The sequence below is a fragment of the Meles meles genome, chromosome 4, assembly GCF_922984935.1.
Source record: "Meles meles chromosome 4, mMelMel3.1 paternal haplotype, whole genome shotgun sequence".
NCBI classification, from domain to species: domain Eukaryota; kingdom Metazoa; phylum Chordata; class Mammalia; order Carnivora; family Mustelidae; genus Meles; species Meles meles.
The window spans coordinates 120557169-120629257 of record NC_060069.1 but is presented as its reverse complement, the minus strand read 5'-3'; positions in this window follow the sequence as shown (position 1 = coordinate 120629257).

The following is a 72089-nucleotide window of genomic DNA, read 5'->3' as shown; positions in this document are numbered from 1 at the left end:
TGTTGAAATCAAAATTTCTCTTACATCCTATTAAGACAATGTGCTACGTATAATACTTCAGTACAGTAGCTTATTCTATCATGCGGAAATGATATTCAAAAAAGAATCTATGAAAGAAGATAATCATTTTGGTTGAATTCAACAGCTACATACTGAGTATCTATAACATGCTAACGGCTATAGCTATTGTTGGACATAATTTCCCCTCAAGGCACAGAACCAAGGGCACCTGGGAGGCTCAGTTAGTTGAGCATCTGCCTTTGGCAGAGTTGTAATCCAGGGTCCTGGGTTTGAGCCCCACATTGGGCTCCCTTCTCAGCAGAAAACCTGCTTCTCTCTCTTCCTCTGCTGCTCCCCCTCTTTGTATGTGATCTCTCTCTCTGTGTCAAATAAATAAATAAAATATTTAAAAAAATATAGAACCTGATGAAGAATGTCAAAATTTTAAACTGAGGTTCAAATTACGTGTGGAATTGTTTTATCAAAAATTATTTTATTGAAAATTATTTATGCTTATCAAGCACACTTTGGATAGCTGAGCTTGTGATTTCCTTTTCTTAAGCAATGCTATAACAATTGAGATTTAATGTACCAAATCCCTATGTGTATGGTAGATCTTGTGCAATAGTAGCAGGACTTAATTACTATTGAACAAAAATATTTAAGACACACTAAGAAAGAAGTTGTATATTGATTCAAGTTAAGTCGCATGCCATCTGGATCACTGCATCTTGTTCACTGTGCATTCAACCAATGTAAATAGAAAACATTTTTCATGGCATACCTCTATAACAGATGTTTTGTGAAGCATCATGCTAATGGAAAATGCTCTGGAAATTGAGCTGTGTGATGTATCTGGGGGTAGTTTAGGTTACAACAACCATTCATACATTCATCAAAATATCCACCAAACCAGTATTAATAGAACAAATACAAAATGTTGACCTAGTTTATGTACTTTAATTATTCACAGATTTGTATGGTAGACAAAATACTGTATGCCAACTGATACTAATTAACACAAGACCAAAAACTTAAAGACGCTGCTTAGTTATTTACTGCAGCACAGTAAATTACCCGAAAATATCACTTAAAATTTAACAACACACATTTATTATCTTACAGATTCTGTGTCAGAAATTTGGGCTCAGTTTAGCTTGCAACTCTGTTTCATGGTCTCTCATAAGCTTTGGCCAAGAAGTCATCTAAGGGGCTGAGGAATGATCTTCCAATCTTACTTACATGGGATCTGGCAGGATTCAGTTCTTAGATAGTTCTTGGATTGAGCGCCTCAGTCTCTCTCTTATTGGCTGTTTGCTGAAGACAGTTCTGATTCATTGCCATGTAGAGCCCTGTAACATGGTACCTTGCTTCATCAAAGCCAGTGTGAAATAGAGGGGGGAGATTGCTTGCAAGGTGAAAGTAACTGTATCTTATAACTTAATCATGGTAGTTTCATCCCCTTAGTGTTGCCATAGCCTATTGCTTAAAAGCAAGTTACGCAAAGGGAAAGGACTACATAAGGTTGTGGATAATAAAAGGTGAAGATCATTTGGGCACTTCTTAGAAGCTGCCTACCACAGAAGCTTAGAGGAGTATGAGACTAGGATAACTTTTTTTTTTTTAAGATTTTTATTTATTTATTTGACAGACAGAGATCACAAGTAGGCAGAGAGGCAGGCAGAGGGAGAGGAAGGGAAGCAGGCTTCCCGCTGAGCAGAGAGCCTGATGCAGGGCTCCATCCCAGGACCCTGAGATCGTGACCTGAGCTGAAGGCAGAGATTTTAACCCACTGAGCCACCCAGGTGCTCCCCAATTTTTTTTTTCCCATGATGATTAATTATATTTCAAAGTCTTCTTGTAAAGGATCTCTATTCTTAATAATTATTTTTGTGTCAACGCTGGACTGAAAACATTATCAAACTCATCTAATATACCCTTCAGAGAAACAATGTAATTTGGATTTTACTGTCCCATTATGCAGATGATAAAAATTAAAACAGACATATTTAGTACTTTATCCAAGAATATATGGCCAATGAATGATATATTTAATATTCAGATCTAGATAATGATTACACAATCAGTTATATTAAACACTACACTATATACTTTTATGAAGGAGGTTGCATTTGAATTTTGATTTCATACTTTGTAACCAGTACAAAAACAGACATAGAAGAGAGAATAATTAAAGGTATTAAATGAGAGAAAGAAACTTTCTTGCATGAATAAGAACTAGGTCTTAAACTGGGGTATTAAAATGGGCATGGAGAAAATGGAACAAATGTACATGTTAAATAAAGAAGCAGAAAGGTGCCTGGGTGGGCTCAGTCAGTTAAGCAACTCACTCTTGATCTCAGCTCAGGTCTTGATCTCAGGGACATGAGTTCAAGGTCCACACTGGGCTCCATGCTGGGCATGAAGCCTACAGAAAGCAAGCAAGCAAGAAAGCAAGCAGTCATAGAATGGTGAAGATTTCTGATTATAGTTAGAAAAAATTTAAGTCTTTGGCTCCTTTTTTAGCTGTTTGTCCTTTGGTCAATTACACAATCATACTGAACCTCTATTTCCTCACCTGTAGAGTATAGATAGCAATAAAGTTCAACCCATAGAATGGCTCTATTGCTCTGAGCTAATTTTGAATTAATTTCTTTGACTGAATCCTTTAAGAGTTAGCACTCAGTAAATATTTCCTAGAAATATTATTCACTTTTTTCAACAGAACTTGGAGTAAAGCAGAAACAAAAAAGAAAACAGAATCAAAGACTATTGGCATGAAGAGATAAATCATAAACAAGAAATAAAAATGTACAATAAGTATAAGCACCACGTAATTACAAATTAACATAATTCTGTCTTTAATAATTACATTGGAGAAAATAAACAAGTAGTTCATTTTAGTGAGGAAGCTTTGAGACAATATTCTTGCATAATATTTTAGAATGCTTACTTTTATACAGAATACAGTGAAGTTTATTTCACATTTTATTATGGAAAATGTCAAATATCTGCAAAAGTAAAGAGAATGTATAATCCGATTATTAGGAAAATGCAAATCAAAACTACAATGAGATAACATATTGTATCTCATAGGGTGACTATTATGCAGAAAAACCCAGAAAATAACAAATGTTGATGAGGAGGTGGAGAAATTATAATCCTTGTAGTGTTGGTGGGAATGTAAAACAGTACTGTCACTGTGGAAGCAGTATCGCCATTCACCAAAAAATTAAAAATAGATTTTTTACATAATCCAGCAATTCCCTTCTGGAAACAGAAGAAGAATCAAAAGCAGGGTCGGGAAGAGATATTTGCACACTTGTCTTCATAGTAGCATTATTCACAGTAGCTAAATCATTTAAGCAATCCAAGTATCCCTTGACAGATGAAGAAGCAAAATATGGTATATAGATACTATATATGGTATGTACCAAAATATGGTATATATATATACTATAGAATATTATTCATCCTTAACAAGAAAAGAAATTCTGACATGCTACAATATGGATGAACTTTAAAGACATTATGCCAGGTGAAATAGACACAAAAAGACAAATAGTTGTAATTCCAGTTGTATGAGGTATGTAAGAGTAGTGAAAATCATAGAGACAGAAAGTTGAATGGTGAGTGGCAGGAACTGGGGGAAGGTGGGGAGCAGGGTATTACTGTTTAATGGACATAGAGTTTAGTTTCACAAGATGAACAGAGTTCTGGAAATGACTAGTGATGATGGTGGCACAATAATATGTACTTAATGTCATTTAATTGTGCACTTAAAATTTGTTAAGATATTGAATTTTATGTTATGTGCCTATAACATTAAGAGGGGAAAAATTAAGGAGAAATAAAGACTTTCCCAATTAAAAAAAAAGAAGAAGAAGAAAGAAAAAAGAAACGAAAAGAAAAGAGAGAAGCCAAGGAAGTTCATCATGACCAGGCCAGCCTTACAAGACATACACTAATGTTCCTAGAAGTTGAAAAAAAAGGATGTTAGACATTAATGCAAAAAGCCTTAATATACATTAAACGAAAGGATGTTAGACATTAATGCAAAAAGCATTAATAGACATTAAACAAAAGGATGCTAGATATTAATGCAAAAAGCTCATTTGTAACGGTAAATAGACAAATACATATTACTGTAATACTTCAAAAAAAAGAAAATCTCTAATCAACAATCTATTTTTACACATTAGGAAACCTTGAAAAAGATGAAAAAATGAATCTGAAAGTTAGCAAAAAGAAGGAAATTATAGATTGGAGCAGAAATCAAGGAAAGAGAGAATACAAAGGCAATGGGAAAAAAAATTTGTTTTTTTTTTAAAGACTGACAAAATTGGAAAGTCCTTAGCTAGATTAATGAAGAAAAAAAGAGAGAAGACTCAAATAGTTAAATTCAGAAATGAAAGAGGAGATATCACAGCTAATGTCACCTTTTTCCCACCTACTTCCTCTGACCATTCCTTCCTTTTTATTTTTAGTAGCTGCATAGTATTCATTTCAAAACCTTTATTCCCACTCCAGATTTCTTGTTTTTCCAATGTGTATCAAAATGCACAAATAAAGGGGCTCACAGGAATACAATAGGTCCCCTTCTGAGGTTATCTTTCTCCTTCAAATCTGAACCTATTTCTGTACTGCTAAATCTTGGTGAACAGTAAAATGTTAAAATAATTGTTGGCTCAGACTATTCTTTAATTTCTCACTACATACTGTTTATTTTGTTGTCTAAACATCTTCATGTGTCTGCTTTCAGGCCACTGGTACCAGGCCACTATTGTGTCGCTCCTGAATTAATGAAGCCTCCACATGTTTCTTATTGCTTCTATGGATCTCTTGTCTATGCTGCAGCCAGGATGATTATTCTTAAGATAAAATATACTCATTTATCTCACTAGCTTAATGCCTCAGTGGTTTTCCATTGCCCTTAATATAAAGTCCATGTTCTGACATGGTTTATAAAGTAGATTGTGAGGGAATCCCTTTAGCAAGCACACTCTGTCAGTGGCCCCCCAGCATAGTGTACTTCTTCCAGCCAACTCCTCCTCATGATCTAACCAATAAAATTGTTGTATATATTATTTTTTCTCCTGTTTCCTTTTAATATATGCTTATAGCAATCATGACCCTGCCTCATCCCAATTCTGCCTACTCCTTGTAGCCCACAGCAATTAGCAGAAACATAAAAGAACTAAATAATTAAATTTGGATAAATAAACAAGAGTATATGTTTAAATTTCTGAGAAAAAGCCAAGGGTTATTTCATGATGCTTGTGTAATTTTGTGGAGTTTTTCCAAATTTGTAAATATTATCAATAACATAGGAGGTTGTCAAATACATACTGAAAATTTTAGATCCTATTTAAACACAATTTGAGGTTCTTTATTTAGTTTCATATATAAGAATGTGGTTGTCATAGTTGAATAAAATGTGTGAGACATTTTGTGACAATTATTATTTATAAAATCAATACATCTGTCTTGTTATATATGTGCTTATTAAAAGTAGTTCATAACTTGCTCACAGATGACTAGAGCACTTCTATCATAGAGTATATAAGTTTTCACATGAGCAATGATAGGAGGGTTTTTGTGGACTGTTCTTGTGTGGGGATGAGAAGAGAGAATGATATTTCTTTCCTGAGTAAATATGAAATGTATTTTTGTGTAATAAAAGTAACAATGAATTTCATATAAAAATGTAATAATTACATTGGAATTTTCTATATTGTCTAATTTTAAAGAAAAAATACTGGAGATAAAAGACACTATAAAATCTAAATGTCACCATAAAAGTTAGTTGGCCAGATATTACAGCTTGCTTATAACTATCAATTAATGTTTGAGTTTCACATCATCAGTGAAATGGTTGTACTTTTTATTTCTTTATATTCAGTAGAGAAGAATATTGCTTAACCCAGTACAGACCGTTGGAGCACTAGGGAAACATTTCAGCATTAGGTATGAAGTAAAAGTGTTAAATTAACTTAAAATTAAGTCCAAAAATAAATGTAGTATTAATATAGTTCTCACAGTATCACACAAACACTTCAGAGAGTATCAAACCTCAGATAAAGGTATGGAAGGGGGCAAAAGTTGAACAAGCCATCAGTGATTTTAGAACAAATGAAGGCAAGCTGGATCATTCAGATAAGCATTCCCTTCCCTTTTCCCCCTCCCCACCCTCTTTTATTTTTCAGAAATAAAGGTGATTTCTTCATTTCCTTTGAATCTACTATGTAATTGTTGGGCTCTTTACATCTCATTTAGTTTTCCTATTGACAAACAATCATATGCAGTTTCAGCTGATACAAACACAGTGTGTAGGCTACCCTTCCCAAATATCACTGTTGCTTGGAATCATGTTTATCAGCAGGGAATCAGGTCAGGCTGCATATATAACAAGTCAATGTTCATTGACCCTCTTCTTTGTTATCTAAACTGAAATTTTTCATATGCTGGAAAGACATACAGGTGTGCACCCAAACTGCTCATTTTACAAATATGACACTATATCCCCCATACTTTATTTTAAATTGATTTCTCAGTTTATCCAGGAACAGGCTTAAATGTCAAGGATACATTTTTTTCACAAATGTTTTGCTTGTTTACAGATGCCTTTGTGCTAAATTAAATATGATTCAGAAAGCTTATATAATTATTATCTTAACCTCAAAAGCATTGCTTTCATTTCAGAAACACTCTAGAAAAAGTAACTCACCTCAAGCTTCATTGTAAAAGAAAACAAAATTCTGCAAAAATATTCTACTTCCAATAAATTTTATTTCCTAAAACTATTTGCTTTTCATTTTTCTGTTGTTTGGTAGGGCCATCACTGGTAGATCAAAAGTTCATAGCACTTATATTACCTATAAATATATTATTTCGAGTGCAAATAAAATGAATTTTATGTTGTCAGTTGTTTGTTCACATTCCACAACTTTGATTTCTCTTAAAAGAGAGATGGAGCTGTCGGGGATTTTCAAACCTGGAGCAAGTTAAACTGCCAGAGACCAGGAAGTTTATAGAACGTCTCTCTATTATACTGACAGATCCTCTCTAACACAAACAGCATTTCTCTTTAGGGCAGTCTAAAATTTATTATCCTCTTATGAGGTAGAATATGAAGGCGTTCCCATATGCCTTTCCTTTCTACCTCTAGTCATATATAACTTCATCATTATTTCTTGGCTCAGCCATCCAGAATACTGAGAACATTAACAGAACAACAAAGGGTTTAGCTGCAGAGTCATTGAGTGGTTCAAAATATTTAACTGATCAAAGTAAATACATTTTCTTGAAAGAAAACTGACAGTTTTTACAAATAAGTTGCAATCAAGCTCTCTGCTGGTGATTATAGGTGTTTTTGATTAGAAAACAAAACATCTTTGAAGTGAAATAACTTCTGGGTTGTCATGGATTAGGGGGGTGAATATGGCCTTTCTCTTTTCAATCAAACATGTAGTGTTTTCCCATCATGTTATGGACATGTGATGATATTTTAAGAGAAACCGTTATTTTAGCTCTGTATTTTTCTTATAGTGACCAAACATCTCGAAAAGTAAAAATATTTGCTTCCACAAAAGAAATAGTTAAATTAAGACATGTTTCGTTAGGCTTACTGTTGTCATATTTCCTGGGAAAATATTTGGTTTCCTATCAGTTAGAAGTAGATATTATTTGCGTCTTTTGCTTATACATCACCCACACAGCACACTAAACAACTGAGCCACACTGGGGATTCTTTTACACCAACACATGTGTCGTAGCTTATAGTCTCATTCTGTTACAATGTGTGGCTTACACCACTTTAACTCAGCACTCTCATCTATAAACTAATGAGATTAATGTTCTCTAACTTACTTAACCCTCCTTAGTTATTATGAGAAAATAGAAAAATGGAAAACAATTATACACATGGTGAAAATGAATACATTAAAAATATAAGATGAGATACAAATAAAGCTATGAGCATTAAAAATAATTTTTGATGACTCATGAAGCAGGTTGCATTTTCTCTGAAAATATAGTTATGTGTTGTAAGAACTTGCTACTCTACCTAGTTTGATAGTTTCCAAAGTTATTAATTTTTCTACCAAATCAGTGTCATCTAACCAAAATGGCCTAAATGTTCCCCTTGGTTTGACTAAATTACAGACAGGATTTTTCCTAATTTGAGGTCCCTGACTTCCTTTTCTTCACAATGCTTACTTTAGAAACCTCGTACATCATTTCTCTATTCCTTTAAGATGTAAATCTTTAAAAAAATTTTTTTCGTGCCAGTTTTATAATCAGAGAATTTCTTTCTCAAGGACCTGAGAGTCATCTCTTTGAAATACAATCATCAAGAAAGCATGTCTATATCCCATTTTTTGTGGGAGGGTTGGTGCTTTGCTCTGAGTTGTACAACCATTCTCTATCATAAAGATAGGAGAATGTTACTCCTGTTAGCATTAGCAACAGCAGTTATAGGAGGAAGCCTGTGATCTCCTCATTCACTATTGCTCTTAAAATCTCTCTAGGCTTTTGTTTTAGTGGAGTTGAACTCAGACAAAGTTCTGGGCCCTTTGCCCTATTACAATAGCCTAAAATAAAAATGTCTCTTTTAAATTTAAACTTAAATTTAAATTTAAAAATGTTTAACTTTTTCCAGTGCAATTTTTGTTTTGCTTCGTACCTCCAGCACTTTACCAATGAGTGTTCCATGTCTGAGTTAATATGGTCTTTTAGGTAAGACAGTATGGCTGACTCTGGCAATGAGAAAATAACTAAAACTCGTTTATTGTCCTTGTAATGAATGTAGAAATCCAGACTGGCGATTTCAGTGTCTGACAATTTTGGACTGTGTCAGTGAATAACTATAACTGCTAGTTAGAAGTTTGTTTTTCCTTAATACATTACTATTTAAATTTTAGTTATTACAAAAATGTTTTTTTAAAAGTTCATACAGAGTTCTTATTCCATTCCTGTATTAAAAATGTAGCTTATGGTTCACAACAAGAATGAATTAATAACTCATTAATTGAGGTCTTTGTCACATTTAATTTGTTTTAATCTTTATATCTTCAGACTTTTTTTCAGTCTGAGAGTAAAACTAATTCCACTTGTCTGTTGAATCTGAAAGGGTACTAATGATCAACTAATCAAGGCTCTTGTTTTAGAAAAAAGGAAACTAAAACCTGTGGAGATTAATGAGTCTTCCAAGGTCACATGGTTATATGCAGAGCTGGGCCTAGGACTAAGGATTTCCAGTTCTTAGGCCAGTAGAAATAGCTCAGTGAGGTCAAATGTTATTAACTGATTCATGTATTTGACGTGGCTGGTTACTTACTGCAGAAAGTAAAAGCTAAATATTTCTGTGCATTTAATTGACTCCCTTCGAATTTATATTGGTAACTGCTACTGCTACAAGGGTTAATCTAGGTCAAAGCATGATTTTAAGGACAGACTTGTTTGTGAAAGTGTTGGTTGCTCAAATTAAATTCTTAGGCTGTGTACCTTAAAAAAAATTTTTTTTTTGTCAGTCTCATGATGGCAATTTACAGCTTGCTTAAAGTCTTTTAGTTGTCTTTAGCCCTGATCACTCAAGTACCTACTAAGTTGATAAGAGTTGATCTAAGAAAATAATTCCCATTTCAGCAGACGTTATAGTTCTCAAAATAGATTTAGGTCTCTCTTGGAATATATTCTTATGGGCCTTTAAATCTCATTTCTTGCCCTGTTATTGACTCTAAGAAAGTGAAAAGCTAGTACTGAGTGTGGTGTTCATAGCACCCCAAGACCAAGCAAGTGTTAAAGAAAGATGAATGGAAATAAGAATTTGCTTTTAAATTAAATATAAGCAGTAACATGTCATTCATTTTCTGAAACTGACTCATCCCTATACTATAATGTCAACTATGGTTTTTCTTCTAGATAATAATCTCTAATTTCAAATTATGTATATTGGAGATGAATAGCCATTTATTGTATCTTCTTTAAGGGTTACATTTGTTCAGGTTTATTTTCTATATGACAGTGGTGCTGGGTATTGGTTGGAGGAGAGGGAAAATCATTTCAACCTTTATATTCGTGGAAGGACATTGACAGTAGTCATATTCCTTATTTTAGACTGTCCTGTTGCTTGAGGATAGTGAAAAATTATCCTTTTTTCCCCCTATTATAAAATATGTCTCTAAATTTCTAGTAAATTTGATGAGGAAAGTCACTGTTTTATAATAAGCCCCAATATTTTAACAGAATCAAGTGACTTTTCTTTCTTTTCTTTTCTTTCTTTTTTTTTCAGAATCAAGTGACATTTAAAATAAAATAAAACAATAGTTGAGACCATGGCTATGATTTCAGTATGACTAGAATTTCCTTTTATTTTCCCCAGAATGTCTTTCTCACACCTACTACTATTCGTCTACTTCTTTAGTAACGAAGCCAAGTGAAAGAACAAATCCACAGGTATATTTAAACTGATTATATAGTTCAGGCAAGGTGTTTTCAGCAGAAAGATTTTGGTAATTAGCTCCATAGATCACTACAATAAAATCTGAGGAATCTGAGTGGAAAAGATTTTTAATTTTTTGTTTTAAGATTTTATTTGTTTATTCTAGAAAGAGAATGAGTGAGAGAGAGCATGCACAGGGGGAGAGGCAGAGGGAGAAGGACAAGCAGTCTCTCCACAGGGAGGCTGACGTAGGATAGAACTCCATCCCAGGACCCTGATGCCATGACCTGAAACAAAGGCAGACGCTTAACCATCTGAGCAGCCTCAGTGCCTCAGAAAATATTTTTTTAGAGAATTGGAGCAAGGATAACATCTGTGAAGACTGAAAGGAAGAAAAAAAAGAAAGAAAAGCCATCAGTCTTAACCACAGTGATGATGATTTCCTAATTATCCTTACTCCTTTAATCACCATTTTGTTCAACTTAGCCTTCGCAGATCTGTGGCTTTACCCAGTTCTAGGGTTGCATAAAGAGGTTTTGGGAGACTTCTATTTCTCTGGCCATCTTGTAATAGTCTGAAAATAAGTGAAATCACTCTTAGGTATTCAAAGCACTATTAAAATGTAAGAAATTTCTTGATTTTCATGCCTCTTTTGTGGTATATCTTTATCAGAATTAAAACTAAAAGAGCTTTGTTATCCCTCATGTTATGAACAAAAAAGATTATAATAGCAAAAAATTGAATATATTAAGCAGAAATTTTAGGTACCATCAAGGCAAAAACTATGCTGGATAAAACTAAACAAGTGGGGCACCTGGGTGACTCAATGGGTTAAGCCTCTGCCTTCTGCTCAGGTCATGATCCCAGGGTCCTGGGATCGAGCCCCACATTGGGCTCTCTGCTCAGTGGGGAATCTGCTCCCCCCCCACCCCCCGCCTACTTGTGATCTCTGTCAATAAATAAATAAAATCTTTAAGAAAAAAAAAATAAACCAGCAAAGAAGACCAAAGTCAAGGCTACTGCAGTAGGGAAGAAAGGCCATAATGTTACATAGTGAGGAATTCAAGTGGGGCTATAAAAAAGGGAGCTAAAAATACCAAATCTGAGAATTTTTTTGGTTGAATTCTCAGATTTGGTATTTTTTTCCCCATGTTTGTCTAAAATCAGCCACTTGAATGAACAAAATCATAAGAACATTTGAAATGAAACATCTAAGAGAATAAAATTAACTTTCTTTAAAAATTCCACATATGAGGGAAAGTAGATCTATAAATTATGATCTAATTTTTGAAAATTATTCTTTAAGTTTTTTCCATTTAATTGACTGGGAACATCCTAATCTCATAATTCTGCATAACACAATTTATAGTTTTATCAGAGCAGACTTTTTTGGTAAAATAGTGTTAAATATTTAGTAACTTTATATTTTTCTGATTCTAAAATATGGAAAACTCTCTTCTGAATCATGGTTCTAATTCCCACAGCATTACTATGATATAGGCAGGGTTACTTACAGAAAAAGTTAGCAGTCTAAGTGATTCGACTTAAAAATACAAACTCTAGGGCGCCTGGGTGGCTCAGTGGGTTAAGCCTCTGCCTTCAGCTCAGGTCATGATCCCAGGACCCTGGAATCCAGCCCCGCAGCTCTCTGCTCAGCAGGGACCCTGCTTCCTCCTCTCTGTGCCTGCCTCTCTGCCTACTTGTGATCTCTGTCTGTCAAAAAAAAAAAAAAAAAAAAAAAAAGTCTTAAAAAAAAATACACACTCTAGTTTAGCTACAGATGAAGGTCTTCACAGACAAGGTTGTAACCAGACTGTAAGGTGAACGAGGTGTCCAGTTAGGGGACGGCAGGCCTATGCTGTGTCTGCATGACTCGAGTTCAGCAATTTGGCCAGGAAAAGTTTAGCATCAGCAGAGTTAGCTTTTCCTCAAGAAATGGGGAAACCTTGCTTCCCTTCAGAAATTGTACTACATAATCAGGCTTTTCCTTAGAGGCTGTAAGTCTCTTGTATTAGTTCCCTATCCCTGCTGTAATGAGTTAGCACAAATGTAAGGGCTTTAACTAGCACACATTTATTACTTTATATTCTGGGGGCCAGAAGCTGTCAGAGGGCTGCATTCCTTTCTGGATAGCAATAGCTAGTAAATCTTTCTCACATCCCCCACTCTGAGGCTTACTCTTTGGCTGCCCTCTTTCACATTTAAAGAACCCTTATGATTACATCATACCCACCTGGATAATCCAGAATATTCTATTTTAAGGTCATCTGATTAGTAGTCGTCTAAAAGCTAGTTAATGCCTATTTTTTTTCTAGCCATGTAACCTAACTTATGCACAGATTCTAGGGCTTTAGGATATTGACATCTTTTGTGGGGACCAGTATTTTTTCTATTCTTCACATGTTCTTAGCTACCCCTAACTTTATGTGGACACTTCCCATTTTTAAAGCATCTGGAGAAGATATAACAGCTCCAGCTGTCTTCAGGGAACTGATCCTTTTTAACCCATCAGTGCTGAGGACAGAAGCGGACCATATTCTTAGTGTTGTCTGAATTGGGAATCATTTTCCTCTTCCTAGGAAGATGGACTAGTTAGGTTATTTCCATTTGATATAGGTAGAGAATGACTATCTCCAAACTAGATTATCTGGATTCATTAAACAAGCAGGACAATGATGGTGGATGTTGTGTGTGGTGGGCAGTTGTGTTCATTTTCCAAAATACTAGTCTTCACCTCCTGTGACTTAGTTCTGCTTTGAGACATGACTGGTAATCCCTAGGAACTTGGGTTTTGGTAGTGTAAAAGTTCATAAATTTTGATTATTATTTAATTTTTACTCCCCCTCCATTTCTTCTCTCCTTACCTTAAAGATTCCATGTGTAACCTATAAACACATTTCTTTTTTTTTTTAAAGATTATTTATTTATTTATTTGATAGACAGACATCACGAGTAGGCAGAGAGGCAGGCAGAGAGAGAGGAAGGGAAGCAGGCTCCCCGCTGAGCAGAGAGCCTGATGTGGGGCTGGATCCCAGGACCCTGAGATCATGACCTGAGCTAAAGGCAGAGGCTTTAACCCACTGAGCCACCCAGGCGCCCCATAAACATTTCTGATATTTCTCCATTTTCTATTTTTACTTTTGGGATAGTTGCTAAGCAAAATGGAAAGAAGCATAAATGTATAATGTCTCAAATAACAACAATAACAACAAAAAGTTCAGGGGAATGTTACAAGCTATGGAAAGCAAGAGATATCCTAGTTAAAACATTATTTATTAAAGGATGCTGTCTTTCCTTAGTTTCTTTGTTTCCTACATGAGAAAACTGAGGTCATTTAAATGTCATGTTCCAGTTCTTGCTGCAAAGAAAAAAACCAAATCAGACTTAGAACTCAGTGTTCTTAGTTACATGTAGCACTCACTTTGACAAATTATGAAATAAGCATAAAATAAAAAGGAGCAGAGGAAGAGGTGATTAGCAAGCCTTTGTGGTTCAGGACTCTTTCACAAGTCAATGAAATTCCAGTAGCACTGTTTCAAATCTGATGAACACCATATAAACCTGTCCACATTTGATAAATATTACCATTTTGAAATGAGTCCTTTAATGGTATTTTCACAAGCTGTTAATGGTTGTGGTTGAAAGAGTCTATCTCACATAGCCCCATGTGTCATAATTCATGCCATAGTCACTGTTTTTTCTTCTAGGTTGATGGCCTCTTGTTGACTTTAAGTATAGCCTGCCTGCTTTTTTTAACCTTACATTTAATGTATCACACTGCATGATATGATTACACAATACTGAAAGCCTATGGTCATAAATGCCACTTCTATAATTATATGACCCGCTATCCTTCATTATAGAAAAGTTGCAGAAACAGAAACAGTTGAGCATTTATAGGCATATAGCACATGTTCCTTTCTAGCATTATTTATGGGCCATAAAAGTTGGAATTTATGAAACTGGAGTTACAGAATTAAAAACGGAAGGTGGAAGTTCACTGAACATGTAACTTTTGTGAAAATGGATTGTCTTTACATAAGAAAGATAATGGATTAAAATAATTACATTCTAGCCTGACAAGGACTACTCACCTTCAAAATGAATCAATAAGTATGTATTTATTAATTGGTAGGTAGATTATGAATATTTATATAATATAAAAATGATAATTATTTCCACCCCTCTTAATAGTACTACCATTTTATCAGTTTTCACTGTCAAAACCACATAATGGTAAATATAAATTTGCATGGAGATTAGCATTATTTCACCACCCTTACAAAATTGCCCTTTCCATATTTTTGTTAGCATATGCTCCCATGCATATGTTGTCACAGACATTTAATGATATTAAACATACTGCATACTATGTTTCTAAAAAGAATTTATATACCTAAATTTCTCTCTGCTGGCTATTCCATAATTTACGAAACCATTTCCTACTGTTTGAATACTGAGTTAGTCTCTAATTTTTGCTCTTATAAATAGTTTTCTGTTGAATATTTACATTATTAAAAAAGGTCTTTTTATGTAAATGAGTGATTTCTTAGGATATATTACCGGAGAGCAGGTGACTAAATCAAAGAGCATATTTTTTATGCCTTTTGATTCAGGTTTAGATACTGATTTTCTATTAGTGTTTGAAGTAACATTTTACCTTATGACCTGTTACCTCTGATTAAAAATTGGACTAACATTAAATTTTAAGAAGAAGTGTTTGCATTTTCTGTTCATACTTTAATTATTTGGAACATTATATTTATCAATTATAGGATTAACTGTGGGGATAGAACATGAAGAGAAATATCATTTAGTCTACATGTAATCAGGATTGATTTATTTTTGACTTAGAATAATTATGAGCAATGCATTTTTTAATCCCAGGTAATCTCTTTATAGAATAGATATCACAGGTAATCTGGTTATAGAATGAAAACAGTATTACATGTTTACTGAAAAGAATATTTAGAATAAAATGATTCTGGAATTACACAGACTTGTTAAATATTGGACCAATTATCAAGATCTTAAAAGCGAATGTTAATTTTAGGGAGTTTATGAAATAAATCATTGTGGTACCTGATCACTCCACCACTAGAAAAATCATAAGAGAATTAATTATCTTTTGCATATGTCAGGGAAAGAGGATATATTTTCAGAGTGTCTTGCATGACTCTGAGATTAAAATAAGGAGATATTTGTATTAGGGATAAAGATTGCTGCCTTTTTTTTTTCCTTTCTTATTCTCCTTTCCAGTTTTAAGGCCTGATCATTATGGTGGGTTAAATAGATCCACATATATTTGTCTGTAATTTTATTTAGCTAATTTCCCTAACACCTACTTCTTCTACGGCACAAATTTTAAGTCCCCTTTGAACCATTAGACAAGCTTTGAAACAAATGATGGAATTTTATATCTACCATCAATAAATTAGCCTAATGTGGTTTTTTTTTCATTTTTTATTTAAATGGGTATCTTCTGTAAAATATCTATTTACATATCTATATTTTGCTTATTCCAAAGAGGATTTGAACTGACTGTCAGTTATTCATTGATAGTGCCAAGAAAGGTTTTGTAGCTTACCTGAAATATTCAAAATCTCCCATAGGTAAGAAAAATCCAAGTCTTAATATCACGATGGGGAAATGGGTGGATGACCCTAAAGTTCAGCTCATTTCCTCTTTGCATTTATCAGTATCGGGTTTTATATTAACAAGAATATTTGATCATTTTAACACTGATTATTTAGGTTAAAACCAAGTCATATCAATCTGAAAATATATCAATTTTGACATAGTGAAGAGGAGTGTTTTGAGTTTCTTTTTGAATGTTTTTGTGCATGTGTTATGTTAAAACACAAAACTCAACAGAGTAAACTGTCTTTATTCAATGATTTATGAACCAGGTTAGTGTCCCTGCTTCTAACAAATGGAAGGGTGCTCAGAGGAGTTGTACAAAATGGAAGGCTTTTACAGGCAAAAATGGTGTGGACAAGAAAATTATTAGCAAAAGAAAGGATTTATTTCAGGCAAGGTCAACTTCCCTTAGGAAGAGGAGAGGGGAATCTTATCATAGGGATTATCTCACTAGAGCTGATCAGGAATATTGACTGATTGGTTTAAAATTCCACTCCAGGGAGAGGCTGAAACTGTAATTAGCTTCGGTATTAAGTCTAGGTGGGGCTTAACTAAAGTAACTCAATTTTGGGCCTGTGTTCCATTTTAACAATTAGGTTGTATTGTCTTCTCCTTTGCCAAAATCCCTAGCTTCTATATAGCTTATAACTTTTAGCCTCTACCTTATATCTTTTAGCTTTTCTCTATCCTTCCATAATTCTCAAAGCCATTCCTACTCTCTCTCCTGCCTCTGGAAAACTATTGTAAAGAATATGAACCTGAGAAGGATTTAAAATCTATATTCTGGGAACTTTAGAGATAAAGGGAAAAGCTCATGTATGATTGGCAATCTTGGCTAGAAGTCAGGGAGCGGATGTTCTCAATATTTACTACTGAAACCTATTCATTACAAAAGAGTCTTTTGCATTTTGGCAGGAGCTGTTTATTATGCTTGTGGTTGTGCTGTATTCATGCAATCATGAATGGTATTGGTGACATTTACTGACCCATGTACTTTGTTTTGTCTGCTGAGATGAAAAGCCAAAGCTGTGATAAAAATATTTTCTTAAAAATCCTGAAGAATGCTTTTTAGGAAGAATTGTTAGAACCTTTTTATCTCCCATTTAAAAGAGTTGCCTCTTTATTTCCTGTCAAAATTTAGTAGCAATCAGAAAAATGAAAGATTAGGTATTTGGATCAGGACCATAAGAGTTTGCATGTAATTGTCTTAATAAATATATAGTGAATTTTTTAAGAGTTGTCTTTTACCATGAACACACCTTTTTTCAAACTATATTTTGAGTAAGAATGAGCCTGCATGTTACAATTCTTTAATTTGTGTATTAACAATAGTATTTTATTTCATGCATTATGATGATTATTCTTAACATTATTTTTAAAATATTAATACAGCTTAAAATATTCTTCAAATAAATATTAATCTCAGTATTAAACCTGTCATTACTAGTGCAATTTTGCTCTTTGGTTTTTGTGTTTAGGTGCCTGATGAGTGTAGATTGTTACCTACTGTAAGAGATTGATGAGATTTATATTCTTATGTTTCTTTTAGAGTTCAAGAATAGTGTTGGGCATGTGAGAGTTTATAAATCGAATTGATTGACTCATGCTTTTTCATATAAGCTTATTTTATATAAATTCAAACAATGAATGTGTATACTATTTATATGATTCTCATCTATTTACTACAGCCTATGCATTATGCATTCAAACATTTTTTTTAGTAATGTTCAGAGTCTTCAGAGGTATTGATTTGTAGTTGCACACCAAAAAGCACTTTGTTATCCACGTATTTTGTTTAATTATATATGGCTATTGCTTTGTCATAGATGGGTAAGAACTGACTTTCAGACACCAGACAAATTTGGCTTCAAATCTCAACCCTACCCCCGCTCACTCTATTACCTTATACAAATTATGTTACATAAATGTAATATAATTTGCTTTTTGTCTCTTATTTATACAATAATAATAAAAATACCCAATTCATGGTCTGTTTAAAGGTTTAAGTAAAACAAAGTTTTCAATAAAATAATTCATTTTTAAATTTTTATTTATTTTTATTTTATTTTTTAAAAAATATTTTAGGGGCAAAAAAAATGTTTTTTAAAGATTTTATTTATTTATTTGACAGACAGAGATCACAAGTAGGCAGAGAGGCAGGCAGAGAGGGAGAGGGGGAAGCAGGCTTCCTGCTGAGCAGAGAGCCTGATGTAGGTCTCTATCCCAGGACCCTGGAATCACGACCTGAGCCAAAGGCAGAGGCTTAACCCACTGAGCCACCCAGGCTCCCCTTCAGTAAAATAATTCTCGATGATTAGATTCTTTTCATGTTTCAATATAATGGTTATCATTTCCCATACACAAATCAGATTAAATCAGATAGTATTTTCCAAGTGGATGTTTTCTAATCTAGAAGCTCTTCTGTATAGACCTGGGTATCATCTGACCTTTATTCCCCTTAAGTTTTATCTTGTCCTTTCACAAGGAGACTTATTGCCTGAGTGAATGAAAAAGTGACTGCACATAATACACTCTTTGGCTAAGGTTTGCGTTTTCTTAGAAATGCTACTATCAATTGATCCATCATCATTAGCTCTATAATAACCAGCATTGACTACAATACTTGGTTTAGTTCCGTAAGGATTCAGGTGGCATCGGGCTTCGTCCTCAGTGAAAGAATTTGAATTTCCCATGTCTTCCCAAGGGATTTGGTTCAAATGAAAATATGCTATAACTGAACTGTAATTGATTTGCAGAATTAAGCATTTGGAATAGTTCTGAGCACAGGGCTAGACATGCATATATTTGTGGAAAAAATAGAGAACTGTAGTCATTAAAAAGGACTGTGATATCGAGACTTTGCCTTTGTATAGTTGAAATGAGTGAGTCTAAGATCCTTCACAAGTAGGAAATGAAATATTTTCTAGACCCCTTTATAAAATAATTCCAAATGTTTTCACACAAGTAATTTGAACTGTGGTTTAAATATAAAGATCTGGTTCTGTTTGTGGACTATTTACTTTGTTACTAAATCTGAACAAATTCATTGATCAAAAGAAAGGCAAATAAATCTGTATTTAAGAAATGGCAGTAGAGGTGCCAGTAAAGGGGTTTGTTAAGTGAGAGCAGGGCTTGATTCTCATTGCAGAAGCAGGCTTCTGTGTTTTTATAACTGAGTTGGAGGCCAGGTCCTGAAAACCCATTTCAAATAAGGACTGTGTTATTAGATGACTCCTTGATAGAAATTCTATGTGAGGCTTTGGGTCACAATTGGACAGTTTTGTATTTTCACAGGTAACATATGATTCAACTAAACATAGTTCTGACTCAGAAAACTAGAAATGCACTTATATTTCGTGCTGTTTGTTGCCAATTTTTTACAGTGACCCTTAATTAACAGTCAGACCTTCCTTCCTTCCTTCCTTCCTTTCTTTCTTTCTTTCTTTCTTTCTTTCTTTCTTTCTTTTTCTTTCTTTCTTTCATACCACCATGTTATAAATGTTAGGAAAACTTAAACTCTAAATTAACATGAATGTAAGTCTTAGACTGAGTTACTCTTGGGCTTTAACTGAATTATTAGAATTCTGACAGAGTGCTTTGTTTTGCAGTATCTAACATTTAAGAGCCTTTTTAGAGCCAGACTTAAGGGTGGGAAGAACTACTTGATGAAGATCAACAATTCCTGAAAAGGGTGTAAAATCTCTCTTACGCAAAGTTTAAAAGAAAGAAGTGGTTGATTTATCCATAATATGAATTTATTAATCAGATTGGTTTCTCCCGAACATCTCTGTGAGATGAGACATTTGTTGTGATTGGCAGTGTGCAGTGATCTGCGAGGAGCTCTGAGTTCATGGATGGAGGTGAGGAGCATCTTTAATACCAGCCTCGCAGTCCTACCTGGTAGATGCCTGTGTGGTTCAGGGACTCCGAGAACTCTGACAATAGTCTGCATTTCCCCTCTCCTAGAGCACTTCCCCTAGCAAGAAAGAAATGAAAGACAATCAAAACAAAACAAAAACATTAGAAGAGGACTAGCCAGATCACCTTGTAGAAAAAAAATGTGAAACTGTATTCCAACTTTCAACTTCAGTGAAGCATTAAATACAAATATGTAAGCAGTGAAGTGACTGCTACCATCATTTGCCCGATCAATTGCACTAAGAGATTAGGTCACAATAAATTTGGAGGGAGAAGAAGGTGTGGTAGTATTAAAATGGCTGAAAAATATAGAAATAGATTTTAAAATATTTACCGATATAGATACTTGAACACACATACATGCTTGTTTTTTGACCTTTCCTCTTCTCAGCATTTTTTAAAAATAAAATCCTCACCTTCCTTTTCTCTCAAATTATTCTCACTGGTATTACAAATCATCTCTAAATCCAGGGTGAGTGTCTAACTCTAACCTTAATCTAGCTGATTTATCGATTGGCTGGTTTCTTCACCTATGATCGTTTTCCCCTGTTCCTTCTCTGGGAATTCATTATTCTATTTTCTTTTGATCCTTTTGTTTTTATCTGACCATTTCTGCCACTTTGGGCTGAGTGTCTTTATTTTTTCTTTTATGAGTCATAGCTATCTGTAGACCTGAATTTTTGTTAAATTTTTTTCTTGTCCTTTAAGACTCAGTACTCTATGTCAATTATAATTTGGACAACATCAGTCCTATACTACATTGACTGTATGATTGTACCCAAGGAAAATGATTTCTGGCAAAGTTTCAGGTAGGAGAGTTCTGTTAAGTCACAGTAAATATAAAATTACCAATACTAAATAAGATGATCATTATTCTTGCATATATTATTTTGTGTATAATTGCCAACATCATGAAAGTAAAAAAATAATAATATTCAATGTAAGAAATCAGAATAATAATCAATTAAAAAAAACTAGAATTCCATCAACGTAAGTATAAGGCCACAAACTTGGCAACCAATAAAACATGACATCTGAATGAGAAAATGCTGGTTATAATACAATATACTATAATAAAAAACCTTACCATGATTTAGTTTGTGATATACTGTTTCCACAAGAAATTCCATGAAAAGTCCAGAAATCAATATAAAAACTCTACTGTATTCTTTTAGCTTCACATGTAAGTTAGCAATTTGCCTTTTCTGAAAGAGATCTCTACTTTTCAATATTTTAAGTAACCATTTTTTATATAATCTATGTTGAATTTGAAAAGATTGTGTTGGAAAATAAACTCATAAAGATTCTTACTATTAATTTCTTACTCAGAGAATGCTTTTAACTTCTATTTCAAATAATCTTGAAAATTTCCTCTTTAAATATTTCTTCAGTAATTAGTTCTACATGCTCCCACAAGCTATAGAATGATTTTTTGTTGTTGTTGTTTTCCAACAAATTAATAAAATTTAAGAGGAAGCACTTCTATTTTTATTATGGACACACTTTTTCATAAGGCCAAAAAAATGTATTTTGTAAAAGCTCTTTCATAGTATGAATTTTTTTTTTTTTTTAAGATTTTATTTACTCATTTGACAGAGAGAGAAACAGTGAGAGAGGGAGCAGAAGCAGGGGGAGTGGGAGAGGGAGAAACAGGCTTCCTGTTGAGCAGGGAGCCCAATGTGGGGCTTGATCCCATGACCCTGAGATCATGATCCAGGCCTAAGGCAGAAGCTTTAACCCACTGAGCCACCCAGGTGCCCCCATAGTATGAATTACTATATATGTCAGATGAAACTCTATTTTGAACATATGACTCCCTTTCATTAAGTCACATATTAAGAATTATCAGAAATAAAAAGAAACTTTTGGTGCCTCTGTAATATTAGACAAGGCGCAGTAACCTTCCTGAGGCTTAGGTTCATTTGCAAAAGTTAAAAATGAAACCAAATAATGTCCAATATCCCATTTAACTGTAAGACCCTGTTTTCTTTTGTGACTTGTACATTACCCTCAAAAACTGAATCTCATCTTTGCACACGAAATGTCCCATTTCTCTTTTACACTGTGTTATTTTAGGAATTTCCTCTCCATCTACATGTATATATTGCTAATCACCTAACAGGTTACTACAGACTACCCCAAACCAAGAAGAGAAAGAGATATGTGGGGCTGGGGGGAGAGAGAGAGAGAGAGAATTTTTGCTTCCCTAAAAATTGAACTCACCTTGGCATTCATTCTGAACAATAGGCGTAGGCAGGTTTTACTCGAATCCGTGCTCTGCTGCCAAGGAAAGCTAAATACTTGAGAAGTGGATTCAGAAGGATTTGGCAGTAACCGTATTTTGGAAGAGACCTTGTGGAAAGCTGCTGCCAGACCCCATGCAAGCTGGGCATTTTGACTAAAGCCATGCTATTGTTTCTGCTTGACTTCTAAACCGTTTAACATTCAGTGATCCCTGAAGCATAGGACACATCTTCAATGCTGTGACATCCTGAGGGTGTCAATCAACATCAATAATTTTGTTCCTTCTCTTCTTCTCTCTTTTTTTTTTTCTTAAAGATTTTATTTATCTATTTGAGAGTGTGGGGAGGGACAAGCAGCCTCCCTGCTGAGCGGGGAGCCTGCTGTTGGCATCCCAGGACCCAATATCACCACCTGAGCCAAAGACAGATGAGATCAGGACCTGAGCCAGAGTCAGAAGCTTAACTGACTGAGCCACACAGGTGCCCCTGTGTTCCTTCTCTTCTGTAGCCTTGTTTGTGGAGTTTCTTCTCACCTTAGCTTAAATTCACCTTTTACTTTACAGTCATCTTGTGTTGTCAGTGCCATAGTCTGCATCATTAAGTGACAAATACTAAATTCCTTAGGTACTACGGTGATAATCTCAAAAGGTGGGACAGAGTATAAAACTTACTTTACGGGATGAAAAGATCAGTCTTAGACTTAAAAATTAACATTAAAAAAGGGCTATGTTTTAGAACAGATATTTAAGCCACTGCTGCTTAAAGTGGGAAGTAAGGAAAAATTATTAAAAAAGGAGACTAGGGAAAGTGAATATGGACACAGGTGAAGGCCAGATTTTGTTATGGTTATTGCTGTGAAGATAAAGCAAGACATTCGATTTTGTACACGTATACATATATCTTTTCACTGAAATAAAAAGTATGTCTCACAATTTAACCTTCTTCCTTTATCTGTTGCTTTGACATAACCCATGTTAGATTTTCTGGTTTTTGTTGTTTGTATCATTTTCCAGACTATTCATGATTTCCTCTACTAGGAGTACCCTAATGTTCTTTCAAAATGCAGATATACATATTTTCTGATTGGTGAAACGTGGTTAATACTTTTATCTTCAGATTTTTTGTCTCTGCCCTATATTTGGCTTTCTGAAGAGACATGAACTTTGATGCCTAAGAAAAATTAACTATGGTTTACCTACATCACAGGCATTTCTAACAGGAAACTTCCTGCCATAGACTGATGGATGGTAAATTAAACAATCCCCATGTTTGGTCCTACTTAATCATCTTTGCAAGAATTTTCTATAGCAGCAAACCTATGATGCTATGTTCAGGTACCAACCAGTACTAATTAATATCTTCCTTTAAAATTGCTTTTTACATTGTTGGATTGTCACAAATATTTGGTAAGCGATTTATTTAATGTAGCACAATTTATTTCAGAAATTATAAATGCAAACTTTCAGTTTTCTCTTATGATTATTCTAACATTACATTGTTTCATTGTAAGTAAGTTACATTTTCTTTCAATAAAGACTAGTAGGACTTTTTTCCTTTGGTTCCTCTCTGTTTACAATTTCTTGCAGGATTTAGATTAGTAGTATTATTGGAAACATCTCCATACATTACCACTCCAAAACAACCATAGTGCTATGATTTTTTAAAAATTTTTGTTTAAAGATTTTATTTACTTATTTGAGAGAGAGATTGAAAGAATGAGTAGGAGAAGGGGCAGAGGGAGAAGCAGACTTCCCAGCAAGGAGGGAGCCCAATGTAGGACTTGATCCCAGGACCCCAGCATCCTGACCTGAACCGAAGGCAGATGCTCAAGCAGGCACCCAGTGCTATGAGTTTTAAACACAACCAGAAGTCCTTTGTTTTCCAGCTCATATTTCTAACTAAACTGTAACTTGGTAATTATTTTTTGACTCTTATGACACACTTTTGCCTTAGGCTCTCTTCTAGTTTAGTTTTAATTACCATTGCAAAAATTAAAAAAATAAAATGTAAAAAAAATTAAAAAAAATTAAAATTAAAAAAAATTAAAAAAAATTCCTTTCTGACTTAATTATTCCTTCCTCCCTAAGAATTCTTCTGATAAAGCAAACTATTCTCATAAGCACTACGTACCTCTCAACAAGTTGAAATAAACAAAATTGGGGTAATTAACTCAAACTGAAACAGCAGCTTTTGCCTGAAAGCTCTGGGGAGCTTGGGAGTTTTAAATATTGGGAATTTTAAAATCCTATTCATCTGAACCAATCAGGAGTTGGAGTATATGAACCATGACATACTATCGACAGCAGGAAGCATATGTAGTTTATCAGATTCAGAAACAGAGGAGTGGAGGGCATTTAAATAAAGAAATAAAAAGATATATTGATCACAGCTAAAGCAAAGGACATTTACGAGCCAGACACCGTATGAATCTATCCAAGACTGAGGAAATCAGTGATGTTCCTTATTGTGGGGTCAATGAGGGAAACATCTGGGAAGGGTAGTGTCATAGACTGAATGCTCTGCCTGTCCCATCCTTAATTCATCATTTTGAATCCCTAACCCTCAATATGATGGTGTGAGAAAGTGATACGTAATTAGGAAGTGAGAGGTAATTAGGTTTAGATGAGGTCAGGGGAATGGAGTTCCCATGATGGGACGAATGTGTTTGTAAAAAGGAGGGACACCAGAGTTTTCTTTTCTCCATCATGTGAAGATAAATAACGTAGCTGCAGTCTGTAAACTGGGAAGAGGTTTCTTACCAAGAACAGAAACAGCCAGTGCCTTGATCTGAAGTCTTCCCAGCCTCCAGAACTGTGAGAAATAAATTTCTGTTGTTTAGGGGACCAAGTATACAGTGTTTCGTTATAGTGGCCTGAGCTAACTAAGACAGTAATGGTCATCTACACTTCTCTGGATATGGCTGATCAGAAAATGCAGTTAGTCTTAGAGATCGCTTGTTGTTTCTTTTGTTATCAAGGTATGCTTTGAAAATTCAGTGGAGTTTTTCCAAAGAATTTCCAAAATCCAGCCTCAGTATCTGGAAGACAATAGTATGCGAAACTTGAGAATTTGGTCAGCTTTAGACTGTTACATTTAAATTTGAAAGAAAATCCAAAAAATAATCACTAGAATGTAATCAAATTATTTTAATCACTAACATAACTATTTTTCATTCAAGGACTGCCATTAGGTCATGAGTGTATTTGTGAGTTTTGTTGGAGCCAAATATAATACTTTAATTTTATTGGACAAAGGAAGAAAGATCAAAGTGGACTAAATATATAAATCATGCCTTTATTCCTCATGAAGACCGTAAGTTGCAGTGCCCTAAATTTGTAAAATTTCTGTGGAGCCTTGGAATATAGAAATGTGATAGGAGCCTTATGTCATCTCAGGTCCTTGATACAGTCAGTTCTGTAATGCAACATATGTGTTCCTAAGAGTTATTGTTTTTTGCAAGATCACACAATAGAAAACAAAACACTTATGGAAAATTGGGACTAGGGACGTAATACTCAAAAACTTTGTCAATGACTTCCAAAAATACAGGCACCTCATAAAAATGATTAAGAAATAATTAGAAGTGCACAAAAATTTATAAGAAATACATATCATAATACATATTGTACTTTACCTTGGAGAAGACCTGAAATTTGCTTGTGGGAATAAGAACCAAAAGATTTTAGTGTGGGAGTTGTTGTGAAGTAGTGGAAGGAGGATTATCTGAAATCAGATGGAAAGTTGTAACGTAACGTGAACTGGTGTGGCTCACAGCAAATGAGGTGGAGTGAAGTGACTGGAAGGTATTTGAGAAGCACGCTTTTAATTTATTCCTACTGAATTTACCCAGTTTCAGTTTTCTGCATTCAGGTAGTGTTTCCCATCTCATGGAGGTATCTCATAAGCAAACAAAAAATTTGTGCTATGTTTTCATTGTTCCCTAATATGGCATTCATCTTGAAATACATCTGCATTTTTAAACCATCAGTATAGCAGAGCTGACTATATATAGATAAATATACGCACCATAGTGGCTGTCTGTATCACATTCATGCTGTGAGATACAAAATAACTTTACTAAGACATCATTGTCTATTTCATTATGTTATATTGGAGCCATTAATCTGATTTTGTTTTAAAACTTTTTTTTTAGTTTTAAAATTGGTATTAGCTTTCTATTTCGCTGTACAAGACTGATGGTTATGAAAACATTATAGTGAGACTATTTGTTTGACAATAACACTCTAATTCAACATTATTTAGCCCAAGAGTTCCAAGATAATTTTTTTCCCTATAAAAATGTAATGTAAAATTCTTACATTTTCAAGTATAGGATATAGTTATAGAGAGCTTGTGTCATCTGTTCTCACTTCTATCTCCCTACTGCTTTGTCTCAAATATGAGGCAATCCTACTATGCATTCAAATGTATAGTTCATTGCCATGCAAATTCTCATGCTGAAATAAGTATACTGTAATCTGGTAGTTCAATAATAATATTCAGTCATTATAAAATGCCTTATCTTCCATCTTCTCTTTCCCCTCTCTTCTGGCTTTCAATTAGTCCATAGCTGCCTTAAAGAAGAAAAAAATGTGAGATTTTATACAAATGGCTGTATTCAAACTTAAAATTTCTAGAAGTTAGAGGTCACATTTTTAGTATTCTTTTTGCAAATGTTTAACTAAACTTAATCTCTTCTCTAAGAGGAGACCTAGGATTTCTAGAAGGTATGTTAATTACTTAAGACCAAAAAAGTTCCAAGAAGCATTAGTGAATACATCATATATTTGATCTCAAATAGTTAATACAGGTATCAAGTCCACAAGCATATTTTCCTGGGAATGATTATCCAGGTTTTCTCTTTTCAAAGAGAATTTGAGACTTAATAACTTCTGGCGAATTTTAGCAAATAAATACTTTACCTCCGTTTTTTAATATTTCAAATGAAAAGTGTTTCTTGGTTTGAGTCATCTGCTATTACTGCTTTATTCACTCCATTATTCTCTCAGGAGATGTGCATTTTAGAACAATATATATTGAATATCATACATTAAACTGGCCAGCTTTTGTTGAGTTGAAGACAATTTTCTAAGGGAAAATAATATGTCATCTTGTATGTGAATTTCTGCTAGGAGGCAGTTGTAGGCAACTATGTTTAACCATCATTGCTGTGAGCCTGATTTAAACTGCTCTTACACTTCAGAATGAACACAGCAGTTCTCTGGCATATAAAATTTATTTTATATTCTACTGCTCTTATTTTCCTGAAAATTAAAAATGGCAAAGCAACTCCCGTTCCTTTCTTCCCTTCCTCCCTTATTCCTTTTCTTCCTTCCTACACCCCCAGCTCTCCTCAGCCCTCTATCCCAGCATATAGCACAGATCTAAATATTTGTTTACATGCCCTAAGAGAATAATTCTGAATACTTTTAATAGAAATGATTAACAAGGTAAATTTCATATACATGTATATATATAAATATAAAACTAGTTGCTTATCTATCTATGCTACTTTAATTAAAACATTATACATTTTATAGGACATTTTAAGTTAAGGCAGGCCTTAGAAGAAAGACTTCCATTAAAAAAATAAATAAATAAAAGCACAAATGAACTAAATGCTCAAAGTAAAAGTGAAGAATGCTAAAATCAAAAGAAATAATAGTCTGGGGAGAGAGATGGTGAGGGAAATCTGAGACCAGAAGCAGAAGTACTAGTTTGTTAGTAAGTAGAGGTGAAGTAGATGTCAAGAAAGTACATTGCTTGTATTTACAAGTACAAGCATCATGGGGTGCTGATGAATCCTGGTAGATCTATAGATGTTGCCCACTAGCAGCTTCATTTTGAATGAGGGGTCGATAGCTGCCCATTCAAAGAAGTCAGTTTGCTGACATTCCTAAGGTGTAACTATATTTGTCTCATGCCGGGAGATTTACTTGTCTCTTGATGAAAAAAAGGTCATTAGAAACAGCCCTCCATTTCACAGAGTTGGAAAGAAAACACACAAGTTTGCTTCATCAAGGTAGATTATATTGATTTCTAATCCTGTATTAAAATTATGAACCAAAATCAAATCTAGGTTAGTGACCTTGAGATCCAGGCCATTTTTTACTGAATCATCATAATACACTCTGCCCTAAAGGGTCACAGTCTGTTCCCAAGTAGATTACTTACTTCCGAGATATGTCATAGTTTTAAATACAAGAATACAGATAAAACTAAGTATTTTTTTTTAAAGATTTTATTTATTTATTTGACAGGCAGAGACACAAGTAGGTGGAGAGGCAGGCAGAGAGAGAGAGAGGAGGAAGCAGGCTCCCTGCTGAGCAGAGAGCCGGATGTGGGGCTCGATCCCAGGACCCTGGGATCATGACCTGAGCTGAAGGCAGAGGCTTTAACCCACGGAGCCACCCAGGTGCCCCACTAAATATATATATTTTTTTTAACGGAGAATTCTTGGGGTGCTTGGGTGGCTCAGTCCATTAAGTGTCTGCCTTCTGCTCAGATCATGATCTCAAGGTCCTGGGATAGAAACCCGCACGGATTCCCTGGTCAGTGGGGAAGTAGCTTTGCCCTCTTTCTCTGCTCCTCCCCACTGCTTGAGTTCTCTCTCTCTCTCTCAAATAAATAAGTAAATCTTAAAAAAAAAAAAAAATCACTGTTCAGATAATTTTAAGATTCCATTAATTTTCTATAAATTGAAATATTTATAAATGTTCGAAGCTGTGCATATTGGTATTTAATGATAAAATGACTTAAATTGACCCCTTGTTCCTAAAAAAAAAAAAAAGAAAAGAAAAAGTAGAGAATTCTTTATTTTTCGGTTAGTCTTATAAACAAATTACTCTGAATATGGGTGTTTGTTACTCGCCTGTCTAAATTTAAAATGTGTAATCATAATTAAAACTGAGTGAAAGTTTATATTGGCACTTGTGGGAAAATCCGTAAAAAGGTTTTTTTATGGAAATTGATCACAAGAATACAGAGAGGTATTGGATATCTTGGCTTTGTGCAGGGTACTAGGTATGACTGGATTACTGGAAATAAAAACAAAGTAGAGAGACGGGAATTACTGGGGGGGATGTCAGATATCAAAATGATAAGTTGGATTACCAGTCAAATCATGGAATATTTAGTCCTAATGTAACTGTAATTTTGAAAGTCGGTATGCTGAAGCTAAAAAATGTGGATTAATAAACTGAAAATAAAGAAAGAGAACATGGCATAACAGAACAATTAAAACAAGTTTTTGATTAACTAGGGTCATAAGGAAAGGTTGATGATGAGAAAATTTGGGCTAAAATTAGCCAAACATTGCACAGAATGGATTCATTATAAATAGTAATAGCATCTGTCAAACCTAGATGATTGAGCCCCAAGTGTGGTCATTTTCCCTAAATAGACATATGAGTTAATTGTTCTCAAGCCCATATTTAAATGTGATGGTCAAAACACCAATATTTTTGCCAACTTGTCATAATGAATCCTATTGTCTTTTTCCTAAGATGTTTGTTTCCTTACCTTAGTAAAAAGAATTTGATTTTGGAACCAGAAAACCTATGGCACAGTTTAGGAGAGATTTGTGAGCGAGACAATCAATGTAGGTTAGTGGCCACGCACATTGGGAAATTGCCCAAGTATTAACAATAAACAAAATGTTTGGGTTCCTGGAAATGATTCTTGTAGCCATATTAAAATACAAAGTATTCCTTCTCAAATAAATAAATAAATAAATAAATAATAAAATACAAAGTATTCTTGATGTCATCATATAAGAAATAAGGCACATAGAAATAACATTTTGAGGGGTACCTGTGTGGCTCAGTGGGTTAAGCCTTTGCCTTAGGCTCAGGTCATGGTCTTGGTCCTGGGATGGAGCCCCGCATCAGGCTCTCTGCTCATTGGGGAGCTTACTTCCCCCTCTCTCTCTGCCTGCCTCTCTGCCTACTTGTGATCTCTCTCTCTCTGTCAAATAAGTAGATAAAATCTTAAAAAAAAAAAAAAAGAAATGACATTTTGACGCTCTATGCCTTAGAAAACCATAGGTACTAGGGATTCCACAGTGAGCTAAACATACTTGCTAAGTATAATTCTAAGAAAATGAACCTCAGTTAAAACAGGGTAACAGGTCCTGTTTGGATTGTCCACAAGAAGTCTGAGGTGTCCTGTAAGTGGAAAGATGAATCTGAGGGAACCAACCATACAAATGGGAAAGTTCCAAGCCAGGGGTGAGGATGTTTAATGCAGAGGTCTAAGACTTCCTGAAATCTAGCAATGGAACAGGGCCATCTGGCATAATGAGTGACATATAGAATAGTGAATAGCTTGATATTATCAAATAGAATGAGAGACGCTATGAGACCTTGGAAAGGTAAACTAATATAGAGATATAAAACAACTTTGTGTGAGAATTCAGTGAGATAGTATATGTAGAATGTGGTGATGGATGAAATTTCAGAAATTTCAGTTACTACAACTCCCATGGTTCCTTTTTTTTAAAGATTTTTATTTATTTATTTGACAGACAGAGATCACAAGTAGGCAGAGAGGCAGGCAGAGAGAGAGGAAGGCAAGCAGGCTTCCCGAGGAGCAGAGAGCCCAATGCGGGGCTCGATTCCAGGACTCTGGGATCATGACCTGAGCCAAAGGCAGAGGCTTTAACCCACTGAGCCACCCAGGTGCCCCTCCATGGTTCCTTTTGATGCTACTAAATCAACAAACCACTTCACGTTGAGGTAACATTTTGTGTTAGTAACCTTGTTCTTAATTGCATTTCTTTTGCATTGTTCAAAAGACAGATGCATATGTATTTGTATGTATTTCATGTGCATATGTATTTCAACATCAATAAATAATGCCTGACATTGCAATTAAAAAAAAGATATTTTGGAAATGGATTGAATATACAGGAAGTGAGGATTTGAAAAAGAATAAGAACAATGTCCATTACCCAGGCATATCTTACATGGGTACATTATTTTCTGACATAAGAAATAGATGAAGATAAGCAGTTTATGGAGAATACTATGGCAAGTGAAATTTTGGGCTATGTGAGAAATTAAAATGAACATATAGAGAAGAGGGTCTGGGCTGGATTTTCATTTTGTTCATACACCTGCTGCTGAAGTCATGAGAATGAAGAAGATGGCCCAAGGAGGCAGTGGTATACGTTAGAACAGACGTCTTAGAACAGGAATTTGAGATGCAACAGCATATAGTGGTCTTCTTGGCAAGGCAAATCCCGATGACTCCAGATGATATGATGGAGGGACTGGTGGTGAGGGGGAATGGGACTGAACATGCAAGGGCAGGCAGTGTGTTTGTAGGAACGTCTGGTCCACAAGGTTTACTGAAGCTGAGAGGCAAAGTACAATGAGAGGCAAGTGGCTTTTGGCTTCAAGTTCTGAAAACCGTTTTTTTGAATCTTCGTATATTTCAGTCACATTCAGATTTCTATGTTCACAGCAAAAGACCTTGATTTTGGAAAACTTCTTTTTTTCTTAAGTTACCTGATGTCCTTGCAAGAATTATTCTGAATGGGAGATGAAGAAATTGGTTCAACAATTTAATGAATTTCTAGATTTGGAAGAACTACCATGAGAATATTTGTACAAATTGGTATATGGTCTCCAAGTATTTCAAATATTTATTTATCATTTTGAAAGTAAATAACATTTAAGGATATTGTAAATAAGGATATTGTAAATATGGAAAGTAGAACCATGTGAACTATTAGTATGATAACTGTGACTTTTATTAAGTATATATATATTTTTTAAAGCAACAAATGGTCAGATACATAAGCCTTTTGTGAATTTTACTTCTCTTTCTTAAACCACTCAAACATTTTCTCCTTTGTAAAATATTTCCTCTGTGCCATCCTCTGGATGGAGTAAATCACTCTGCCCTTGCACCTACACTGTAACTTGGGCACAGTGAGTATAAATTTTAACAACGCTTTAGATGATGATGCATATTAATGAGGTCCTGTGCCTCAGGTTTTATTCCTCTGTGTCACCAGTGCCTAGTTTATGGCTTGTTACATAGTAACAGCTTAAAGTACATTGATAAACTACTGAAATAATTTCTTGGAGAATATAGATTATAGAAATAGAGGTGATCTTCTTAGATTCTTCTAGTTTAATCCCTTCATTTTCTAGGTGACAATACTGACAGCTTAAGGTATTAAATGTCTTGTTCAGAAAATTTGTTCTTATCAAAGAAGAGCTTTAATCACCATATTTTTACCTGGAAATACATGTGTGAAATTATGAACACCAGTACAATTACTGAATTTTATTTCAAAAGGCAAAATTGTCCAATACAGCATTTTTCAAGGCAAAGTAAAAAAGAATGCTAGAATGTATAAACTAGGGAACGACATATATCCCCAATCAGGAAGCATACGTTTAAAGTGAATTAGATACACACCTTCTAGAGGTTTTGATCTCAGAGATGCTTGTTCTTTACAAAAATATTCAAAGTGGTTTAGAAAAATATTTCACATTTCATATACAGATAGATTCTGTTATATGGTTAGAGAATATTTTTATTTTGAGGTACAAAAAGAATAATTTCATATAATAGTACTAAAAGGAGACATGATTTATATTCATGTTCTGTGAATAAAGTATTCATTTTCTCTAAATGCAGTCCTTATGAGTTGGAACATGGTTTCTCAGGAACCAAATGAAGTCTCCGTTTGAGTCACTAATAGATGATTTGCCATCCATCTGTGTGAGTGGAACAGTTTTACCTATGGGGAGAATATATAATAACATACTGCTATTCTTTTAGAATCAAAGGGAATGTCTACATCTTCTGTGAAGAGAATTTATTTACAAATAATTATAAAATCTAAAGACTTCAGAAGACTTCGGGATCATTTATTTTAACCTTCTACTGGACATTTGAATTTCCAGAATAAGATTTTCAACAAAGTTCCTTCCTTTCCTTGAAATGCTAATGGATTGCTTAATTGTTATGGAGTTTTATTATATCTTTGAAGGGTTCAAATTATTGAAAAAGGTCTTCTAATAAGCCAATCTACTTATAATTCTTTTGTTTCTACTTCTTAAAGCAATATATGGGAAAATAATATATCTCTTTAAAATGACACTTCAAGGGCACCTGGGTGGCTCAGTAGGTGAAGCATCTGCCTTCAGCTCAAGTCATGATCCCACTGGGACTGGGCCCCACATCGGGTTCTGCTCAGCAGAGAGTCTGCTTCTCCATCTGTGCCTTACCCGACTTGTGCTCTCCCGCTCTCTCAAATAAATAAATAAAAACTTTAAAAAAATGACACTTCAAATATATAGTTTTTAAGATTTATTTATTTATTTGAAAGAGAGCGTGCATGCATGAGAGGGCATAAGGGGGGAGGTAAGGGGAGGAGGAGATGGGGAAATAGTCTTAAGCAGACTTCATGCTGAGCATGGAGTCTGACACTTGGTTCCATGCTGGGCTTGACACCAGCTTGCTCTCATGACCCGTAGATCATGACCTGAGCCGAAAGCAAGAGCTAGAGCCTTAATCAACTGAGCCACCCAGGTGCCCTGGCACTTCAAATATTTGAAAGTGATAATATTACAACTTCTACATTTCCATTTCTATAAGCAGTATCTTCTCATTTTCTTCAGATATTCCTGTTATGATATACTACTAGTATGCATCAATATCTTTATCAGTATCGTTTGATATATTTTTCATTGTGTCTATATCTCTATTAAAGTCTAAAATCTCTATTAAAGTCTAAAAATCCACGGGGCCCGGGTGGCTCAGTTGTTTAAGCAACTGTCTTTAGCTCAGGTCATGAGTGCTGGAGACCCCAAATCAAGTCCCACATCGGGACTTCTCGGGAGAGAGTCTGCCTCTCATGCTCTCTCTCTCAAATAAGTAAATAAAATATTAAAAAAAGAAAAAGAAAGAAACAGGCTTTAAATGTGGGAAGAAAAAAATGTAAATGCATTCAAAATGGGAAACTGTCTTTAAGAATAACTACATTTAAAAGAAGAAGTCTAAAAATCCAGAAGTGAATAAAGTACTCTAAATGTGATTTAACTAGCACAGAAATAGTTATAACTCATTTGGAGTTTATTTATTTAACAACTAGTTATTGTGTGCATACATGTGAGAACCAGTTTCTGGTGGTCAGGATAGGCAGTGACCCAGTCATTGTATAGCCTACTGACCGTAAGAGACACATTTGGGTTCTCTGCTAACCAAGTCTTCCAGTGGTGTTAGTTTAATGGTACTTTTATACAAACCAAGTTATACATATCTCTTCCCAAATTGTTATTGTCATGTTCTATTGATATTGGCCATGAAGGGAATATGTACACCGTGGATATTAGTGAACACTACAAGTTTTTTGGTTTTTTTTTGCTTGTTTTTTGTTGTTGTTGTTGTTTTTTTTTTTTTTTGGCTTGGTTATGTTTTATTTTGGAGAGCTGGTTTTTAAACATAAACAAATCACTGGTATTTTTTGTTTGTTTGTTTGTTTGAAGCTCCTCCCTCCCACATTTCTGGGACCCTGGCAGTAAGTTTTCATTAAAGGACTTGCTCCCATGACTATAAAACATAAACTGTGACATTTATAGATACTTGAAAATAATATTTATTCTATGTTATTAGGGTATAACATTTATTTAAATTTATTAACTATCATACTGATCCTCTTAACATTTATTTATTAATCAATAGCTTTAAATTCAATTCCTTCACCTTATAAAAATGATATAAATGTATAAGCTTAACTTGGAGTTGCTTCATTGCCTTGTTCATCAAGCATAATCACTCCTCAATGTACTGACTACTCCTCATATGGAGAAAATCTGCCTCTTTTCAATTTGTACAATCTTCATTTGTAAATCTTCAATTTGTACAATCTTCCTTTCAATTGCCATCTATAGTTAAAGCCGAACTTATTACTAGCACCTCAGAGCACTAAAATCATGCAAATATCTTCAAGAGAACTCTCTTGCCTGGTTGAGGTAGTGCCATAATACACACACATATGTAGACACCTTTGATCTTAGGAATTCAGCAAAAAATTCACCACTGTCTGAGAAGACACAGATGATATTCAGGAGATTTTAATTGAAGTTATTTGAGATTTTATAATACTAGATGAGCAGATAGCAACCAATTTATGCAGTCAACAAAGATCTTTGTTATTAGAAAAGATAACAAAAGAGGAAAAGTAGCCCATTGAAGATCTTGGTACTAAAATTCAGTCTCAACAAGGTCCCAGGGTCCACTTGCTAGATACTCCATAAAGAGTATACTTAGAAGAATATTAACAAAGTTTATTGGATTAATTCCTGATACCTAATTATATCTGCAAATAAAATAAAGGACAAAAATAGCTGAGTAAATGGAAAGCATTTTTTCATAAATAATTAGATACAGCAAATGCCCCTAAAATTGTTCTGGGGGTGGTATTGGCTGCTTTTGTTCTCTAATTTACTTGCTAAAATTTAAGGAAAATTATGATCTACCTGTATTATTTGGCAGACCAAACCATTAACTGAATTTATTACAGCAGCTAATCAGTGTTTGCAAAAATTGGCAAGAAGAGAAAAGGGAACTTATTTAAAGTAAACTCATGGTTTTATAAATTAAAAGCTTTAAAATTTTAGGAAGTAAACAGAGAATTCATAGAGGTAGAAATATAGAATGGCAAATAGGCATGATTTTTGAAATGTTTCTAATGGAGTGAACTGGGGATCCTTTGGAAAGAAAGATCTACATTAAAAAAAACAAAACAAAACAAAACAACAATAACAAATGAAGCCATTCAACCCTATATTCAAAATCCTCTCCAAACTCCAAAGTCCAATCCTCGATTGGTATAATGTCTAATATGCACATCCAATACCTTTCCTTTTAAGGCACTTTGGGGGAATTTTATTAACATTTATGATCCATTATTTTCATCATTGCCACTAGAGTAGATTAGTACTTATGTGCTTGAGAAAATTAGGTAGAACCTAAAGCTAATTGCTCACTATCCCAGAGCTGGAGGCTTTGGTCCCCTAACAGTTTACCCAGGTTTTAGCATATCTTATAGTTTATTTATTTTTTCAGAATTTTACCATCGATTGATATACATGTACAGAATTACTTCTCCTCTATTTATTAGGAGAATGAAAAAAAATTTTTTTTTTTAAGTTTGGATATGTAATCCATTCTACACCAAGCAGAGGCTATTTAAAATTCCCTCCTTAATAGCAATCTGAGTGATTCTAATTTAGCTCATGTTCTGTTTCAGAATCTACTCTGTGAATAACCATGAGATGTTTTCTACTCTATTATCCATTTTTGTTCTCAACATCAAATAAGTTCATTGTTCAATATATCCATCCAGTTAAGATAATATTAAATTCTACTAAAATATTTAATTTTCCTAGTAGAATTTCCATACAGTGTTACAAAAAATCACACATCTCATTCATGAAACACAGATTTGTCCCAGAGAGAATTGTGATAAATCACTTCTTTTTCTCATTGAAACTAACTTGCTTACATGTTTTTGTGAAATTCATGCCCACTAAGTAGTAACATTATATACTATCTTATTTTCTGTATCAATCGATCAATCTCTGTGGCCTATTTTCATGTTCTTTTCCACATGAACTTCTCTAGTATCTTAAATTAGAATTCTCTAAGACTATACCAAAAGTTTATTTTAATTTCTCAAGTTCTCAGAACTTTGTATATGTTTCCTGTATATTCCATCTTTTATTCAGTATATTGGTGAACTTATATTAGCTTCCTCCTCAGAATTTGCATTAAAAGGGAGTCCTATAATTTTCACTTTTAGTCACCAGGAACCACCATCTTTTAAAGAGTTAACAGCAGTTGTATTTATCCTGAATGCTTTCCTTAGGAGCAATGCCCCTCTTCTTCCCAAGTGAGGGTTATCCTCCAAATGACCAGGTCAGCCACAATTACATGAATGTTTACCTTTTCCGGGCAGGACTGGATAGTGAGAAAGGCATAAGAGCTAGTCCCCTATTATGTTTAGTTCAGGTTTACACCTGAATCTTCAGCCATAAAGAGCTACAAAACACCGTCATTCTCAAAGAAACCATTTTCAGAGCTTTGGGATTTGTTTCTTTGATTAAAATACATTTTTTACCTGATGTTCTCTTAACAAAGGAGTGCTTTGAGAATATTCATGTAAATTAATGAAAATAAACAATCCATTTGCTAAGTGAAACTCACTTTAAAGAAGGCAAAGAACTTACCCAGGTTCTTATATTCAGTGGTTAGTTGCTGTGATGGTAAGGGCTTCCTCCTCTGTTCTAGAATCCTCTCTCAGGGTCTACTTCCATGTATTGTATAATACATCTCCTAAAGTCCAAAATACAGAGTAAATGTTGTTTCTTTCTGTTGGCCATCTTACACTAACTTATCTCAACATTAAATTCTGACTGACAACCTTTAAAACATCTTCTGACTGTTTTCTAATTTTTGCTTCTTTGAAAAATCTCATGTTGACAGTGACAAAGTAAAGCGTATTTCTGATCTTTTATCTTTTTTTCTCTCTCACGGATAGGACAGGTCAACAATTTTTAAAAATTTTTTTAGGAAAGCCATTCCCACAACCTATTGTTTCACTAATATGAGAAGGGAAAAATATTCTCTGTGCCTTCTAGTTGAAATTATTGCCCTCCTTAGGGCTTTATATTCTTGTCTTTTCTAAAACTTGTCTATATTTATAGTCATACTTGCTGTGCATTTGATATGGTTTGTGGTAAAGAAAACTGGAAACAATGAATTTCTGATCTACAAAGATAAAAGCTCTCAGATGGCCCTTATATTTCAGTTCTTTAGGATGTCTTGTAACTACTTTCTGTTGTGAAACGTGCTATTATGATGTTATGTGTAGAAATGACCTGATTGATCAAAAAAGAGATCAATTCCATTTATGAGGCCATTCTTTTGTTCAAAGAATGTCCTCTGATAACTCTATTTGTTGCCAAATATTTTGTGCTGTATCTAGAGTCTTGGCAATGTGACTTTGCAGGTCCTCTCATCAAAATATTGAGTCTATATTCCTTTATGATAAAGCCTTTAAAGCCTATGAAGCTTTTATGACTTTCTTTATGATTTGATTTGCCAACCAAATGTGGCAAAACTAAGAGTCTGCCAAACCTGAACATAGGCCTTGAGACCTTGTGACCCTCCACTCAGTCTCTTGGAAGCCCTCTGCTATGTGAACAAGTCACAGTCATCCTGACAGAGGATGAAAAACTGTAAGAACCAGGGTCGAGTTAGACCAGTTGTCCCAGCCGAGGCTCCAGGGATGTGAAAGAGTCCAAACAAAATGGCCAAAGCCACCTCACATACCCACAGATAATAGCCAACATATGAGAAAGCCCAGCCAAAACCAGATGCTCTCAGCTGAGCCCAACATAAAAATTGCCAATTCTAATTTGCTGCTATATAAAAATGCAGTTGATTTTTATACTAATCTTGAGTCTAGTCATATTACTAAATTCAGTTATTAATTCTACCAGTTTGTAAACCACTTTGGATGTTCTACATGATATATACAGGATAATATCAATTGTAGACAATGGCAGTTGCTGATTTTCCTTTCTAATTCACCTTTTTTTAAATATCTTTATTTGCCTTAAATCATTTAGTAGACCACCAGTAAAATGTTAAATAGAGTTAGTGATGATGGATACCTTTGTTATGTTCCTGCTCTCAGGAATAAAGTTTTAAATTGAAATTTGCTAACTTATTAATGAAATAAATCAATAGAAAATATGGAACATCAAAATCTTGAATCATGTTTCTGGAAATATCCATCTAAGTTGACACTGACCTATTAATCACTTGCCTTGAAATATTTGATTAGTTATGATTCTATATCAGTCTATATTTATGTATTTTATTTATAAGATTATCACCAATAATTTGTCAAATCTTTACTAAAGTACTAATGCAGTGTGGCTACTACATATTTCTGATCTACTAATTTAGTTACTCTGTGAAGAAAACAATATTAGTTTGTTATTTCTTGTTGTTAGTGAATGCATGTCCATCTTAGTGAGAAATTCCTTTTATTTTTAAGTGCAGGCAAAATATTCTTCTTCCATAGTACTATAGATAATAACTATAAAACAGAACACATATGATTAAAAACTATAAAACTGATACAGAAGAGTATGAAATAAAAAGTATGAAATAAAAAAAATTTTTCCTGTCTTCCCAACTCAGTCACATTTTCCAGTTGAAAATACTATTAATTCCTTCTAATATTCTTCAAGATAATTTACATATCATTTGATAAGTTCATATATTATTTACATCAAAATTTTGTATATTACACAGATGGTTTGACACCTTACTTTTTTCACTTAAAAATATTATCTTGGAGACTTTTCCAAATAAAAACTTAAGTGAAGCATCTTGTTCATTTTATATATTCTTGTCAAATTAGCTTATAATTGGGAACTATAGCTCATACCTAATTTCTCCTATTAGACCAGTTTCTTTCTTTCTCCCTTCCTTCCTTCCTCCCTCCCTACCCCCCTCTTTCTCCCTTCACTTTCCTTCCCTTCCGTTCCCCTTCCTTCCTCTTTCTTTCTTTCTTTTCTTTTCTTTTCTTTCTATTGAAATCCGGAGAAAATAGGCATGGTCTGTTTAATTGGAAAACTATTTGAGGGAGTAAGTCAGCAATATATATTCGACTAGTAAATACTCTTATCCCCTGGAAAAAAAATTCCACAGTTAGGGTTCCTTTATATCAAGCAATTTTTTTGTTTTGTTTTATTTATAGTAATGTAATTTATCTCTCTCTCTTTCTCTTTTTAAAATTTTTTATTTTTTTACTGCTAGGATTTTTGTGAAACTTATACCCAACATTTGGATTTTCAGATACCAATCAATTTATTATTTTTTCACCTGTGTTTTTTCCCAGTTTTATTGAGATATAATTGACATATAACATTGTATTAGTTTAAAACGAACAATATGATAATAGATATATTATATATTATGTATAACATAATGTATATAATGAAATGATTACCATAAGTTTAGCTAACATCTATCACCACATCTAGTGACAATTTTTTTCTTTTGATGAGACTAACATTCATCTCTCAGTAGTTGATACAAGAGGTAGATTTAAAAAAAAATCAGTAAGACTGAAGATTTGAATAACACTATTAGCTAACTTGACCTAATTGTCTCTTTTATTTTCCCCAAGAGAGAGTGCTCTCACAAGTTGGGTAGGGATGGGGAGCAGCAGAGGGAGAGGGAGAGACAAAATCTTAACCAGACTCCACGCCCAGCAAAGAGCTCTACCTCAGGATTCTGAGATCACGACTTGAGCCAAAATCAAAAGTGGGCCACTTATCTGACTGAGGCATCAGGCACTCCAACCTAATTGTCATTTATAGATTCTTCCATCCAACAACAGAAGCACACATATCTTTTTCAAATGTACATGGAATATTTTCTAACATAGATCACATTGTGAGAAACCATATAAAAACCCTTAATAACTCTAATCTCTGTCATGAAAAATTGGAAAGGGAGGGAGGTAAAATTGCTTTAAGATCCTTTCAGTATGGAAATAATGATTAGAGAAATGCTGATTTAATGGCCTGAATATTCACGTTTTCTTTTACCAGCTATATGCCAACAAAGAGTTGTAACAACACAACACAACACAACACAACACAACACAACAACACAACACGCAACCATGGCTTCTGGATCTCTATAGTAGTAGTGATAATGTACTAATACTGGTCTTATTAGGTTGACTTAAAGATTAAGTGAAATCGCTTTATTGAAGTTCCCTGTGACATAAGTATTATATATATTTTAACATATAAAAAATTTGGTTTGGGACACCAGAAATCTAAATCTTTCTTATGAGACTACTTTCATTATCTTTCCTCTTCTGTTGTTGCCAATCATAATTTTTACAAAAGTCCAAAACTCTTTTTCATGAAAAATATCTGGAAAAATTAAGAGCATAAGACGCTTTGGTTTCAAAACTGAAAATCTTTCAACCAATATTCTGTTAATATAAAGTTATTTACCAAGATTTTTCACTGAAATAGTATTACTAAAATCAATGAAGTTTACACTGGTTTTTAATTATCAGAGGTATTATAATTATTACATATATTTATATATTTAAAGTTAGCCATGTTTTTAATTTCAAAAGAAATTAGTTACATCTAACTACAAAGGCAGAGGATTGGATAAATCATTTTTATTCATTCATAATATGAAGACATCAAACTTGTTTTTTTGGAAAATTAATGACAGAAAGATATTTAGATTATGGTAAAAATTTTAGACTACAGAACAATATGTAGAATATAACTCATGTACATGTGAGAAAAAAAATCTTGGAAGCATGTGTATTGAAATGTTAATCATGAATATAAAATCACAGGTGATTTTTATTTTTATAATTTTTGTACTTTTCGTGTATTTTGAAATAAATGTACATTATTTTTGCAATAAGAAAAATGCAACAAAGATTTTTTTAATTATTGGAAAAATTTTGTAGATTGGATAAAGGATGTGTGCATTTATAATAGGGAGTCAGAAAACATGTAATTAGTTCAATCAGGTGCCTTATTTTCCCCCAAATGAACTGAAGTTGGTTTACTTAAATTGATCAGCAGTTTGTTCTGGTGTTAGTTGGCACTCTTTAAGAGATGCTTTTGGAAGAAATTGTGCCTACTGAAATGGTTTGCTTTATTTTTTTATTTTTATTTTTTTTTAGATTTTATTTATTTAGTATATATAGAGAGATCACAAGTAGATAGAGAGGCAAGTAGAGAGAAAGGGGGAAGCAGGCACCCTGCTGAGCAGAGAGCCCCATGTGGGGCTCGATCCCAGGACCCTGAGATCATGACCTGAGCCGAAGGCAGAGGCTTAACCCACTGAGCCACCCAGGCACCCCTGGTTTGCTTTATTTTTAAAAGTAATTTTTCCAAGTTCATTTTTTGCTACAGGTTTTGCCTTATGAATATATCATGTGTCCATTGGGTATTCAAGTGGTCAATAGACTAAATCTCTCTAATTATAGAGGAAATCAAGACGTGTTGACAGCTCTGCTATTTGGGGGGAGCGACAACCCTGGGTGCCTGCCACATTCTGACATTCAAGCTACACTTCTTATATCAGAAATTCTCTGTAAAAATAATTTCTCTGGAAGTGGCTCACAGAAGAAGAAAAAAGTTATATATATTTTGTCAGGTTTGTCTAGTCAACTGTGACATCAATCTCTGCCCACCCCCTCATTTCTCCAGATTTAAGCCTAAAGAGTTAGCAACAAAATAATGTGCTACTAGGGTCCCCTCCTCTCAAGGTTGGTGTGGAGTTGTGACGGGCATGACACTGGGAAACATGGGGCATGAGTCCTAGCCAAATTCTAATTTCTGACACTATTGATATAGCTTCATTGGAATTCACTTTCTTGTCAGAAAATTCAACTACATTTTTGCCAACCTCCATTTGTACTACTCGATTTTTCCTTTTCTTGTTACATTTCAACTTAATGTTACTTGAGCTATTGGTTTTACTCATTTTCTTTATTTCTTTCATGCATCATGTGAACGCATCACCATATTTCATGCATCACTATATTTCTTTTACTCCCCATATACAAAAAGTGTATCCATTACTAACTGTCAGGATTGCAGCCACAATGACAGTAATAACACCAGCTACCATAAATTTTTCAGAAAATTTTGTACTTTTCCGTAAGCATAATACATGTTTGAATTGTTTGTGAATATCTTTATCTCACAATGACTTTTCAAAATGGAACCCTCTCCTTGGATATGTAGTAAATTTCAGCATTGGACCCAAGCTGGATCTCCACTAACTCCTATCTATGCTTGACCTATGCCTTATATATTTGCTTCACATCTCTTTTTTGGGTGTACATTGTTCCCTGTCCCTGGGCTCAGTAATGTTTTGGGCAGTAGTATGTTAGCAGACCTGATATAAGGAGAGTGTTAAAAAGGGTTTATGTGAGGGTTTTATCTCTTATGTTCTTGTACCATCACAGTGAGAATGACATTCTCAGGTTATCTGCTGGTTTCAGAAGGATAAGAGACCTTAAACTATAGGTATCCTAGACTAGAGTGAATGGGCTGACTCACTGACCTAGAATAAGTCTGGTTGAGATCAGCCAACTTCCAACTGATACTGAGACTTATGAGATATAAACACATATTGTAGTATGCCATTGGTATTTTCTAGTTGTTTGCTATGTGCTAGTTTTGTGGTGAAAGAAAAATGACTCAAGATCGTTCTAAAATCATCAGCCAAATTAGTGATAGACACCTGCAGAAAGATTGTTGATCTCAGAGATATTTTCATCAGATAAGTCATTATCAATTGAGAAAGTATTATTCACATACATAAATCTCATGATAAACTTTTGATTTAGTCCATAATGCTAGATTTAAATCTGTGCTACACAATGTGTTAATGCCAAGTTATTTTTATTTTCTTGTATTTGTTTCCCACTGTTGTCACTACTTTAAAATATATTTTTTAATCTTTAAAATATTTCAAGATGAAGTCATAATTCTCAAAAAATCTTTAAGGACTTTTTTATTGTTAAAGTTTGAACTAAGTCACTTTTAACTTCATTAACTGATGTTGGGGTTCACTTTGAATGATTGATCATAATAATGCTCAGATCAAATGCACATTTAATGAAGACTTTCTCAATATCTCACAGCACAAATTTCCCTTTTCTGTGTTTCCATTTCACATTCTTCTAGTGTAGTCCTTAACATAATTATAAGGTAGGTAGGTAGAGAGATAGATTTTTTTTTTAATGTGTCTATCTCTTTTGAGGATATTGACTATATTTTGTCATTCACAGAGGCTTGCAAAGGTGTCAACAAATGTTCAGTTTCTATTTCATCAGATAGGACTGTGATAATCTATTTTATGTGTCAACTTAGCTGGCTCATGGAGTGTCCAAGTACTTGGTCAAACATTCTCAATGATTATGTGAGTGATTTTAGAAAAGATTAACATTTGAATAGGTAGATTGTGTAAAGCATACTGACCTTTGATATATTTATGTCCCTATCCTTAGAGCTTCTATTGGTCACCTCAGCCTTCAAACAAAATGGTATTATATATTCATTTTTTAATCAGTCATAATATCACTTTATTTCCTATTTGTAAAAAATGATTATGAAATATTTCCATCCTTCCCTGTCTTACCTCTCTACTTTTAATATCTCACATCTTTTGTTTGCAGGGTTAGTTTCATATTCTCAAGGTGGATAGTTTACATTTTGTTACATAACCATATATTTATTTCCACACATTGAATGATAATTTTAGAGTCCAGTTCTTATGTGTTCTCTTCTTGACTCTCAACTAATTGCTATTGCAGTATTTTCATTTTCTTCATAGACACTACCATACTTTGTGAATGTTTGAATATATTTTTGCCCCAATTGATTTCCTCCAACTTCCTCCTGAAGCATCTGTCATCGTGCTGTAATTTGGTATAATTATTTTATAGGTTTGCTGATCTTAGATCCTGGAATTTTCCAACATTGTTGTCATTGGTTATATCTACCCTTTCCTTGATATTATACCTGTTCTTCAATTATTTGGACAAAATAAATCTTTAAATAATTTGTAACAAAGTTTGTAGCAGAAATAGTGTTTCTGAATATTTGAAATTTCTTCATTCCGGAAATGTTTTTATTCTTCACTTCCATTTGAGTACTATTTTAGCTGGATATAAAAGTTTTGTCCTCAGAAATTGGAAGATCTAATTTTTATTCTATCATAGAATTTTGTTGATGAGAATTAAGATGCTAGACAGATTGTTACTTTTTGTAAGAAATTTGCATACTCACCTCCGCTCCCTCTTAAACTCACACTAAAATCTTTGATATCTAATTTTATTTATGGTGCTATGGAACAGTGCTAACCCACATGATAGACATTAGACATTAGTTGTTGTGCAAGTCAGACATGGCTAGTGCAACTGAAGAATGTATTCAGGGTTCAACAGGTCACAGTGACTTGAATTGCTGATTTCATCACTTTCTCTCCTCTGATTCATCAGGTACCACTGCTCCACTCGGATTTATATCACCTAGAAATTTTTTTCTTTTATTGTTGTAAATTGGCATTTTTTATTAGCCTCTACTATAACTCTATTATAATAAAATAGAAGAGGAGATAAGTGAATGTGTTCAACCCATATGCCTGTCTCTACTTTATTATCATGTCTTTAAAAAATGAGTTTTCTTTAGTTTACTCAAATAAACAAGGCATAAATTTCAGTTTTTCTGGTCACCAGGGCCAGAAAATCAGGTTGAAGTGTAATGATTCATTGCCTATTATTTTCTAGTTCCTTTTCCAATTGTTTATGGTATATTCAACTTTTCAAAGTAATGCTATTTTTTATTATGTCTTTAAAATATTAACCAAATTATAAATTTGAAGACATTTTTGAATAATGACTATGTTTTCTGTTCTATCTGCAGTAGCATTATAAACACTATACATGACACAAACTATACCAAGCCCCTCTTTATGTATTCATAATGAGTACAATATCCATTCATCTATTAGTTTTACTTTAATATTTTATGAAATTATTCATTAACTGTGTCATTAAACAATTAGATTCAAATTAGAGGACTTTATAATAATAACAAAAAGATTAGTTACAAGGAATAACAGAATTCCTATTTTTTATAATTTAATGGGGCAACTTAAAAATGAAATCTGAAATCTGTTCAATTTTAATTCTTTTAAAATAGCAAAAGGTTTGTGCCCAGAAAATTCAATGATATCATATTTGTATAGAGACAAATATTGATTTGTTTGGATTATGCCAAGTAAAGCATTCATTACTCATGGAGTGTAGCAGTAGTTAAAAAACTAAAATTTCACCAAAAGAAATAAAACTAATAACCTTCCAAAAGAGTTAAGATTTCTTTTATCAGATATACATTCTCAAAACAAAGTTAACTGAAATTTAAATGTATGCTATCATTATTTGTTAAAACCATAAAATTACCTGATCATGCAGTCTTTAGCAGCTTTGAGTAGTTTGCTCTGAATTAATTCTACTCTGTTGGGAGATAATCACAAAAGGTTCTAACTTGTAATGTATGCTGAGACAGAAAATGTTATAAGGCATACTACTTTAAATTGTACTACGATCAGCATAAACTAATAGAATGCAGAGGCTACACTTTCTTTCAAATATCAGGCCACTATTGTCTTGAGTTATAAACTGTTAGTTTAAACTTTGATATCAAATATCAGCCCTGTGCACTGGGAATCTGTTGTTTCACCTCAAAAGTTTATCTTGGTAGAGCAAATGCATCCATTAAAAAAGGAGGTTTGACACTGTAGTTCCAACTCTGAATCTTTTTGTTCTTTTACTAACGGTAATTTTTGTAATGGTCTTCAACTGAAATATTGTTATCAGTTATTTGTTTACATTTTCAAATGTGTTGCCATTTTCATTGTTGTGTCAAATGAAGAAGTTGTATAAAATTTGTACCTTTTCATTTACAACATGGGTTCTCTTTTTTATAAATATTTCCAATTCTTTTCTTTTCTTTTTTTCTTTGAATAGGAGTACATAAGAGTTCAGTTTTCTATTTCTTCTTTCCTTTATTAGTTCATTGGTTGGGTTATATTTTAAGTATAACTTCAGAACAGTGTGGTGATGGACCTCATAGAACATCACTACAGAAGCAATAAACTGATAACCTACCAACTTTCATCTTCATTAATAGAATCTAAAATGTGTCAGGAGTAGTATTGTATCCTGCTAAAACTATTCCATGGCACCAGCTGAAGGAAAAGGTTGTCCTGGGCATAATACTCCCCAATAAAATGTAAAGCAATCCTTCCAGAAAGTTTCAGAACACAAATTTGTTGGCTGGTACTTTTGTTTTTTACATTTGTGCTGTTCAGGTTTAGAAACCATTCCTTCAAGTGTTCCCATTGGTCTATCCACTATAGGGACAGTATGTTGGACTAAAAATAGTTTTTTCGGGGTGCCTGGGTGGCTCAGTGGGTTAAGCTGCTGCCTTCAGCTCAGGTCATGATCTCAGGGTCCTGGAATCGAGCCCCGCAATCAGGCTCTTTGCTCAGCAGGGAGTCTGCTTCTCTCTCTCTCTCTCTCTCTTCCTGCCTCTCTGTCTACTTGTGATCTTTCTCTGTCAAGTAAATAAATAAAATCTATTAAAAAAATAAAAATAGTTTTTCCATAGTTAAACATGATTATAATTTCAAAAGTCAAAATAATGAGCAGTAGTTTTTAAAAATTATCTTTTAATACCTCCCCACTAATTCAGGAATGAGAAACCAAAGCATCTCCATTCTGATTGAGAATAGTATGTGTACATGTGAGAATTTATAAATTAAGAAAAAATCAACAAATATCGTGTGATTCAGGAATAAATGAATTCAAAGATATAAAATACCCTCCCTATCTTGCTTTATTAGTTTGCTAATTTTGAATGAAATCAAAGCTTTGACCATTGTATCATTCAGTGCCTCCTAAATAAGAAATTGTATGATAAATTCCTCTTAAAATTTAGCATGTTTAGTGTAAGGGCCTATTCACCCAGAGCAGCCCCACCCCAGTTGAACTGCCATTTTATTGTAAACCTTAAATTGACTTTGCACCCCCCCACCCCCCCACCTCCCCACCCCCCCCCAACCCCCCCACCCCGCACGCCAGGGAACTTACTTAAAAACAAGTCCCGGAAACCAGTCCCAGGTAACAAAGTCCAAATACAAGGGTGGGTCAGGTCAGGTGGAGATGTTCAATCAGTGGGGGCCCATACTGTCTCCTAGCTACCAAGGTGATGGGCTAGTTTCCATGGCTACTGTGGGGTGAATTGTAATTCAATTCGCCACCTGTGTGTGGCCTGGCCCAACCACATGGCCTTTGCTCTGTAAAAGTTAGTCTGGAAAGCAGGGAGGGGTCTTCCTCTCTGTAGGGGCACCCCAACCAGTCTGTTTGATGGTCGGTCTGAATATTGATGCTTGGCGCGAAGTAAAGCTTTGCTTGACCTTCGCTTTGTATCGGTCTCACTCCTTTAATCACGGACCCATTATTGGGGTACTCATTTTTAAGGGGACCTAACATTTAGTATACTTTAAAACAGTAATAAAAAATTGGCATTGAAAATGATATAATTTTATGTTACTTGCTTATTCTTGTGAAGGAAGAATTTTAATTTTTAGGTACTCAATGCTATTAAATTTTGTGACATGGACTTATAGGGAATATATTTTGTTTCTGAACAGTTTGGGCTTTCTGAGAAAAATCTTGCTGAAGCTTGGGACCTAGTCTAAAAGAGCAAGTCTTAGAAGTTAATTTACAACAGTGAGAACCTGGGAGAGATTTACTCAACTCTGGAAGTGTACGTTTACTTTTCAAACAGTGCTGAGAACTGGGACAGGGAGATATCCCCGGGTTGCAAAGCAGGAGACAATGTTCTTATCTTTCACCAGGAAAAATTTATTTACATTACAAAAGATGATATAAATCAGAACCTTTCCAAGAAACAAATGGTTTTCTCCCTCCTTCAAGGAGGGGAGAAGGACAGTGTGTACTAAGTACCCAGGTTGATTTTGCTCGTGTTTTTGCCTACAGCACAGACCCCATTACATACAGGTGACATCTGGTTTTCATCACATTGCCATGGGGCAAAAATTAGAGCAAAAGGGAGTCAGGGCAGCCACTATTAAGTAAATAATAATAATTAAGCTGTCTCTGCTCCAGAAACTTCCTGTATGCATTCAGATTATTATTAATAAATATAAGAAATGCAAATATACCACATGCCTTTGATTTGAAAATGGCTTTTCTATTTCAAAGTTATGAGATTTTGTCTATGGTTTCACAGGTTTTAAACTTTTAAATTTCTGATTAATTTATAGTTCTTCTTGGTATATAGTGTGAGGTAAATATGTAAATATATATATGTAAATATATATGTAAATATATATATATGTAAATATATATATATATATATATATATATATATATATATATATATATATATAAATACACGTGGCTACCAGGTTGGCCCAACACAGTTTGTTAGAGTGGCTATCCATACTTTGTTTTGTCTTTTAATTGTTTTATAAAAATGAGTTGTTTCTGGCACCAAGGCATCTGGAGCACATCCAGTGAATATCCTAGAGGCTCCAAGTCAAAAACTCAGTCTCTCAAATTCCTCCCTCCCTCTCTCCTTTTCTTTCTTTTACCCTTCATTCCTCTATATTATGCTTTTTATCCTTTTCTTTTACCAGTTTATTGGCCCATTTTGTCATTCTTTCCCATTTTTCTTTCCTGTGTTTGATTTTTTTCTTCTCTCTTTCAAGTCCTCTTATATGACTTATCAAAATTCAATTTTTAATGTATTTATTGGCATTTTAGCTATACTTACTGGTGTTACAGTATGCATCCTTAAATTTTCAGTCAACCTGGAGTTAATACTCTATGATTTTCTACAGTCTTCTTATAATATATCTATGAATGGATTAGAAATAATTTGAAAGTGTATTTCCTGAATTTCACAGAGCATTTTGTATATTTGACTTGGTAAATTTTATCTATTATCTCTACTCTCTGTTTATGGAATTCCAATTTTTATATTAGATCATTGCACTATTTTCCATGTGTCTTTTACACTCTTTCTGAGTTCCCAGTCTTCTTTTTCCTCTGTGCTTCAACTGGAATTTTTTGTTAAGTTGATCTTCCATTTATTTAATCCTGCTTTTTTGGATAATGTTTACTGTATTATTGATGTATCTTAATTATATTTATGGTATTTTTTTTCTATTCTAGAATTTCTATTTAATTCTTTTATAACCTGAAGTTGCCTGTAATATTATTCTTGAACTAATTATGATTATATACATTCCCTGTCTAATATCTCTAATTTCTAGATCACCTATGAGTCTTCTTAGAAATTTCTATATTCTGGGATGCCTGGATGGCTCAGTGGGTTAAGTATCTGCCTTTGGCTCAAGTCATGATCCCAGAGTCCTGGAATTGAGCACCACATCAGGCTCCCTGCTCAATGCGAGTCTGCTTCTCTCTCTTCCTCTGCCACTCCCCGTGCTTATGTTCTCACTATCAAATAAATAACTAATTTTTTAATAAAATTTCCGTATTTTAAAATTTTAAATAGAAACTTTGTGTTTTAGAACAGTTTCAAATTTACAGAAAAATTACATAGTATAGATAATTCTCATATACCCTACAGCCATTTTCTATTATTATCTTACATAAATATCATTCATTTATTAAACTTAATGAACCAACATTAATACATTATTATTGACTAAAGTCTATGTTTTATTTGGAATTCCTTAGTTTTTACCAAATGTTCCTTTGGTGTTACGCTATAATTATGCTCTAGTCACTGGTGACTCTGGATTCACCTGTCCTTTCCGATTTGGAAGTGGTAGTGTGCTCCAACCCTCTCAGCTCTATAATAGGTCAAGAACATAAATACTTTCAGTTTTGCTTCAGCTTTGGCTCATGTGAGTACGGGAGTAATGACTTTTAAACTGTTTTTATTTTAGTGCCAAAGCTGGAATTCCCATCTCTTTTAGTAGGAATGATGTGCTGAATTGTGGGTCTTTTTACATTGTTTTGTTGCTTTTGATTTATTTGATTTGCTTCATTTGTTCTTCTTCCTTGGAATGTCTATGATCTATTGAGTGCCAGATAATTAAAAAAAAAATTGACAAGTCTCTATGTTATGTTATCTTCCTCTTAAGAGAATTTACTTTTTTTAAAATAATTACATAATAATTACATAATTACTGCTTTTTGCTTTGTGTGGATCCCTCCTTGGATATGCATTGTCTGCAAATACCTTTATTATAGGCTGAATTGTGTTCCCCAAATTTATATGTTGACGTCCCAAACCCCAGTACCTCAGAATGTAACCTTATTTGTAGATGAAGTCCTTAAAGAGGTGATTAACTTAAAGTGAGACCTTTAGGGTAGGGCTCTAACCCAATAAGACTGATACACTTTTAAGAGAGATTGGCACCAGGGATGTGCATGCCAGAGGGGTGACTGTGAAGAGACAGCAAAAAGACAGCCTTTCAAAAGCTAAAGAGAGAGGGAGCACCTCAGTGACTCAATAGGTCCAGTGGCTGACTTTTGATTTTGTCTCAGGTCATGATCTCAGGGTTGTGAGATTGAGCCCTCATGGGCTCTGTGTTGAGCATGGAGCCTGCTTAAGATTCTCTCTCTCTCCCCCGTACCCCTTGCTCCCTCCTTCCCTCTTTGTCTCTCTTCTCCCTCTAAGGAAAGAAAAAAAGAAAAAAAAAAAAAGCTAAAGAGAGAGGCCCTAGAGGAATCCACCCATACTGGCACTTTGATCCTCCAGAACAGAACTGTGAGAAAATAAATTTCTGTTGTTCAAACCACCTGGTGTGGTATTTTGTTATGGCAGATTTAGCAAACGAATTCAAGCTTTATGAGCAAATCTAAAACAGAATTTTAGTCTTATATTTATGGAGTTCTCTCTTTCCTCTTGCCTCTTATATCTCAGTCTGTTCGTCAGTCTCAAAGTATATCTTCACTATCATGGTCTTGGTAAAATTGCAACAAGACCCAGATATCATTTTTTTTTAATCCTCTACTTTCCTTGTTATGATTTGGAAAATCATTCAAAGAAAAAGCTGAAGGGACTGTGGAGATCAGCTTGGTATGACCTCCTTCTCTCAAGGATTTTCATCCTTTAAATGCCTTGTGCATTTTTTTAGTTTTGTAATTGATCTTGGTGGGGAGGTTAGTCTTGTATAATTCACTTCAACATGATGACAAAATGTCCTTTTAGTTGTTTTAGGATTTAATTTTCTATTGATGGCTTTAAAAGTCAAGACATAATAGACTATTTTGGTGCTCAATTTTTTTCCTCCTGCAAAAGTACCCATTTCCCCCTTTTTCAGTGAATGTATACATACCTGCTTCTAACTGGCCACTGAACTTCTTAGGTGAATATATTTTTTTCAAATTTCATCTGCCTTCAGATCAAACGTCATCATCCATACATAAGTTAAACTCAGACTGATCACAAGAGTGCTGAAGATTTGTTTCTGTCTCTATCATAAAATATAAATAGATAAATAGATCAATTTCTTTCTATATATCTTTAATGAGAGGAGTATACCAGTTTCTGATTTGGTGACTTAAATATTTACTTTAATAAAAGAAAAAATTAAGAAGGGTAATCTTTTGTGGTACCTTCTAGAAGTCCACTATTTCATGATAAATACTAAACTATTGCTAGCTTTTATTCTCTTGTTGATTTAGGGTTTGTTAGGTTCTACTGGAAAATTGTAAAGTTCAGTTATACATGATATACTTGTGTTTGTTTGTATCATATCCTTCCCATTATCCACAACTGTAAATATGATAAATATTATTTCAAACCACACCATTTATGGATATTTTATTGAGCTTACTATATATATTTTTTTGTTACCCAAAGATAATTTGAAACTAAGAGGAAAAAAAAAGGAATGAAAGTGTTACTAAGAATTTCAAATTTAAGATCTCACCTTTCTTTAAAGCATAGGCAATCTAGGGGGTTTCTATATTTAGAGCTACACTCTGTCCAATCTGTTTCAAATTTGTACAAAATAATGATATTGGTAGCAACAACTTCATGCTTTATGGGGCCTGTGGAAAAAAAGTACAGCACTCTCTAACCTCTTCCATAATATGTTGAGATCTATAAGCTTTCTTCAAAGGAATTCTTTGTCCTCATATGGGAAGGGTTAGAGAAAGGAAGGAGGGAAGAAAGAACCCATTCCTTTTAATACAGAGTCTGTGAAAGTGGTTCAATGAGGCAGAAAGCTTCATTGCAAGTCTGTGGTACAAGTCCTGTAACAGGCAACAAAGAGAAAGTGAATTTCAAAGGTCTTTTCAAAAAAGTAGATTAAAGAACAAAACCAAACCAAACCAGTAACACTGAAGGGTCAGGTCAAATCAAGGTTTATACCCGTGAAAAATAACAAATATGGAGATGTGAAAAAAAAACCAAAAAACTGCTGTGCTAAATTAGTTTTATTAAATAGACTTCCTTTTGTCATGATACTATCCCCCAAACTATTTTTTCCAAATGTATATATTTCCAAATATTTATATTCCAAAGTAAAAAAGCCTAATGCTCATCTTAGACAAAATCATCTTAAAAAAAAGAAAAAATAAAGGAAAACAAGCACCCCCCCCACAAAAAAACTAAAGACCCAGGATCCTAATATATCCTGAAGTTTTGTGAATTTGTGTGTGTGTATGTTTGTGCATGCATGTATGTGTGTTTGTGGATACACGTGCATGGTTTTTGTGTGTTTTATTATGTTTATACATATCAGAGACATTATATATACATTATAGTATATATATACACATATATGTTTGGCCTGTAGTGTCTTGGCCCATGTCATATCAATTTTAACATTAATTATCAATGCATAAAATTCATGAGAATTCACATTTAGAAATCCATATCCAGGCTAGCAATCTAATATGAAAATCGTTTGCTGAAACTCAGCTCTCTTTAGACCAAGTGTGCATTCTCCTCTGTCGTGGTTCTCTCTTCCTTTAATGTCTCCCAAACGCAGGAGGTCAGCTACCATTTGTGATAGAGTTTCCATTACTAATACATGAAGAGGAAGTTTTTAACTCCTGTTTCTATTAAAAGTGAAAAAATCAGAAGACCAGTGGTCCATGTGTTTCAGTTCAATCATTGCTCTTAGTGAAGGTGAAAAATGTTTATGCATTTTAACATACAGTGTATGTAATTATGAAAAAGACAGTTAAAATATAACCATACTTAGATATAGGCCAGAATTCAGAAAAACCAAATGACTAAAAAACAGAAAGAGATGAACTAAACAAAAATCAAACTGGAATTGCCACATGGTTTATTTCTAATTCTGCAGCATACTTTAGCCCTTCTCTGCAGCCACCAGTATCTAAACAACGTTTTTAAATATGGAGAACTTGAAAGATCATTGTAATTATCATATAGAATTGATAGGTGATAAATGCTATCACATGGTTCGGTTTGAAATCCATTAGACTGAGTTTTTAGAGAAAGTTACTGGTCAAGAACAACAGGAGATTTTATTCTTAAATGGAATATTTAATATGAGATATTGGGATATTTTTATTTTTTTCCTCTGACCTTTGTTCTACTGATATTATACATTTTGCTTATACAATGTTATAAATACCATATTACATTATAATTATTGTTTAAAAGGCCAATTATCTCTTTTAAAGACTGAAGTAGTAAGAAAAACAATTACATGTTATATGTATACTACTCTTCATTCCTTTGTGGAGTTCATTTTTCTATCTGGCATAAAAATTGCTTCAGCTTCTCTATGTCTGAAAGCATATGAATTGTTCTATCTTTTGCATGTCTAAAAATATCTTAATTTTGTCTTTGTATTTGAAAGAGATTTCTTTTGTTTTCCTTCAGTACTTTATGGAATTTGCTTAACTGTCTTCCCACTTGAATTGTTTCTAATGAGCAATCTGCTGTCATCTTTATCTACAGACAATGTCTTTTTTCTTGACTACTTATAAGACTTGTTATCATTGGTCTTAAGCAATTTTATTATGAGTTTTTTCATGTTTCTGTGTTCAAATTTGATTATCTTGGACCTGTGAGTTTATTTTCAGGTTTTTTTCTCTTAAAAATTAAAGTACTGCTTTTATTAGTTATTAACAGAAACAAGTTATTTAAAAGTGTTCGGTCTAAGTTTTTAAAACTTATTTGAAAATAGGACTTCCTTCTGCTTTCCAAAAGCAACGGTTAACTTATGCTTTTGAATTTTTCATATTTCCATGTTTAATTAAAATTATTATTATTGTTGTTGTTATTATTATTATTTTATATTTTACTCAGTTGTACATGCGGGAATCATCCTGGCACTTCTCACAATCCAGAAGGTAAATGTCAGATTTTGGTTTCTTACATGAGTGTCATTCACAGTCTATAGCTAATTTCTCTTGTTTGTCATCTATTTAAACTGGCTCTATTGTACTAAAAGGAGTTCTTTCATTGCATGCTTAGCTTAGGCTGTGTGGAAGATTATTTTGGGAGAACCAGACATTCTCTGTAGTCAGCATAAATCTGTAAAACAATACTGCATTGCTAGTTTATTGTTTCTATGGCTCTTCCTAATTTTCTCTCTGTACTATCTCAAGATGTAACACTAATCATATTGTATAGTACTACTTGTATAACATTATTGTGAAATGTAATCTTAAAATAGATATGGAAAGAGAAGCCCTAAGAGGAATGCTGGTAGTAGAAATATGCCTCAGAAAATAATGTTCCTTTAGTAAGAAAGAAATGGTTTCTTTCTCTTTAATCAGTTAGGAACTTGTAAATTTGTAGATAGAGTGACAAAGGGTTATAGTCTCTCCTAGATTGTTCTCAGAACAATCAGAACTAATAGTTCTCACGATCTCTTCCTTGCTATAGGTACTCAAAAAAAAATTTTTTTTTTTTCTGGAGTCTGTCATATCTTCGATCATCACACCTATTTTTTTTCATCACACCTATTTTTAAGTGCTATTGAAAATTTACATCTCTTTGTTTTCATATAGTTTTAGTGTGAAATCAGGCACTATCTTAAGCCAAAGTCTCATAGAATAAAACTTGGCATTCTTCAGTAACATTGCACGTCTTACCTGACTAAGCCGGATTGCAAGATTTCTAAACTCCCTCAAGAACTGGCAGCAAAAAAGTATTAATATTCCCTTAAAACAAAAAAAATCCTGTAATGAAAGTTAATTCCTAGGGAAAAAAATCTGTAGCTTGAAAGCCAGAAATATGTTTGCGTTCTGTCCTTGAAAACTTAAATATTACTGCTTAAGTTTGTGTAAAACAGTAATGTAAAATATTATTTGTTTAGATTCTTTATGGTAATTTCATCAGTTTTGAAAAAATATAAAATGACTACGGTACTTAGTTTTATCCCAAAAGATCAACAAGAGAAATACCTACTGTTTCTCTGGGCACAGTAAATAGTAAATTATCTGCCAATAAAATCTTGGCAGAATCTTTAAACAGTAGAATTCTACTGAAATTCGTTCTTATATACTTTTTGTTTTGTTTCATTTAAGTAAATCGGTAACAAATATTATTATTTTATGATGATAAAAATCAAAGAACTGTTTTTCTTTTTTTGGAAGAGGAGTTTTGTATAAGAGCTGTCCAGTGTGTCTCCATATTCCCAGTGTGACTGATAAAAATTTATTTGATGTGCATGCACAGTTTGGAGCAAACACAAGTGTATGCTATTCCCTTCTTTCCCAGAACAGCATTGTGCTCTTAATCTGATGCTCACACCTACTCTCAAAACTAACACATATACCATTCATTATAAAGATGCAGTTATGTTCCGGGGGGCCTGGGTTGCCTAGTGGGTTAAAGCCTCTGCCTTCGGCTCAGGTCGTGGTCTCGGGGTCCTGAGATCGAGCCCCACATCAGGCTCTCTGCTCCGCCCCACCCCCGCCTGCTTCTCTGCCTACTTGTGATCTCTGTCAAATAAATAAATAAAATCTTTTATTTGAAAAGATGCAGTTATGTTCCAAAGACAATCACCTTTTTGTTAAACTACACATCTTATCGTCATGTCATCAGTCATGGATAGTGGTTTCCATGTGTGGGTTGTTACTAAGGATTTTGATGGTTTTATTCTATTTACTTATGTAGTAAGTATTTCTGACCTGCATTTCTGACCAAATTATATTAAGTCATTTAGCCTATCATGCATTCTCTTCTGAAGAAAAAATAATATACAGAAAGTAAATGAAATGGTCCAGGTGACTACCTTTTCTAAGAAAATTGCAAACTGTACCAAAAAAATCTGAATATTCATTTATGAAATACAGTAGAGATATTGTCTACTAAGAAGTGTTCCTCAGTCTTTTGTTGAAATAGAAAAATATTTTCTTATATCTTTTCCTCTATATTATTCATGATTATCTGTGATGCTTTTTCTGCCTCTCAGTTCCCACTGGGAACATCATATCTGTGTCTCCCCCACACCCTTTCCTCTAATTACAGGTAAAATTCCTCTGCTTTGATAAAGACTTTTCGAGTAATAGTAAGGATAGTTCTTATGTCTTGAAGACCTATTTATAGAGTGCAAACAGCACTGTGTTACATTGTTTGTAAAATTACAAATAATTCTTCTATTTTGGCATTGTTTATTTCTATTTTTCAAATTAGAAAACTAAGGCCTGGAACAATGAAATATCTTACCAAAATTAATATACCATAATTTATGTTAATTTCTATTCTGGTGTTAACCTCTTCTAGCTTCTAGAACACTATTTGCTTACATGTTCTAATCCACTTAATAAGCTCTGAGCTCCCTTGAATATAAAAAAATATGCCTTATTCATATTTCTACCACTGTCACGCCTTATTTAGAACCTGAAATTTAGTAAATGTTTAACACATATGATGAATATTGGGTGGCATCTGGGTGGCTCAGTTAAAGCCTCTGCCTTCGGCTCGGGTCATAATCCCAGGGTCCTGGGATCGAGCCCCACATCGGGTTCTCTGCTTGGCAGGGAGCCTGCTCCCTCCCCCCCTCTCTCTGCCTTCCTGTCTGCCTACTTGTGATCTCTGTGAAATAAATAAATAAAATCTTTTAAAAATTTAACACATATGATGAATATAAATAGAACATAAAATATTATTATAAATCTGAGGTTTTTTTAAAGTCTAAGTGACTTTGTCACTGCAAAGACATGTTAAAATATTTCAGACACATTATGTTAATATGTATTATTTTATTAATATAAATATTGTCCTTGCTTAGTAATGTGTAAATTTAGTTTTCTGAATTTTAGAATCAGCTAAAAAAAAAAGAAAACAAACACTTATTATTACTCAGACTGAGTAAAATCCTCAAAGCATCAAGGGCTTATGCATCCAGCTGGAAGGTCAGTTAAAGCTCTGCTCTTTGAAGAAACTTGAGAAAAGCTTATGGTGTAATCCTATGAGTATGATATTGTAGTTGCCATAAAAACTGTTTGAAGAATAAAAATTTTAAGGGCTTTTTGAGAAACAAACAGTACTGAGTTGGGTGATACATATTTCTTCTGTCTATAGAAAAATAAAACTTCACCTCAGGGAAAAACTCAAATTAACACTCTCTTACTCTTTTTGCTAGCTAGGGTCCATCTTTACTATAATCCTAGGGTTCACACTCAGTTCTGTCTAAATATAACTACAATGTCCTCAAGCCACTGCAAATGTACTTTTCCAATTTTCGAATAATGGTGTAAGAAAATATGATAAGAACATAGAAACAATGTTCCCTATAAATTGGCTTATTTCTAAACACACTATTCTAAACTAATTAAATGAATAAAGCCTGACTGGATATTTCATCATCTGTGTATTGTATTTTGCCATTTAAGTAGAAATAATTTTACTCTTGAATTATTTTTGTACTGGCTGTGATGTTCTGTTTTACTCATTTTGCTATGGGCAGTGGGAATTGTCAAAGATGTTCAATCCCTGATTTTAAGAAGTAGCCAATTTTCAGGAGAAAATATGTGCAATGATTAATAGCAATACAAGTTAGTGTATATATTCAGGGACTTTGTGTTTTGTAAGTAGTCAGGGTTTACCAAGCCTTGAGAAATACGTTAATTTTGTTTTGTTTTTTTGTTTTTTTTTAAAGATTTTATTTATTTATTTGAAGAGAGCGATCACAAGTAGATAGAGAGGTAGGCAGAGAGAGAGATGGAAGCAGGCTCCCTGCTGAGCAGAGATCCCGATGCAGGACTCAATCCCAGGACCCTGAGATCATGACCTGAGCCGAAGGCAGCGGCTTAACCCACTGAACCACCCAGGCGCCCTAGAGAAATACATTAATTTTGAACATTTGTTCTGCTTGCAGGAAAGTGTGTGTGTGTGTGTGTGTGTGTGTGTGTGTGTGTTTCCTTTTACAGTACAAATTATTTTTATTGTGACTCTGATGAAATCCTGTAATTGCTAAAATGATGAATCACATCTATTATGGCTTTGATACAGTGAAATTTAACCTAAAGTTTCTCTCTAGTTCACTGAATTATACTTGGAATATAATGTCTAGTAAACCAGACTTTCACAAACTTCTCATGTATATGATAACCAACCCGGGAAATTCTTAGAAAAGTATGGATTCTTAGGATTTATTCACAAAGATTCTAATATTTTGGCTTTGGGTTCGCCCCCAAAAGGGACTCTGATAGAGCTGAACAGTAAAGAACTTCTTGAGAACACTACAGGATGCCATCAGAAAAAAGCAGAGTGCTGGTGTATTTTTTGTTTTGTTTTTTGCATTTTTGTGTGTGTGTGTGTGTCTGCATCTCCAGAACCTTGTACAGTTCTTTTTCTAATAAGAAAAAGAATGTGATTACGTTAGACAGCAGCTTCATTCATTAACCAGGTGTTCATTTAGTAATCGTGAATTCCCATTGTTTACATATGACATTGTAATGTTTGTTGTGGCAATATGGATCAGATCCTAGAAATATGTAAGAGAAGAAAGCATGTCATGAGAAAATGTTAGTAGAGTGTGGTAAATGTATAGAGGGCATAGGATGGAGGGGACACGGGAAAGGTCATCATTTTTCATACTGGGGTCAGATAGGTGACCTTCCGGAGTAATGGCCACCTATGGTGAAACATGAAGGAGAAACTGGACTCAGTGCAGCAAGGAAAAAGGAGCATATCAGAAAAAGTAGCAAGGACAAAAGCGAGGAGACAGCATTGTTGCTGTGGCAGAACCATAAGGAGGCAGAAGCTAGTTGGTTTTGTAGGAAGGAGGATTCAGAATGAGGAGAAAATATGGCGGGGAATACAACCAAAGAGAGGCCAGGCTCTGTCACCATATGGTGGGACAAATGATAAACTTGAGCTAGAAGATTTCTTTGTATCTCATAGGTACACCCAAATTGTCCTAGAAATCTATTGTATTTGAAACAAAAGTATAGTTCTGTTGAAACTACATGCAGTAGCTGGCTTGACCAGCATTTATTTTCTTTACCTGGGGCACCTTGGGAAGGAAGAAAAGATGACAGATGACTAGATCTCCATCACCTGAAGTCAAGATTAAAAGACAAGTAATCTTACTAGGAGGAAAACTTTATCTCTGAAATACCATTAGCAGAATGTCTCTATTAACAATTGCCTATAATAAAGAGAACCCGGTCTGTGGATTCATGAGGCACATCTCCCTGGAGAAGCTCTTGGAACTATATAACTCCGTAGAATACAACCTGGAGATATTTGCAAACTCAGACTCTCCTCTTGCCATCACCATCCTTGGAGACCTCATCTCTTATTCTGGGATAGAGGACACATTTCTGTAGTGAGACAACAGGACGTGGGTAGCTACTCTCAATGTCCAGACTTGCCTCTACTTCATCGGAATCTATTGATTGCCTAAACACAGGAAATTATTAGTAATGCTTGATACTAGGCAAGATGTTTGGTTGTATTAGTCTGGTTTGACAATTCAATTATTTGCCTGTCTCAAGAGCTAGGTAGCAAAATTAATGTGGAATGATATAATAAATTTTTCTTGGAAAGAAAAATAGGGACACATATTAAGAAAAATAAATATTGTATGTGCCATGCTGAAATTTCCCTGGTCATCAAGAAAGGAAGAGGGGCTAGGTAATATTCATTTTTTTGTCATATAAAAACAGGATAAACTAGGAACACTTTTGGGGGATGAGACAAAGAAGCAAAGACAAAACTATTTATCTTCTGTTCCTGATTACTGATCACAAATTTCATTCTCTAATTAAATAATAACTAGAAAAGCCACGTAAAAAAGTATACATTAAATAGAATTTATAGCCAACTTTACCTGCAAGGAGATCTCAGGATCAAACTTGAGAGTTGAAATAAAGGGTGGAATAACCAAGATGAAATCCTTTTTGCCATAGGAAGCCATTTTCTCAGAATCACAAATAAAACTTAGGATACCAAGTTTTAATTCCTGCACACTTGTATGTCCTACACAACTGGTCAGCTATTACAAATAAACTATGTGGTTTATGACCCATGTTACTTCGATTATTCTATGTGATGCCATTGCTTTATAGACAGGATCAGTGAATTGGGATAAAATGGAGTCCATTCTGCTGGTAAAGTGACTTCTGTAAACTAGCTTGTACACTTGGTAGTTATGGAAGCCTTCTTCACTGCTTGCTCTTCTTGACACTTATTGTGTGGAGATAAGGTTATGTCCAAAGTGGGTAAATAGAATATAGATTATGTGGTATCATTTAAAAAATTCAATTAAAGGGTGCCTGGGTGGCTCAGTTAGTTAAGCAACTGCTTTCTGCCTAAGTCATGATCCTGGAGTCCCAGGATTGAGTCCTACATCAGGCTCCCTGCTCACTGGGGAGTCTGCTTCTCCCTCTGACCCTCTCCCCTCTCATCCTCTCTCTCTTTCACTCTCTCTCTCAAATAAATAAATAAAATCTTAAAAAAAATACAATTAGAGAAGAAGTAATGCTATGAATCTTCATGGCTGGAGGTCTTATAACACCCCAAGATACAAGCATAATGTAGACAAAGTTTTTCAGAGGTAAGCTATGAGGTTGTTCTGGCAAGGAGGAAGGGGGGAAAAAAGTGAAAAAGAACTAATACAATGATATATAAACCTGGAGAGTTAAATCAAGATCTTAAAAATCAGTTCTCTGCTGTATTGAGACCTAGTGGAATTCTCTAAATACAGAGGTAATGTGAGAGTACCCATTCTTAGCAGGATGAGAGATATTCGATTCTCCTCTGAATACAAATAGATCATAGGGAAAGGAAAGCTATGAATCAGTAAATAAAGTTAAAGAAAAAAATAGGGGGGCGCCTGGGTGGCTCAGTGGGTTAAAGCCTCTGCCTTCGGCTCAGGTCATGATCCCAGGGTCCTGGGATCGAGCCCCGCATCGGGCTCTCTGCTCAGCAGGGAGCCTGCTTCCTCCTCTCTCTCTGCCTGCCTCTCTGCCTAGTTGTGATTTCTCTCTGTCAAATAAATAAAAAAAAAAAAAAAAAAAAAAAAAAAGAAAAAAATAGGGAAGAAAACTGATTTCCCAATCATTTCAGGCTCTTCCTACAAACACATGATAGCAAAGTATAACATAGAGCCTAAAGATATGGTGCAATTAAATAAAAAGCAAGACCTTTTAAAGTTAACCACTGATACTTTGTGCTGGAAGAGGCAGGTAATGAAACTCCATTTATACAAAATACATCAATGTCTACACTGACATTTTTTGTTATGCTTATTTCTACACTGAGACATCTATTTGTGAAAAGAATGAATCAAGCAGAGAGCTTTCAGATATTACATGCAGCCTGGGAAACAATTCGATTTAAAAACCATTCTCATTTTAGCTATTTGCCAAAAGAATTTATGACTCTAAGGAGACAAAATTTCTTATTGTTGTAATATCGACTATCAACCGAGACTATAAAAAAACTGAATCTTTAATCATTGGTTTTAATATAGATAAATGGACAAACACTGTAAAAATTGCATTTTAGAAATAATTGACTTATTTTTGGAAGTTAATTATTAAAAAATATTTGTTTTCTAGATATTCCTTTTATTGTTTTTGCACCTTAGCTAACATGACTCCTCTTCCCCCCTTCCTTCTTCCTTTCCTTTTCCCCCTTCCTTCCTTCTCTCCCTCTCTTGTTTCCTTCCTCCCCTCCTTCCCTTTCTTTCTTAAAACAACATTAACATCTGTCAGTATTATTATGAAACATCAATATTTAATCCAATAATATTTACTATGTCACCGAGAAAATTAGATTCCAGCATATAAAGTAACATTTTTCATAGTAGCGCAGTGAAGAAATGAGAGAGACAGGAGTAACTGATTATTTTAGAGTAACTGGAATGGTTATTCATTATTTATTTCAAGGGACAGGAATTCCTTTTTCATATAGTTTTTAGAACCACATAATGATCAATATGGGAAAGAATAAGCCTATTGCTTCATAGTCTCATCTCATTTTAGTCCAAATATAATATTACTCATAGTTTTACCCTGTTGATTATTGCTCTCCACACCTTTTCTTATGTGTTTCAATTGAAAATATTAATATAATATTGATTACTCAAGATGACTCAAGGAATTTATTTTGGGGGATACCTTGATGTAATTACTAAATAAAGAAAAAATTTAAATATATTGAAGATATACACACACACACACACACACACACACACATATATAAAATTTGCCACATATAAAATATAAAAGTCACTACATATATAATTATGAAAGTTATATAAAGGTTATATATAAAAGTTACTACATGTGTAGTCAATTCCAAAATAAGAGCTTCCATAGAACACTACCACTGGTTCTTTACATATGAGTTCACTACATATGGATTCACTACATATGGGTTCTTTAGCTGCACAAATGAAGACTTTTTTAGAGGAGATTTGTTGTAACATGTTTCTCTAACAAATAGTGTGAGGTATAGTTTTCTGCAGCTTGATCAATGGACTTCCTTGGGTCATACAAACTAAATTTTAGTGAGAGCAGAAAGAAATAGTGCTCTCACTATTTCATGATACCAACAGCCTATGACTTTTAACACTGTTTGCTTCACAAAGTTAAGTAATTTCATCATTTTTATTTTATTTGGATGAATGAAAGCTTTAATTCTTCAATTCCATTTCAACCTTCTAAAAACTTTTACTGAGCACTTAAGTTCCAATCCTATATATCTTAATTCACGAAAACCAACCAATAATTTTGGTCTGTTAGAGTCTCTGCAATATAGGAAATCAAGAAACAATTTCCTCCAGAAATTGAGATTCTAGAGATGAATGCATAAGATAAATGGGCTTGTTTTTAACTGTTTCAGCTAAAACAATTTCCTATTTAAAAAAGCCAGAAGTGAATCCCATTATTTTATATATCCTTACCATAAAATCATTTGATTCATCTCTTTTTAAGAAAATATACAAGGGTGTGTGTGTGTGTGTGTGTGTGTGTGTGTGTGTGCGTGCACACACAGACACAAACAGTTGCATTGGTTTGAGATTTAGGTATTAGTTTTTTATAATTCAAATCCAGGGAGACTGGTTTTGCAGTTATGAGCTTGGACAAAACTCGCTGTCCCATTCCTGACTTCTCCCCAGTTGGAACTCCTGCATTACAGTATATATCTGACAAAATGGGGAGAAGGTTAGGGCCTGTAGAAAATGCTTAGCCCAAGCTTTTGAGAGAAGATCATTCCAGCATGCCTAGATATTAATTTATATTGCCACAAATATTTGGCGTTACCTTGTTTTTATAACTTTTATTATATAATAAATTACTCAGAATAACTTCCTTTTTAAAAACTAAGCCATATAATTTAATGGACACAATACATTCAAAATATTCCCTACATAAGTTATGGCTTAAGATTGAATAGTTCAGCTGTTTTATCTGAGTAGCTATTCACAAAATAAATCACTTAAGTAGGTCCATTCTAATTCCATGTTAAAATAAAATTTTTGAAAATTCAAATGTGATCTTGAAGTGAAGACAAATGCAATGACTGGGATTTTCTATGCAAATATTATACTCTTGACTGATGGTACAAAGTTCGGAAAGAAGTAAGAAACTTTACTGGATATAATAAAAAATACAGAATTCAACTATTTTCTTCCCTCTACATTTTGTCCCCATAGTACCTCAATTCTTTCTGTGTTATCTGTAGCTGGTTTGTGTGGGGTCACAATGACCATCATGACAGTTGAATGTTTTCAGTAAAAAATGACTTTTTATTGATTTGTTTAATGTGGCCTTTTTATCTTTCTGACCAATTTGAGAAAATAATCCTTATATCTCCTCCATTTGCAATAGCCAAAAGCAGAACTCTAAAACAAATGTTACTGAGTTTATCTGAAATCTAATTACAATAACAACAATTTTTAATCCCTTAAAATAATTGCTTCATCTTAGAAGGTAGTTAGCTTAGTGAACTCTTAGTACTCTCAAAGAGCCATGGATAGTAAAAAGCCTATAGTTTGAGAATATCTTTTTCACGTGCTGAAGAGAATGGAGTGAGTCATCAATTAAGATAAGACAGAACAATTTAAAATAGGAATCTGGAAATTCTAAAAATTTTAAGAAAATCATGCACATCCCTATGATTTATGGATGAGACCATCTTCTTCATAGCAATGATAATTTAGAAATATCTAAGAAATGTATTGATAAAGAAATGGTAAATTCAAGAAGAAAATGCAAATGTCTTAACCATCCAGTTCTAGAAGGACCTAGTATAAGAAGGCAAACACAATTAGTAAGATCTAAGATTTATTTTCTTAGGCTGAACATACTTATACTTTATATTTACTGTTACACTCTGTAATAACCTGTCTATAATTAATATTCAAATACATGCACTAAGACACATGCATTGTATTTTGAAACACTAATCTATGATAAATATTTTTAAATGAGTTTAAACATAGAATAAAAGCTTATACTTATCATATATTCATAAATTTAGATTTATTTTTAGGGAGTAAGAACTGAAATAAATTAGGGGAGAGAAAAGAAATGAAAATAATACATTTTTAACTTGTCAAATTCTGGTATTTTGGTAAATGCCATTGTTAAATGCACTTTTTGAAATTTTGTCTCCTACAAATATAAGACTATATATAATAATGCAATACTGTATTAAACATTTGCATTATAATTTAAAATTTTTAAAGCACCCTATGTGCTAAGCATTTCTGTTGATATTTTCTGGTGTTTCCTTGACAGAGAATTTTCCTTCCAAGTATCCCAAACAGTTTCTGTGAATCTATCGTTTCTCTACCTCTCTCTATCTCCTCCTCCATGTTTATCCCTTATTATTTTGAGTTGCTCAAGAATGGAACTTAGTATAAGATAGTATTGGGGAGTTAGAATTAAAAACAAAATCTTCTCTCCCATCCTGGAAATCTTCTCCACAATGGTAGTAGAGACAACACCTTTAATGTTGAATAAGCATTAAACCAAAATGTAATGCCCACAACAGGCAATATAGTAAGAAATTGCAAAGGCAAGAAAGAAGTTCACCCATTTTATATGGCCAAGCAGATACAGCCCATTACATGTGTGTTTTCAAGATAAACAATAACTAGCCCTCAAGTAAGAGGACTTGACATAATCATTTCTCACATAGTGTGTCCTAACTTCACATGTCAATTGAGGTGACCATTTGTATTAATTAATTGACTTTTTTTTTTATCAGTGTATTTTTTTTTCCATTTTATTTATTTTTTCAGCGTAACAGTATTCATTCTTTTTGCACAACACCCAGTGCTCCATGCAAAACGTGCCCTCCCCATTACCCACCACCTGTTCCCCCAACCTCCCACCCCTGACCCTTCAAAACCCTCAGGTTCTTTTTCAGAGTCCATAGTCTCTTATGGTTTATCTAGAGGAAAAACAAACTGCTCATGTCTTTGTGAAAGGAGGTATTTTTGCAACTTGGAGAGAGGTGCCCACTGAAGTTGGACTCTTACCCTCCCTCAGAAACTGGGAGACAGGGGAGTATCTCTCTTAAAATTTGTATTTCAAAGAGATATTCCAAAATCATTGAGAAAGACATTCCTGGGTCAAAAATGTGACAGAAGGCCAATCTAGTCTTCAAAAGGATTTATATATATTTCAAACAGAGGAGAAAGTACTTACAAGTTTTCCAAAGTAAATGCCCAAAGGAAAAGGTGGGAGTGCAGGGAAATCTCTTCCCTTATTTTCAACAGAAAGAACTAAGCCTCTTATTTTTTTTTTAATATTTTATTTATTCATTTGAGAGAGAGACACAGAGAAAGCACAAGCAGGGGGAGGGGCAGAGGGAGAAGCAGACTCCCCACTGAGCTGGAAGCCTGACAGGGGGTTCCATGTGGGGTTTAATCCCAGGACTTGGAGATCATGGCCTGAGCTCAAGGTAGATGCTTAACCATCTGAGCCACCCAAGCACCACAAGACTCTTATTTTTAGTTTGCCTTTTTTCTTAAAATAGAAACATAGGAACATGATGTGTTTGAATTTTAAGAATATTTTCACATGATGGTTTGCCATTATTTCCTTCAAAATGTAAAATGTTTCTCCTGAATGATCATACTGTTTTTTTTTTAATACTTCTCTCTTACTTATTTTGCAACAAGACAAGAAAAAGAATAAGTTAAAAGTAATTAATTAAATATAATTTCTGGTCCAAAATTTACCCTTTGCCTTATATTTTATTTCAATTTTAATCAATTATGTTTGATTTTAGGCATGTAAGAAAGTAAGCTAATATAAAAATTCAAATAAAATCTCAGTATTACACAGTATTTCATCAGAGTCACATTAATCACAGTTCATGTTAAACCCTTAGATGCTGTAGAGTAACTTTCTGAATGATGACTATCCTTCAGGGTTATCAATTATTAAAATGTAAGTCTTTTTTAGATGAGCGGTCTATCGCATTCCTAGGTCCATTGATTTCATTGGATGCATTTTAGTAAACAAGGTTCAGTTAAACACTTTTGGATACTTTTTCAAAATATTCTCATTGAATACACAGGTATCTTGAAATTATCTTTGACCCAAAAGTTGTGTGACTTGGTAATTACCTCCTATTCAGAACTCGTTCTCTCCTGTGATTAGAGTTACTGATGCTTGCAATATTCATATATGGGACAGAAATCTGAATTAAGAGCTGTAGAAAACATAATACAGTAGCCTTCTGGATTACAAGAAATATTAATAAGTTGTATCATCTACATGAATGCAAACTGTTGTGCCACAAGACTAAAATAGATACGAAACTCAATAGCAAAACCATTTGATGTGATGTTATTTCTCAGTGAAATAGAAATACTCAAAATAGCAATGTATCTGTTTAGAATTATACACAATGCCATGTTTTAAACAGTCTATGTCTTGCTTTAGTTTAGATTACTTAGAAAATAAAATAGTAATTTAACTATATAAATAGAAATATGTTTTGATAATTTAGTCCAGTTTTTTTAAAAAATTTGTACTTTTTTTGCTTTGTCAGTTGATTAATCTACCTTCTCAATGGCAATCACTAACGAATCCATATTAATTTCATTAACAACTATATTGAAAACACACTGGCCTCCACTTGTAGTCAAAATAATAAATGTATGACTCTTGGGCCCCTCTTTTGTTTAGTTGAAATATTGTTGATACACAATGATAGACTAGTTTCAGGTGTACTACATAGTGATTCCACAGCTTTACACAATAGCTATGCTCACCTCGAGTGTAGTTACCGTCAGTCCCCATAACACTATTACGATGCCATTGACTACTTTCCCTATGCTGTACTTCTTATCTCCATGACATTCATTTCATGAGTGCAAGACTGTAACGCCCACTCCCCTTCACCCATTTTGCACACACCCCCAGCCCTCACCACGTCATTGATAACCACCAGTTCTCTGTATTTATGGGTCTGTTTCTGCATTTTGTTTATTCATTTGTTTTGTTTTTTGGATTCCACATATAAGTGAATCATGTGGTATTTGTCTTTCTCTGTCTGACTTATTTCACTTAACGTAATACACTCTAGGTCTATCCATGCTGTTGCAAATGGCAAGATTTAATTTTTTAATGGCTGAGTTATATTCTATTGTGTATATACACTGCAACTTCTTTTTTTTTAAAGATTTTATTTATTTATTAGAGAGAGAGAGAGCACAGAGAGAGAGAGTGAGTGGGAGAAGCAACTCCCACTAGCAGAGAGCCAATGTGGGACTTGATCCCAGGATCCTGGGATCATGACCTGAGCCAAAGGCAGGCATTTAACAGATTAGGCCACCCAGTGCCCCTTCATCACACTTTTTTATCCATGAATCTATTGGTGGACACTTGGGCAGCTTCCATATCTTAGCTATTGTAAATAATGTTGCAATAAAAACAGGGGTGCATGTATCATTTTAAATCAATGTTTTCATGGATTTTTGCTTTGAAAAGGTGGTAAATGTCCAACAGTGGGATTACTGGATCATATAAAATTTCTATTTTTAATATTTTGAGGACCTCATTTTTTTTTCACAGAGGCTGCACCAGTTTGCATTTCCACTAATAGTTCACAAGGTTCCTTTTTCCCCAAATCCTTGTCAACACTTGGTATATATGTATGTATGTACGTATGTATTTTTTTTTAATACTAGCCATTCTGACAGGTATGAGGTGATATCTTATTATGATTTTGATTTGGATTTCCCTGATGATTAGTGACCTTGAGCATCTCTTCATGAACCTGTTGGCTATGTGTTTGTCTTCTTTGAAAAAAATGTCTATTCAGGTCCTCTGCCAAATTTTTAAATTGGATTATCTGGGTTCGTGTGTGTGTGTGTGTGTGTGTGTGTGTTGAGTTATGTAAGTTGTTTATATATTTTGGTATTTGTAAATATCTTCTCTCATTTGTGAATGTCTTCTCCCATTCTGTAGGTTGCCTTTTCATTTCATGTTTTCTTTGCTGTGCAAAAGTCTTTTATTTTGGTGTAGCCTCTATCTCTTTTTAATTGCATTTTGCCCCATTTCACCAGAGAACTTTTCCTCTTGATCTTTCATATTTCATATTTTTCATTTCATATAATTTTGCTCAAAATTTTTAATTACTAAGGACACCTATATTTATGTATATATATATATATATATATTTATTCTTTTTTTATAAAGATTTTTTATTTATTTATTCGACAGACAGAGATCATGAGGAGGAGAGAGGCAAGCAGAGAGAGAGAGCGGGAAGCAGGCTCCCTGCTGAGCAGAGAGCCCGATGCGGGGCTCCATCCCAGGACCCTGGGATCATGACCTGAGCCGAAGGCAGAGGCTTTAACCCACTGAGCCAACCAGGCGCCCCTATATTTATTTATTCTTAACTCATCAGTTTAAGCCTGTTTCTGGGGAGTAATTCTCTATGGTCACAGCAAGGTCTAGAAAATCCAGAATATTTTCTCTTACACAGTTTCTATCCTTGAATTCTGTTCACTAATTGCAAGTCAGTAACAATGGTGGCAAACACCAGACAGGGGTATATAAGAGCATTTCCTGCAAAAACGTTCATGTAATTTTATATATTTTTGTAGTGACATAACATTTTTCCAAGATATGTCATGTGCTTTCCCCATTATCAAACAAATTAAAGAGATAAGTGTTTTGATTAAAAGCATAAGGAAGGGAAACTTGGGTGGCTCACCTGGTTGTGTCTGACTCTTGGTTTCAGCTCTGGTCATGATCTCAGGATTTTGAGATCAAGCCCCACGTCAGGCTCTGTGCTCAATGGGGAGTCTGCCTGAGATTCCTTTTCCCTCTTTCTCTCTGCATCTCCTGCTCATGTTCTTATCTCGCTCAAATAAATAAATAAATCTTTGAAATAAATAAATAAATAAGGAAATAGGTTGAACTTCATACAATTTCCCCACATTCATTCTAACTTCCATTGTCCTGAGACATCTATATGAAACTAGGTTGTCTTCTGCAGAAAACACATTGTAACAACTGATAGAGATTTACAAGATGTTAATACTAGGATTTCCACTAAGTATGAATATCACCAGTAATTCCAAGGCAGCAGCATTAGGATAGAAGAGGATTGTAAATATACTTTAGTATGGTAACTGACTTAATATATATTATTGAGTTAAAATGAGAGAGCACACCTTTTCCTTTATTCTTAAGAACACCATGTTTGATAGTTTGAGAATCACCTTCAAAGAGAATAAACTATTAAAGGAACAGATGAAAATTTTTACTTGAGTGTCATATGATGTAAAATAAATGAAACAAAATAGTACTAAAAATGGTAAGTCTTTTCTATGTGAATCTCTTTTCAGGATAATGAGCCACATTTTTAGTGCAAATTTATTTTTTATTTATTTTAACTCTATCTTCAAATTAACTCCATCAAATTACTTTCAGTGCTCTTGTACCTAGTTTTCTATGATTTACTGAACATGCATATCACTATTTTATCCATATCCCTTGGACAGTAACATAATTATCACATATCTCTCAGTTTTCAGTTTCACAGTTCAAGGTACCAAAATTTGGCGGGAGCTCCTAAATAAATGAAAGCTTCTACATTTCTCCATTTGGCTTATATATGCTTTCTCAGCGCTGCAGTAAATTCATCAGAGTGTAGAATGCACAGTAATCCATTTTGTTTAGACTGCAGAAGTACTCAGAAAAATATTTCATGGACTTCATATGGGACTGTATCCGTTTATCTCGCTATTTCAAGGAACACCCAACAATGTAATGATTTTAAACAGCAACCCCTTAGATTACTCGTGAGTCCATTAGTCAGTTAGGCAGTTCTTTGGATGTAAATGAGCCTCAGCTAATATCTGCTGGACTCATTTATGGCATATGTGGCCAATTGGCAGAATACTGGTCTAATATGGCCTCCCTCATGTTAATGATTGGCTGGCAATCAGCTGGCATGATAAGGATGATGGAGCCCTGTATCTTCATCCAGCTGTATCTCTCAAGCTTTTCACGTAGTTGCAATAGGATTCTAAAGAAAAACAAAACTATGCCCTACTTCTTGAGGCCTAAACTCAAAGCTGGTACATCATCACTTGTGTTGCATTCCATTGCCTAAGGCAAGTTACAGGCCTAGTCCTCATGCAATGCATGGAATAATATAAATACCCACTTGAGAGGAACTGCAAAGTCTAATTGCAAAAGGTAATAAAAGGAGGGGGATGACTATAGCCATCTTTGAAGT